This window comes from Euleptes europaea, chromosome 1, assembly GCF_029931775.1.
Source record: "Euleptes europaea isolate rEulEur1 chromosome 1, rEulEur1.hap1, whole genome shotgun sequence".
In the NCBI taxonomy this organism is placed as follows: domain Eukaryota; kingdom Metazoa; phylum Chordata; class Lepidosauria; order Squamata; family Sphaerodactylidae; genus Euleptes; species Euleptes europaea.
The window spans coordinates 96,954,129-97,026,217 of NC_079312.1; the positions used below are offsets into that span (position 1 = coordinate 96,954,129).

The following is a 72,089-nucleotide window of genomic DNA, read 5'->3' on the forward strand; positions in this document are numbered from 1 at the left end:
ACCACATTATGTATTCCCTGCGATGTATTAAGAGTTTGAAAATGTTATTAAAAACATCGCTTTAAAAGGGTTTTTGGATGCCATGGCTAAAAAATGGTTGGAAGACGTCTTCACAGCTAAAGGGGCCAAACAAAGTGCAAACAGTATTTTTTATAACATTTTCAAACTCTTAATACATCGCTGGGAATACATAATGCGGTGACCCCCATACAGTCTGTTACTATTTGTGACAGAGTTTGTGTCCATGCTGAGTATGACAGGCATAAATCAACTGAAGGGACCTAAACACACTCTAAGATTTTGGAAAACTGGGCTCTTTTAACATATAAAACCTTCTCATTTCTCACAGTCACAAGGCATAGTTGGTGTAGCAGATATAAAGGCTTTGGAGTTCACTGCTGTGAGGTAAGTTTTATAGTGGGCAAGAACATGGAGATCACTGAGGCAGGAGCTGCATAAAAAGGAAGACTTATGTATGTACAGGTTGTTTTTAAAGAACAGTTCAGCAGTCACAGGAGAAGCCTGGTTGATCCGCTTAAACTCCTGTTGGCTGCAGATTGTGATCTGAACTCCCTTTAATCCTTGTGATTACAAACAAGCTTTCACTGCCTAGCCACCAGGTTGGATTGTGTCACACATACACTGGATTCCATCTACACCAGCCTATAGTCAAATAGCACCAGGTCTGTTCATCCCCAGAGACAGGCCTCAGAACTGGGTATTCTGTCTAGGGTTGTCAGGTCCCTCTTCGCCATCGGCGGGAAGTTTTTGGGGTGGAGGGCGGGGTTTGGGGAGGGACTTCAACGCCATAGAGTCCAATGGCCAAAGCAGCCATTTTCTCCAGGTGAACTGATCTCTATCGGCTGGAGATCAGTTGTAATAGCAGGAAATCTCCAGCTAGTACCTGGAGGTTGGCAACCCTAACTCTGTCCTCTCCCAGAGATAGAGTTAAACCACTCTCCACACTACCAGGCAGAGCTGTCCTTTAAACTGATGCAGACTCAAATCACCGCTGTCCTTTCCTCCAGCGTTCCATCCTCCTTTTAAAGGTGACTGGGTGCTGGAGAAGCGCTCCCATAGGCTCAGGGATGAAACAGCTGAGTGGCTGTTTTTCCTTTCAGGGGCAGGACAGCCTCCTGGAGGGCACAAGGAGTATCAGTATTCTCTTTAAATACTTTAAATTTGGGTTTCTGATCTGTTGTTCCCCACGTCAGCCAAATATAGTGCTGTGGGCTTAATTTAAGGCTAGCTGTTTTCTAATGACATTTGGCTACCGTAGTAAAACATGGTGACCCTAACTATCTAGTAGTGAATAAAGATTGATATCACCGTACTTGTGAGGCTGATTTTGATTTTCTAAATGACTTTAAACAGGTATTGCAATAATTTACAATCACTTTTTTCTCTTCTGATCATTATAATGGCCCATTATTTGGTGGCTGTAAGCTTTTAAATAAAACATCCTCCCAATATATATTTTTTTATTTTTGAAATTCGTAACTGAGGTGGGTGTAAAGAAGAAATTTAGTTGGGGGGTACTTTTCCAAATTTGGCATTTGGCTGCCACATAAAATGGCAGCTGTAACTAACAAGATGGAAAAAAATGTTGATATCTCAGTATCTATGAGGCCAGTTTTGAATTTCTAGATGATTTTAAACAGGCTACAAAGCAGGCTACAAAATTTGATTCAAGGCATGTTGAACGTTACATCCATCCAATAAGTAAAATAAATAAATACTTCTGATCAGCTACTTCCAGGGCCTGAACAAGATACTGGGACCATTTGTATGAATATACTGAAGAGGCCCTTAGTGAAGATAAGAAGAGATAGCACTACACGACAGCATACTCTGTGGGTTTAAGTACCTCTTCACAACACTCTGAGAAAGAGATATGCTGGTAGTGATCTTGAAGAATTTACTGCTACTGCTGCAAGAAGTGCTCAGAGAACATTTGAATAAACATTACAACCAAGAAACATGCCTCTATGACAGTTATGAAACCCAGTGCGTATATTAGTCCATCGAGTGGAACAGGTTTCAAAGAGCACTTACCAGAGAATGCCTCCACTGGCAAAAGGCTATGGAAATGTCAACTATCTAAGGTACCTGTTCGTGCATTAGCAAAGATGAAAAGGCGTACATGGTTCCAGTGTTTTCATTTTCATTTATGGGAAAGAATAACAGCAAACTGCATGCAGACCAGGTCACTGAAATAATCATGAGCAATGAATCCAGTGTTCTATCTCTCAAAACCCCTAGAATTTCTTGGAGACTTATGGAACATGCTACAATGAGTGCAATACTAAGGACACTTTCCTGGGAGTAACATGTGACTTATTTCTCAGTAGACTCACTTAGGATTGCTTCCCATATCAATCAAGAGTAGCGTTTAAAAAATACTGCTTATTAGTGCTTACTCTTATCCCTGGGTTGGGCATATCAAAACAAAGAAAAAATGTAACTATAGTATTTCATTAGGTCTCCTAAAAGGGAAAAATTAATTAGAAGCAAGGCTGCCATTATTCCCTTTCACACAGCACTGCAAGATGAGGGGCAAGCGATATGCATGGATGGTAAAAAGAGCTGCCCTTTTCCTGGCCCACTGGAGCACACATACAGGAAGGAATAGTCTCTTCTTTAGCTGTCTGCTTGCTTTGAATACAAATGGGAAGAAAACATAATCTTCTCATATTTCGGGTTGATTGAAGAGGCACAGCATGTCTGTGCAGCCCGAACTATTTAAGAATTTTCAGTCCTGGATTCTTTACTGTCATCTGGTTTTCCAATGTGGTGCAGTGGTTAAGAGCAGTGTTTTGGAGCGGTGGACTCTGATTTGGAGGACCAGGTTTGATTCCCCACTCCTCCACATGAGTAGCAGATGCTAAATCTGGTGAACCGAGTTGGTTTCCCCACTCCTCCACATGAAACCAGCTGGGGGACCTTGGGCTAGTCACAGCTCTCGGAACTCTCTCAGCCCCACCTACTTCACAGGGTATCTGTTGTTGGGAGGGGAAAGGAAGGTGATTGTAAGCCGGTTTGATTCTTCCTTAGGTGGTAGAGAAAGTCAGCATATAAAAACCAACTCTTCTTCATCTACTTCTTCCCTGATTAACAGAAGGTAGATTTTAATAGTTAATTAAAACTCTGTTTACTCACACCAATTAATCAACTCAAGTGACAATGCTAACCATATTTACTAGTACAGGTTGAATATCCCTTATCCGGACATCCGATATCTGGACAGACCTGAAAACCAGACTTTTTGAGCCAATATGCAGGCAGTACTCACACGCCCTCAGCAGCATGCCAAGTTGCTTTCTGATGATTCAATGTACAAAAAATTATTTAAAATATTGTTTAAAATTAAGGTAAAGGTCCCCTGTGCAAGCACCGGGTCATTCCTGACCCATGGGGTGACATCACATCCCGACGTTTCCAAGGCAGACTTTTTTTTTTCTTTTGGTGAGGTGGTTTGCCAGTGCCTTTCCCAGTCATCTTCCCTTTACCCCCAGCAAGCTGGGTACTCATTTTACTTTTTTAAAAAAATAATTTTTATTAAATTTTAACAAAACATACAATATAAAAAAAGAAAAAAATTACGAACAAAGAATTTGAAAATTAAAAAGAAAAAAGAAAAAATTAAAATACAACATCATTAAAAAGAAAAAAGACAAGAAAGGGTAACACAAATTAAAATACAAAAATTAAAATACAACATCATTAAAAAGAAAAAAGACAAGAAAGGGTAACACAATTAATAATCATTACAATCTTAATTGATCTAAATATCCACTAATACCCTTTCCCCTACACCCACCAAAGAGTGACCCACCACCTTGACTTCCGAAGAAGTGTCTGGGTAGTTTTATTTATCTATTATCTAAAATTAAAATTGTTAATACATTATTTTTCTATAACTCACTATATAATATCGTAAAATCCATTTTTGCCATCTTATCCCAATATGAGGTGGCCTTAGACCATGTCTGTTTAAACTCTTCCATATCTTTTCCATGAAAAAATTCCGTTAATCTTGCCATCCTCATATACAACCACAGTTTCTCTCTCCAGTCAGTTATTGAAGGTTTATTCACTTGTTTCCATACTTTAGCTATCACAATTCTTGCAGCAGCAAAACTATATTGACAAATAATCCTATCCTGATGGGAAATATTTTTCGGTGGAATACCCAGCAAACAAAATGATGGCTTCCTTTTTATTCTACTATTAGTCAAATTATTTGTTTCTTTCAGTATTTTTTTCCAATTTTTTTTAATTTTTTTGCATGTCCACCATACATGCATATATGTTCCTCTATCTTCACCACATTTCCAACATATTCCTTTATCTTGATTATTCATCTTGGAGATCATGATTGGGGTTATATGCCATCTATAAAACATTTTATACAAATTTTCTCTAATTTCATTGGTTATTGTAAATTTAAATTCCCTCTTCCATAAATTTTCCCATATATCCAAATCAATATTAACTCCTAAATCCTTCATCCATTTAATCATTACTGGTTTGATTCTTTCTTGTTCTAAATTAAGTGTAACTAATAATTTATACATTCTACCTATCATTCCCTTATCTCCTTTATCTAATATTTTTTCGAACTCGGATTTATTTTTATTAAATCCGAGTTGGTTATCTTGTTTGAATATATCTTGTAGCCTATAATATACAAACCAGTCTTTTATATTTAACTCTTCTCTAGTTTTTAGTACCCACTTGTTCTCCTTCCAATCAATAATATTTCTATACACCTCTATGTCTAGGTTTAATTGTATTCCCCGTCTCATTTTACTGACCTCGGAAGGATGGAAGGCTGAGTCAACCTTGAGTTGAAACCAACTTCCGTCGGGATCGAACTCAGGTCGTGAGCAGAGCTTTTGACTGCAGTACTGCAGCTTAACACTCTGTATATAAAACATAAATGAATTTCGTGTTTAGGCTTGGGTCCCATCCCCAAGATATCTCATTATGTATATGCAGATATTCCAAAATACGGAAAGATCAGAAATATGGACCACTTCTGGTCCCAAGCAGTCCGGATAAGGGATACTCAACCTGTATGTAAACCTCACAAAATTAAAGGGGATTATTGTTGAATAGACATATTCAGAATTGAGCTGCAAATCTTGTTCCTTTTAACTCTCTAGAGGACAGTAGCTGCAGCAACACTCAAGCTATTGAGGTGCCTGGTCTTCCTACCTTCTGTAATGGGCATTCTTAGTTACTCTTTCAGAAGGTTCTAAGGGGACTATGATTTGACTCCTTTCAGTTCATGGACTCCATACCTAGACCTCTTCACCAGTGTTGCTCTGTGACTACGTACCCAGCTAAAGTGGACAATAAGATCTTCACTTCTGCACTGCTATGTTTATGCTATTCAGGCCAACTCACTTTATGACCCCAGGTAGGATCTCTCTTTAGCCAGTTTCTAGAGGAGGACTGGATTCTGTCTGTTTGGGCTAGAGAGGCACTGCTAAGGGAGGGATGGAACTTCTACCACAGAAAAAAATGCAGTAGCATCTCCTATAATGTGGTTTCTTATAAAATGGTTTTGTTATTCACTCTTCATCCTGAGGGATCTTAGAGCAGTGGTTCCCGAAGTGGGTGGCACCGCCCCCTGGGTGGGATGAGATTGCCTAGGAGGGTGCTAAGAGGCAAGACGGTGGCAGGAGGGGGTGGAGGTGGGCCCCTTAAACCATGTTGTTCACTTAAGTACGACTGACCAGGCAGTGCCAAATGGTAAATGTCTTTACCATTCATTGTGTCATTAATCACCAATATCTGGTTGCAAAAAACCTCAGTGATTGCCTGCACAGGTCATTACACACTGTCATTATTGCAGTGAATAAAATTAAAGTCCATGCTCTCATTGATCCACTATGCCAGGAGGTCTGTGTTAAAAAATGATTAAAATTTTTAATGTTTGCTGCTTCATACTGAAGTACATTGGCTATTAAAAGGCTATTGTATGATCTGTTTTGACAGCCTTGTTGACTCTCGTGGAGTTTTTTTTAAAGAAACAAATGCTTTGGTCAGTGATGAACTCAAAGAGATCAGGCATGGCATTGCTTATTTATCAGAACTATTTGCAAAGTTCAATGAAATGAATTTGCAGTTGCAAGGAAATGAGGTCAGTTTTATTCAGGCCAAATCTGTCGTCTCTATGTTTATTTCAGAGTTAACTCTGGACATTATGCCAATGTGTGTGTGTGTGTGTGTGTTAAGTGTTGTCAAGTCACTTCCGACTCATGGAGACCCTATGAATCAATGTCCTCCAAAACATCCTATCGTCAATAGCCTTGATGAGGTCTTGCAAACTGAGGGCTGTGGTTTCCTTTACAGAGTCAATCCATCTCATGTTGGATCTTCCTCTTTTACTGCTGCCTTCAACTTTTCTTAGCGTTATTGTCTTTTCCAGTGAGCCTTCTCTTCTTATAATGTGACCAAGGTATGATAGCCTCAGTGTAGTGATTATAGCTTCTAGGGACAGTTCAGGCTTGACTTGATCTAGAACCCACTTATTTGTCTTTCTGGTGATCTATGCAATATAGACTGCCGTGAGCTGTACTGATTACCGAGCCTGTCCGAGCTAGAAGAGAAAGGTGGGATACAAGATGATAATCTGCAAGTTTTTTTATGACCATTTGGATATGCTGCGTGAAGATATATATATCTAAGCGATTTTAGTATCTTCTTTTGCTGGAAAGTCAAGATTGGGTGATAAATGCCTTTTCGGATACTGAAGCAGGTGGAGTAGAGGAGGAAGAACTAGTTGAGTTACAAAATGAAATTGAGCTGAAGCTCAAGGTATTATTAAGTTAGCACTTTGTTTTCAGGAACATGACCACAGTGTTAAAGGAGGCATTACTGTACTTAGGTTAGCCATACTCTACTTTGTGAAGATCCGGAATGGGGAATGACTGCAATTAACAAATTCATGAAAATTCCCTTCTGGTGTTAAGGGAGTGGCAAAATGAGTTCCAACTCACAGCAAGCTTAGGCCCCTATGAATGTTATTTTTCCACAGTGTGACAGATTGGTGCAGATATTTCACTGGCTAAGGGGAGACTGATTAGCATATCACTGCCATCTTATGCCATCCCTTTGCTGGGGGCCTCTCCATTGGATGAGCTCAGCATGGTGTGGGAGAGAAGGTTTTCCTTTTAGGACCTCTCCACTCACAATGATAGTGAGAAACGATGGGAAATATTCGGTTCTTGTAGGCTATCCGGGCTGCGTGATACGATGGGAATTATTGTTATACAATGGGAAATATTGTTATACAGTAAATATTGTTATATGACGGGAAATATTAATATGATGGGGAAATATTGTTATTGCTGCAGGTAAATACTAGTTGTGGGATGCTTCCATTAGAAGAAAAGGTCTTGGAAAATATGTTTGTAGCATTTCCTCAAACATTAACAGAGCATTCCTAAAGAGAGTTGCTCGAGTCTAAACCCACTGAATCAATGGGCTTAGACTGGAGTAACTCTCCTTAGGAATACACTGTAAGAGTGCAAGTCCAAGAATGCTTTCCTGGGAGTCAGCCCCTTTGAATAGACTTCAGAAAGATTTTCAATAAACCTGTATAGGATTGCAGTGAAGACCCTATGTGGACTCTGTTGACTCTTTATTAACTAAAGATAAGGTATTTTCCGACTTCGTGTTTAGATTTTCCTTTGGACTAACCCGGCTGGCCGCAACGAGGGCTTCTTCACCACATTCTTTTTTCTCTCTCTAGTAAGATGCAGAGTGTTAAGCTGCAGTACAGCAGTCAAAAGCTTTGCTCACGACCTGAGTTCGATCCCAACGGAAGTTGGTTTCAGGAAGCCTTCCGAGGTCGGTGAAATGAGTACCCAGCTTGCTGGGGGTAAAGGGAAGATGACTGGGGAAGGCACTGGCAAACCACCCCGCAAACAAAGGGCGAAAACGCATGGTCGCTTTATCCTCCTTTAATCCCTGTTTTAGCCAGGATCGAACGCACATTAGGCGAAACGCATGCGTTCGATCCTGGCTGAAACAGGGATTAAAGGAGGATAAAGCGACCATGCGTTTTCGCCCAAAGCCTGCCTAGTAAACGTCGGGATGTGACGTCACCCCATGGGTCAGGAATGACCCGGTGCTTGCACAGGGGAACGTTACCTTTTTTTTTAAGACGATCTGAGCATGCGCAGTCTGCCTACCGGGGCTCTCCCACCTTCCTGCTTAAGCTGTCTTTTTTTCTTTAAACTATGCCGCTGGAGGCGGAGCAACAGACCTTAACCAGTGACGCCAGCGCGCGCGCGAGCCTACACGAAGAGAATCTCGCGAGACGATCCCGCTTTCGAACCCGCCCCTTCACGGGACAGGACAGGATCTTTCGAGATCTCTTTTTTCTCCTCTCCTGCCGCTTCGCCCTCCCCCCCCCACACCCTTTCATCGTGAGGAGTCGCGCGCCGCCGCCGCTCATTTAAACCGTCCGCCTGGGCCGCGGCCGCTCTGAGGGAACGGGGGGGAGTCGGCGGCGGCGGACGGGACGCTGCCCCATCGCGCGTGGCTCTTTCCAGCACCGCCCCCGCCCGCCCGCTCGCTTTCTTTCCCGTCTAGCGGCCGTCGCCGAGCTTCCCCCCCGCTCCTTCGGCCCTCTCAGCCCGCCTCGCCCCCGCGCTGCTTCCTCTCCCGGCATGTCCGTGGTGGGCTTCGACCTGGGCTTCCAGAGCTGCTATGTGGCCGTGGCCCGAGCAGGGGGCATCGAGACCGTCGCCAACGAGTACAGCGACCGGAGCACCCCGTGAGTAACGGGCGCTGGGGGGCGGGGGAGTTGGCGGGCAGACGCCGAGAGGAAAGGGGGGTGGGGGTGGGGTTGGGAGACCGCCATAATGCAGCGGAACTTTTCGACCCAGGTCACCCGCAATCAAGTTTGTAGAGAAAGGGGCTAGCCCGGCCACGGATGCTTCGTTGTGCTTGGGGCAGGTGGTTTCTTACACCGAACAGCAAAATCATTATACACACACACCTTAAAAAGGGGGCGGCTGTAAGGTTAATCAGTGCGTAATAAAAGCCACTACGCAGTGGAGGGGAAGGAAGTGCCCTTCCCCCACGTGGGTGAGCCTGGCGAAAGATGGTGAATGGTTCAACATGGCCTGTGCCTGTTCGTTTGGAGGATGTGCCTAATCAGGGGAGAGGTGGGGGGGCGGGTCCTTTTAAGTGTAAAGTTCTTAATGTTTGTTGAATCATACACCCAGGATTTGGGAGGTATTCATTTATTTATATCTTGCTTTTTCACCCCATAGGGAATTAAAGTAGCTTAAATCGTGTGTGTGTGTCGGGGGGGCGGGCTTCTGAATACAGAGCATGCCTTTCTGTATCTATGCTAGAGTCCAGTAGCACCTTAAAGACTCACAAAAATGTTTTCTGGCAGGGTATGAGCTTTCGTGAGCCACAGCTCACTTCTTCAGATACCCTGAAAGCTCCTACCCTGCCAGAAAATATTTTTGTTAGTCTTTAAGGTGCTACTGGACTCTTGCTCTTTTCTACTACTGCAGACAGACTAACACGGCGACCCACTGTGATGTATCTATGCTACTGGATCTTCCTCCCAGCTCTTGGCTGTGTCTCTCAGGTTGCTATGCCTCTGGTCATGCCCTAGGCCTAGCATTAAGTACCTGTAACAGGAGCAACTAACAGTGGGATACTCAAGTCGAAGCCCATTCATATCATTGGGCATAGACTGAAGTAACTCTGCATAGGATTGTGCTGCAGCTATCCTAGGTCTTACTCAGTTGCTGTTAGATCACAATGGGTAGTTGTGTTAGTCTATCTGTAGCAGTGAGAAAGAGTCCAGTAGCACCTTAAAGACTAACAAATTTAGTCTTTAAGCACCTTAATAATGAACAAAGTGGACTCTTGTTCTTTTCAGTTGCTGTTAACTAGCCTGGCCTTCCCACTTTCATTAATGTGTTAAAGGACTTCTGCTGCAAAGTCATGTGTGGTTCATGTTAGTAATTATATTTGTTACTCTTCATAATCCTGAAAACATTTGCAAATAGACATTTAACCCATTATCAGAATTAACGTTGACATTCTCAGGTATGTGCCTGGGTTTTTGGCACAGGACTTAATTTGTTTATCCATGTTGTGTTTGTCTGTCATACCTGTATAAGGCAGTATTGATGTGTATTTTGTCAGAAGCTGGAAAAAGAAATTAACGTAAGAACAGACTGCAAAATGTAAGACTTTATTACTGATATCTTGCAGAAGGCTCATGTTAAGAATCTCTGGAGGTACAGCAGATGCCTCCCATTTTAGTTTAACATAAGGGCAGCTATGCTAGAAGTCCTAATAGCCCAGACTGACCCAATATTGTCAGAGTTTGGAACTTAAGCAGTATTGGCCATGGTCAGTACTTGGATGGAAGATTGGGGTTGGTATGCAGGGGAAGACAATGGCAAAGCACTTTGTCTCATTTCTTGCATTAAAACCCAATGGGGTGGAACTTCATGGGGTTCCAATGAGCTGGCTGTGAATTGACAGTACACTTTATCTTTATGCTGGATCAAACTAATGGTCCCCTAGTACAGGGCTTCTTAAACCTTTCCACTTGTGATCCCTTTTCACCCGAGAAATTTTTACACAAACCTGGGTATATAGATATATAAAATAGGTATACAAATCAAACATTTACTGATAATAAATCATTAAAAAAATTATTCTGTTGCTAATTTTTTGTGACCCCATATGGAGTTGCGACCCTCAGTTTAAGAAGCTTTACCCTAGTACAGCATCCTGGTTCACACAGTGAACAGCCACATGCTGTGTTAGTTTGATAGGGCACAAATAGGCAGGAGTTTAGTAGAACCTAAAGTCTAAAAAGGTTTCATATTAGCATAAGTAGAAGTTCTCAGACAATAAATGTTGGTACAGATACTTTTCACAAAATCTATTGCTGTTGCTACCAGGATTTGATTGTTGTATTTGCACACATTGCATGTTCTGTCCTATAATTGTTTAGGATGTCAGGCAGGGTGGCAGTGGTGCAACATTAAATAAAGATGGGATTGAATTTTATGGGGTGATCAATCTTAAAATATTGGTCTTGGTTTTATCCTACTTTTCTATCAAACCTCTTTTGTTAAAAGAAGGCTCCACACTTCACTAAGCAGAACAGAAGGATACGATCTAGTGCTTTAGGGCTGTTTCTGTCTCTTTTACTTGTCCCCTTGTCCTTTGCACAGCGTCCTTCTTTCCTTTTCATAGCTTCTTTCTTTCTTTCCACATCTTCATCTCCAGTTTTCTTCCTGATAGTGTGATGAAAAGTATGCCAGTTTTCATGAGGTGCTAGTTCCCTCTTTTAAGCAAACCTTTTGGTGTTTCATTCAAGAATCATATCCACCCAATTATTGTAACTGGATTAACAAAGCATCTGGATGTTACATACTTTAACCAGGTTCCTTTGTGACAATGGTGTCTCTTGAGTATATTAAGGTAGATTGTGATATCAGCTGCTCTTTGAGACAGATAAAAATGCACCCAGAAGCAGTTTGGTTCCCATCTAAATAAAAAATGATTCTAAACTACAATCAACACAGTTGCATTTCTTATCTAAAATTCACATTTTTTTAAAAAAGCTCCAGCTATAGCAGGCTTCTCTGTTTAAAAAATAGCCTGATTGAAAATTAAATATGGGTTTGGATCCACCTGAAGGTTTCTGTAGATGAAAGGGGTTTTCATCAGCAGATTACAACTTCCCCTCCCTCCCAAGAGTTTAGTGTTTTCAGTGTTACAAAGTTTAACTCAATATCCAGATACGCTGGTAGTCCTATTGTATCTATGTTTCTGACCAAATAATGCTCTTCTATTCACTACAAAATTTGTTTTCTAATTTCAGCTTTCCCCCTCTACCTCTCAGATGGCAAAAACTAAGCTACATGCGCTAAGGTAGTATAGGATGCCTCAGTGTGCAGCTCACTCTTTCAAGTATTAAGTTTATTACCAGTTTTACTTGAGACTAGGCCATCAGTAATTCACTAAATAAAACAATGGGTGTGAGAAATTGGAGATAAAGCAATAGGTGACATGGTAACAATTGCAACAGATTTTGAGGAATGTGGCCACATGATTGGTTATATGGTCTGATCGATCCATAAGACTTTAAGGACCAAGTTGCATATATAACACTTGTAAAATTTGCTGTATTGTTGCTGAGTTCAATGACAGGAGTGAAAATATGGAACCTATCTTGCTATACTGTTTTTGTAATGAGAAAAACCTGGAAGAATCTCATATTTCATGGTTGAATAACTTGTAGGAAAAGGCAGAGAAAGTAACTGCATCCACAAGCATCTTAACAGAAGATGGGGAGAATAATTATGTCCTCTTGTTTTAAAATGGAGAGTGATGTCTTGGGATAATCCATTACTCAACTAGCTATGACATAGTTCTCAACCAGCTCTTTCTTCTACCACCTAGATGCAAACAATCCCTTTTTAAAGGAATTAAGAGTACAATTAAGCCACTTCATTATATCTTTGATTTTTTTTACAATTTGCTATAAGGAATGAACTTTTCACCCATGGATGCCAATTTGCCCTGACCTGAATATCCCAGGCTAGCCTGATCTTTTCAGATCTCAGAAGCTAGGCAGGGTCGACCCTGGCAAGTATTTGGATGGGAGACCTCCAAGGAATACCAGGGTCATGACATGGAGGCAGGCAACAGCAAACTATCTCTGAATGTCTCTTGCCTTGAAAACCCCACCAGGGTTTCAAGTCAGATGTGACTTGAAAGCAAAAAAAAAAATCCAAAACACCAGTTTTGGGTCAGAGGGTCAGATGAACATGTGATTATACTGATTCAGACCCTTGGCCTATCAAGGTCAGTATTGTCTACTGGCAGCAGCTCTCCAGGGTCTCAGGTGGAGGTCTTTCCTTATCCTTTTAACTGGAGATTATTCTTTAATTGGAGAGGGCCAGGGATTGAATTTGGGAGCTTCTACATGTGAAGCAGATGCTCTGCCACTGAGTCATGGCCTCTCCCCTAATATAAGTACATTTACATACATGAAGCTGCCTTTTACTGAATCACTCATGGTCCATCAAAGTCAATGTTTTTTCCTCAGACTGGCAGCAGCTGTCCACGGTTTCAAGCAGAGGTCTTTCACATCACCTACTGCCAGATCTTGTTAACTGGAGATCTAACTTGGGACCTTCTGTATGCCAATGCCCTACCACTGAACCACAGCCCACAACTCTATTTCAAATAACAAGGAAGGGCAACCCATGCCTAAATTGCTTAAATTACTAAGTAGTCAATTATATCTGGCAATGCAATAGGGATTTATGAACAATGAAACAATACAGTATTACACTGCTGTGTGATGTCAGTGATTAAAAAAAAAAGTTTCCGGTCTTGTAGTATGATTTGAAGTATTCATGTTGTATAGCTTATTTGAAATCTGTTCCAATATGCAGATTGATTTTTGTCTGGGTGTTTTCTACCTAACAAGGTGGCAGTGCTATGGAGTTCTTTTGTAAGGGGTAATTATGTTCTTCGAATTTTTCTTCAGGGTTTGAAAAATATGTTTCTACTTACGTAGCAATGTGTTTTTTGCATTTTACTTATAATATCTATATGCTATTGTTTGACTGTACATCCCCTGTTAAAATGTAGGGTGCTGGGACATGGATTATTTAATTCCAAAGAAAGCTTTGATTTTCTTACTTCCTAGCATTCTGTAAGTTTCATTTGTCAGAGAATTGTAGTATTTTGGTATATGGTAAAGTATTATTTTGTTTGATTCTAGCTTGGTGACTTCAGTTTGTAATGTCAAATCACAGTCAAATTGGTGTAATGAAAATGTGGTGAGGTGATTAAATTTGGCAGGTCATAGATGTGTTTTACATTAGCCATATAACTTGTGAACGCCACACTATCCTGTTCTTACAAGACTGTCTGCCCATACATATCTGTGTCAGTCATTTCTAGCAGGTCAGTAGCTTGAAAGGTGAAACAAACTTGCTTCCTTGCTCATTTGAAGGCAAGTCTTACTTGGCTACAGGTAAAGAGGTGAGTGGTCATTAGCATACCTGACTGTTTCACATCATGCTGAGTACCAGAATTCTAGTGCACGCTCTTATAGAGGGAGGCAGGAAAAGCCATTTTAGATTTCTTTATTTTCCCTGACTTAATAGCTTACGCTTGTAAACTGAGTAGCTCTGTCCATCCCTTTTTCCCCTTTGTTTTCTGACACTACTTTGCCAGTGTTTTGGCAGGTAAGAAAGAGCTTCTTTATATGAGATGCCATACAGCTGTAGCAGTCAGGTAGCTGTTTGTGTCCAGTATGTCAACATAACATCACAGGAGCCTCAGGGAGTGAGTTCTCAAGAATGTGGCATTTGCAGACTGTAAGCAGGGTTCACAAATCTTTCATTTGTAATTAGTATACATTAAACTTGGGCTACATTAATTTGGCAGTAGAGAAATCTAAATAAGGAAATACTTGAACCAGTCTTGTGTCACTCTGCATAGTGGATTTATTTTGCCTTTATCTATAATAAAATCACAGCACGCTCCTAAAGTCCCACTGACTTCAATAAACTTCTTTGAAGTAAGCAAGTTTAGGGTTGGCACCTTAGTTCAACATAGGGAACTTGTTATCTCTAGAGTCCTGAATTGCAATAATGTATTGTTTAAAGCCAACTGTGAATATGAGATTACCTGGGAGTTGCAGGTTGGCAGTATATCCCTCAACATCTGTACTGGCTCGTTTGCCTATTGTACTGAAGAAGAGGCCTATTGTGCATATGCCAGTATGATGTAACATGATGGCTTGTGTGGCCAGTTTGGCAAACTAAGCGCCTGGAAGAAATTGCAGCTCATTTTGCCAAGGTGGGCTAACAACAATAATAATGTTATTTTGACAAAGTGATGGCATTCAGATGTCATGAACAAACTTGTGCAAGACAAGAATGAGCCAGAAGTCCTCAAGTTCACATGTTCTCTCACTGTTTGAATACTTCCTGGCTTCAGTCTAATTCCAGTTCATTGTAGCAATCAAAATAGGTGGGTTTTTTGTTTGTTTGTTTGTTTGTTTTGCCTAAAACAAGATTCTAAACCCAGTACGATTAGATGGATGGTGGGGCAGGGAGCTTGCAGGCTAGACTCATTTTCTTGTTTGTCCGAATGCAACTAGTAAATACATTTCTGAAACCCTTTCTGGTAGGGCAGGTTTTAGCTTTGTCACTAAAATTTTCTACATTTGGTTGTAGTAAATTCAGAACTGCAGCTTCCTTTTGGGGTTAGGATGAGGGGACTGAGAGGCAATACAGTGTAGGTGATATACAAGGACTGGAGAGACTCAAGTTCAATGGAATTCTTACAGCTGTGAAGCTCTGCGTGATACAGGGCCATTAACTTTCTGCCTAGCCTGCCTTGGTTGTAAGAAAAAAAGAAGGGATAACCTTGTACACTGCCCTGGAGGAAAGGCACAATAAAGTAAAGATTTCTGTTAATGCAGCAGTGCTGGAATTTAAATGAACTGAAATTTTATTTATTGTTTATTTACTTCATTTATTGCCTGCCTTTTCCACTGAGATTCAAAGGTGGATTATAAAGTATACAAACAGCAAAGACCTCCAATAAGCAACAGTAGGACTAGGATTACAGAGTTGGAGAACAGTGCAAACAAAAAATCTGCCGAAGACATACCATAAAGTTGATTAGAAAGGTAGATGACAATGCAGTAAGAGGAAGGTGATACATACAATAAACATTACAGTACAGTCCTATCCCTTATATAAGCAGCCTCCTGAGCTTTCATACTACAGTCCTAATCCCTTTCTAAAAACGTCCTCCTGAGCATTTCTGTTTTTCACATTTTGCTAGAATGTTGAGGACCCTCCTGAAGTCCTCAGTCACAGTTCCCCAATGTAGGAGCCACTACCGAGAATACACATGGACCCGCAGTTACCAATTTTACCATTCCCAGGGTGCTTAGATGTGTGAAGCTCCAGTAGTGGGGGCATGACAGGAGAGGCAGTCTTATGTGTATGTGGGACCAAGGCTATCGAGGGCTTTGTATGTAGCTACTGTCTAGTGCCCAATAGGAACTGAGCTGTAGCATACAGTACCAGCTGGAGTTTTCAATTTGTCTTCAAGGGCAGACCCACATGGAGTGAATTACAATAGTCTAACCCTGAGGTAACTATGATTGTTTTATGACTGACTAGAAGCTAGCCTTGCATGAAAAAGCACACTGTTTAAGCATTCGTGAGCTTAGAAAAATGGTGCAGTGGTCTTTCTAGAGATGTAAAATTGCTGGAAATTTCAAAGCCATGTGGAAAATGTTTTTTCCAGTTTTCCCCCAAGGGGGAAATACCTTTGGTTAAAAACCAAAATATATGCAATACTATAAACTCTGAATTACTTTTACTGATTTAACAGTAGAAAGGATTAATTTTTAAGTTATAAAATATGGCAAATGCCATAATCTTATATTCTGAAATTTAATAGTATAAATATCTTTTCTATAAGAAAAATTGCAAATATGTCCAATACTTATGAGTTGCAAGCTTGCTGCACCCCTTGTTGCCATTGCACATATATCTTTAATCTTTACCATCTGAAAGGTAGGAAAAACAGTTGAAATTTAAAAAAAACACTAGTTAAAGAGTATGTTTGGACATGAATTCTCTGGGTCACAGTAGGTAGGGCTACCAGCTTATTTGGATATTAAGCTGAATTTTATTATAAAAACACTGATTGCTTTCATAATGTATTATAATTAAACATTATAGCTGTGTATGTGCAGACAAGACAAGTAAACAATGAAAACATATTAATGAAAATGCTGCCGTCAGTGGCTTGTATTTTAACATTTTGCTTCAACGGCGGCCACGTAATCTTCTGGTGAAAGATGTCTTCCACTGACATCTTAGATGGTAGGGTTCAGTGAGGGCAGCACTTGAAGATTCTTTGAAGTTACAAGCTAAAAGTAGTGAGTGGAAATTCAAGTGTAACAATAATTATTTATATTTGGGGTGTGGTCAGTAACCAAACACCCTCGTAACCTGGAGAGAGGTGAAGCAACAGTGTGCTGAGTCATCTGTTATATTGCATCATCTAGTATGTTGATGCTTATGGTGAAACATATGTAGATATAAAAAAAACTTTTGAAAGTCTGAAGATCTGTTAGCATGTCAGAAAAGCAATGTGTTCATATCTAAATTTGAAAAAATGATTTACAGATGAATTGGCTATGGTTGTTCAACTTTGCAGTTGGCTATGAGAGAGATATCTTCTGTTTACTGCTTATATAATTTCAATTAAGGCCAGGTTATATTAATAAACATTTAGATTCCCTGCAGGTTGTTCTGCAAATGTAAACAGTGTATAATTTAAGGTTCCCCCTGCATAAAACGTAATGTTGGTACCAATGTAATGATATCATATCTAATTCTAAATATGGCCCTAGAAAAATCCTCAAAATAAGGTCATATTCAGGTAGGGGGCATTTATCTACTGATGAGGGTGGGGGAGGGGGATCTCAGGGTTTGCTGAAAGATAACAGGAGGAGGAAGAAGCAGGGTTCTGCTTGGATGGATAGAGTCTCCCTCCCCCATAAGTTTCTCATAGACCCTTGCTTGTTGCTTACAATATGCTTGTTCAGCGGTGACAAGTTCATAAAACACAGTAGAGGATGTTGGCTTAGAAGAAACTTGTGAATAGGTTACATTGATCTTTCAGTACCTCTGTAGTTCACATCTATAGAAACTAATCGCTTTTTAGTTGCAGCTTTAGTTCATCAAGATGATGAACTCCTGTGGAATTGGTTGGTATTACACAGCATCTTTGTAAATAGATCCACTGTATTAGATCCTCATTAAGCTTCCCTCATTATTTTGGTTTGTGAATATACTGATTTAGTTCAACTATTTCAAAACTATATTTCTTTTCATTCCAGGTCATGCATAGCCTTTGGACCCAAGAATCGTTCAATTGGAGCTGCAGCTAAAAGCCAAGTAAGGATTTTGTGCTTTCAGGAATGTTTTATGCAGGGTCCCCAACTTTTTTGAGATTGCAAGCACCTTTGGAATTTTGAGAGAGCATGGTGAGTGCCACCACAAAATAGCCACAGGAGGTAGAGCCAAACCCCAAATTGCTGCCTCAGAATGCACAGCCAAATAAAATACCTCCCTCCTCTCACCTCCTGGGAAGAAGGGAATCCTGAAGACGGAGTGGAATTGCACACTAAAGAAAGGCTAGGTGCTTACTGGTCTTCCATTTGAAAGAAGGCAGCCTTGCCTTCCAGTGGCCTCACCCACTTCCTGAAAGCTCAGTGGTGCCATGGGAGGCACTGGTGGATGCCATGATGCCCTTGGGCACTATGTTGGGGTACCATGGGCTTATGTAATCACAAATAGAACAGCACTTCAAAAAACAACAACCCTGCACTTCATGGTGCAGTGCTTAAGTGTGTAGAAGAAGATTCTGGGAGACCACACTCGTGCCATAGAAGTTTGCTGGGTGACTTTGGTCCAGTCACACTCTCTCAGCCTAACCTACCTCACAGGAATGTTGTGAGGATAAGATGGAGGAGAGGAGAATGATGTAAACCACTGTGGGTCTCCACTGGGGAGAAAGGTAGGGTATAAATGAATTAATTTGCTCCTTGTTATGGTTCTAATACATACTTCAAGCCGATACTTAGATTTGCTGTACCTTACTTTAAGTGTTTGTGTAAATATATAATGCCCTCCATTATTTTGTATTTCCTTTTTGTTCTGTTACCATGTACAAATATCAGAGGGTCTGTTGAACTGGGTTGTGAATTTCAAAAAATGTATCCATTATCTATGAATCCCCATATATGAGAAACTCCATACTGTATGGTTCTCCTTGGCTCTTATTCTAGGCTAGAAACATGATTATCATAATTACTTATTGAATGCCCACAGTGTATCTGAATGAAGCCTTATAATGGTATCTTTTTAAAGCCTTGGCTTTGAAAAAAATCACATCTTTATAATAGTTGGAAATTGGCATTGAGAACTGCTAATCTGAGGATTAACAGCCTGGAATCTGCTAGTGTTTATTTGCTTCTTGAGTTTCAGGGAATAAAATAGAAAAAAATCTTTGAATGGAACAGAAAAACGGTATTTGTGTTATTTCCTACTTACTAGTAAAGCACCCAGCTATTCTCAGGCAGGCACATCATAGCTATATGACCTCAGATTGGACATGGATGTAGATTTTGCCACTAGACTTGGCAGTTTATCCCTATGGCTGCGTAGGAGCAAACTTCCCCTTTCTTTGGAAACCTAAACAAAATTGCATAATTTATCCAAATCAAGGAAGCGATTTCAGTTTTAAAATATTGTCGAAGGCTTTCACGGTCAGAGTTCATTGGTTCTTGTAGGTTATCCGGGCTGTGTAACTGTGGTCTTGGTATTTTTTTTCCTGACGTTTCGCCAGCAGCGGTGGCAGGCATCTTCAGAGGAGTAACACTGAAGGACAGTGTCTACTGATAGTAATTTCAGTTTTCCTCTACCTTGTTGGCTTCAGAAGAGCCTTTGCATCTTCAGGCAATGACCATTTGGAAATAGCTGCCTCTGTCATAGAAAGATGCTTGATTTGGAATCTCCCAGTATTTTGTGATTATCCACTTGCCCCAGTAACCATTTCTTGAACGACCTGTATTTTGGCAGCTGTTTCATGAAGGCACCCACTATTCACTATTCTTTCTCCAAATTCTAAAAGTGATTACCAGCTCGGCAAGATTGAGGACTCCTGCATTAGATGCTTATATTTCATTCAAGATCTCTATACTATGGTTGGAAAAGCTTGATATTGAACATGTTGATGTTTGGCATGCTTTTTGTTAAATGCGTGGTCTGAGAACATATTTTTTATAAGAGGCTTGATTTTCACAGCTGTCATTTATGATTGCTTAGAGCTGAAATGTAATGGGTTTCAACATCCAGTAGAACGTATATGTCCAAACAGTGTTACCTTTGAGTTACCACTGTAAGTCTCCTGCAGTTATACTTTTCTGAGGCCCTCAATTTCCTAAAGAATGTAAATCTGCTTAGGAGGGCACTGTAGTTATCTTAAGCTTTTTTGCTCAAGGGTGTGTTCACAGCATCAGGTGTTATCCAGGAATGGTGGACTATTTTGTTATCTGTTTAGCTTGTGCAATGTTGCACCAGGGTTAGGAGTTGGTGCCCTGAGAGCCTTTAAAAACTTATCTTAAGGAGCTGTGCTACCATTGTTTGATACTCCTTTCTCATTCAGACCAAGAGAGCGGAGCAAGCTATCTGAGGAGGGGATAAGAGGTCACTAGGACTGAGAGTAAAGTAGCCAATCCTATATTGTCATCTTGTTGTGAAATATTGTTCATTGGGTAAGGCTGTATCTTGTTCTTCAAGGGAAAGGATACCACTTCCTGCTTTTTGAAGAACAAGTAAAGATAAAAATTAAGTACAAGTTTCAAGGTTATAATTTTCTATATCTTTCAGTAGTTTTTGGCTGTGCATTCTCTTGCTTTGTTTTTTTTATCCTGAACATTAAACGTCTCTAGAGAAGAACTCTGTTTGAATATACCACTTGTAAGACCAGAACAACTGCAAGTAAGATTGAACAAGAGATGTTAGAATTTTTGTATAACTGCGAGGAAACTCCTGTCATATGGGACTGAACTCTTTTCTCTTTTTAGGTAATTTCAAATGCAAAGAATGCAGTACAAGGTTTTAAAAGATTTCATGGACGTGCATTTTTGGATCCCTTTATTCAAGATGAAAAAACAAAACTTGCTTATGAACTTGCCCAGTTGCCAAATGGCTCAGCTGGTATCAAGGTAAGTCAGCTCTACAAAAGGTGGAAGCTGTTTAGATTGCTTTAAAGTGTGTGAACATGGCATTTGCCTGTGCAAATGCAGTGCTGTTTGTCTATTTGATAGGAATGGAAATTGTAGCATTGCAGAAAAATCGTATCAGTGAAATAGAAATGAATGTGGTTTATTCTCATAAATGTGAGCCTTCCTGATCAAGTCTTGAAAATTCATCCCCCAACAGCTATTGGATGTGTTTCATTTTTTGAGATAAAATAGGGCAGTGCCTTATTGAGGTGAGACATACATTTTCACATGGTCCAAGATCTACTATTTAATTTTAAAGTACGGTCTGTTGTCAGACTTATTCTGAAATATTCAAAAAATGATCAAAACTTTAGTATATATTTACAAAACATGGAAGAAACCTCTATATGCTCTAGGACTGCATTCAGATATCACACAACTATGGTTAAATGAAAATGCACTAACCTGGTTTGTTGCCTGGCTTGTGCACATACTTTGCTCCTTCTTCTTCTGGGGAACTAACATCAGTTACCAGTGGCATTCAGTTGTAGGTGTATGAGTTAACCAGAGTTGGTTCCCCTTGCTAATTGGGATTCTAATCCAGGATTAGAACTTCAGATAGCTCTCCTGTGTCCCTTCACACTAACTTCAATTCACCCATGTGGCTGCGGAATTGTGCTCATTTTGGCAGCACATATACTAAATTGTGACTCTGGAATTTGTATGACACAGATAACCACTATTAGTTTTTTGAAGGGTTCTCTGCATGAGACAAAAGGTTGAGGGAATGAGGCGTGTGTGTGAGGCAGACAAGAAGCCAGGTTTATGTATAGTTTTACTTAACCACAATTAAGTATGATATCTGAATTCAGCCTAAGTTTGGCATTGGTAATACTACTAAAGGTGTTCTCGAAAGTTTGAACCTTTTATGACTTCTAATACCAAACCCTCATTGTTATTTATACTAAAGGTTATGTATATGGAAGAAGAACGAACATTCACCATTGAACAGATTACAGGGATGCTCCTCACAAAACTAAAAGAAACAGCAGAGAATGCTCTTAAAAGACCTGTAGTTGACTGTGTTGTATCTGTAAGTAGATAATTTTTATGCTAATTTTTGTAAATACAAGCAGTCTGTTCTTGATATTTCAGCAGCTTAACAAATAGTTTATTTTTCTAGGAACATGATTAACACTATTAAAACTCAATTTATTTCTAGATGATGTAACTCTTATTGTTTAGGTATCCTTAGCTTTCTCCAAATCAAAAACCTGCATTTCCCCAAGCATGAATGGGGTACAGCTATGTGAATTTCTTAAACCTTGCAAATATTATTTGATATAGTGAACTAGTCAAATTTTATTTACGCATCTTGTTATCATTAGTTATAAGTTACCTGGGGCAGTGCCACCTATATCGGCTGTTTCCACACAGGTTATTTGCCCAGGGTTCAGTGCTGTTGGGAAGCAGTGTTTTTCCTGTTTCACCACAGCACTGTGGTGCATTTGTGCACCACCTCAGGGTTCCTCAACTTTCTCCGATTTTTGCCAGACCTGCATTGCTGTGAGGTTTTGAGGAAGATCACAGCAAAGCCTGGCTGGCTGCCATGTTGGTGGAAAAGTTTAGATTTTCCCAGTTCTGCCCACACAGCAGGCATTTTTTTCCTGTCTCTGTGCCTACAGAGGCCATTTCGTCCCACTGCCACTGGAAACCTTTTTTGGTTTTCATAAGCAATCTGTATATTGGATTATCTGAATTTCAAGCTTTCATTTTTAAAATCTCTGGTCCCTGTGGTTGTCAAGAGGTAAAGGGAAAGCACCTGCTAGAGATGCTGATCTGAGCGCCACGTTCCTCGGGAGCTCCTGAGGGACCCAAGAAACGTTCAAATTTGGGGCGCATTTTTCACCCCTACCTGGCTCCTAAATAGTGGAACGGGAAACAGGAATACCCCCTGCAGCCTTGAAGAGCGGTCTGACCCCCATTTTTCTGAGAGAGGAAGACTCTCGGGGAATTGGGCGCGGTCCCGCCGGCATTGAGGGAAAATACAACACCGCGAACCTTTCTTTGGAATCAGGCACAGATCTCCTCTACCTATTACCACCTAAGCAACTACATGGAAGCAAGAATACCTACTCTTCTAAAATCTGAGTAAGTTACAAAAACTCTTGTTTTACCTGGATCTGGAGGTTCTGAAGGATTGCCAAATACATCTATTAAATCCGCGCCTCCCCACCTGATGTATAAATGACTCTTAGAAAACAAAAAAAAGTCAGATAAACAGGCAGGAACCCTATCAATCTGATCAGTGGGTAGACATAAGAAACAGGATCTTTTGAAAGACGTTACAACTACCAGTCAGATACTTCGACGCTGAAAGGGGAGGGAGGAAGAACCCCCCCCCCTTAGTGGTGTCGTCTTTCCGTCTTCAGTGCTTAATGCCATCGCGAGAGTATCATAGATCGTAAGACCGGAAGTGTGGCTCCCTTGTGTAACTGGCAAATAATTCCCAAGTTCCTGGACAAGAGGAGGTAACGGAAGGTCCACGGTCCTGCAACCTTCTGGGTATATCCTGTTCTCTGCAGCAGTTCTATACTAGAGTGTTTTCAACTCGATGGTATTTTAACATTAAAGTACTACCCACAATACAAGAATCCTGTTGAATTACCTACAAACGTTTTTATTTTTTGGTGTATTTGTCTGGACTTTACCAACTAAGTTTCAACAAAACTCTTAAAAGCAGCAAGCATGGAACGTGCGATTGAACAGATGGATCAACTACTTATGATAAACACCCAATATCAATCTATTAACCAAAAACTGGATACTATTCTGGATGTAATTAAAGAAACAAAGGACCAAGCTACTACAATGAAGTCAGACGTTAAAGCAGTGGATTCTCCAATTGAGAAGACGGCTGAAGATCAGAAAATCCCTATGAAGGAAGTGGAGAGCCAGGATAAACAACTAGACGCTGCATCCCCTCAACAAGAAACTGCAATAGACCAGCTGTCTACGATGGATATGAATGTGAGAGACTTTGATTTTTGTGTTTACAATTTGCCTGAAGAATTCTTTGATACTAGCTTGGAGGACTTGAAGGGTGGAAAGGCTGGAGCTACTGGGATTTTTATTACTTTAGAATTGAAGAAATTACAAAGCAGGTTTACTATGAGAACTCTATGCTTGCAGAGGAAATTTTACCAACAATCTCCAAGGATGCTTTTCGATGTTTGGTGTTAATGAAGAAAAGTGGAAGACGCTGGAAATTCCAGACAAAAGGACTGGTTAAAAGAGTCTAGATCTTTTGGAAATAGAAAAGGAATTGGTTAAAAGGTTTGATTTTGGTAATAATGGTATAATTTACTATATTAATACATTAGAAAGACAATTTATAAAGAATAGGTGATTGGGAGGGTTTACGGAGAAATTGTTTTATAAAGCAGTTAATAAATGTTACTTATTGCTCTAATCCGCTTACTATTAATGAGATTTATTAATTCTTTTTTTTTCTGTGTTAGTATTAATTATTTTCTAATGATTATATTCAATGCTATATCTTTAAAACTGCATGAGATTTAGTTTGATGAATGAAATTAAAAATATTAGGATTAGAATTGTTGATACCAAAGAGTATATAGGTTTATTAATGGATGGAGGAAGATGTAGGGAAAGTCCTGGTTTTTTTTTGCTTTTTTTTGCTTTATTCTTTTTACCTTTATATTAGATACACTTTCAATAACATAAATCTTTTGATGGTTTTTAACAAATGTAGAAATGGATATGCTTACTTGTTTTGGAAAAATAATAAAAATTACTTTAAAAAAAGAGGTAAAGGGAAAGCCATATTTCTGCAATGAAAGGAGCTAGAGATTTACTTTTGTTTAAATTCAGACAGTCTGATCCGCATATTGTGTGTGTGTGTTTGAATCATCATTTGTTATATCCATAACTGTAAAAGTCCTGGTGGCACAGGGGATGGCCTCTGCCAGGGCAACTTGGGCAGGGAAACTATGGGGAAACCTGCAGTGTGGAAATTCCATTGCCAGCAGTCTCTCTGTGGAAAACACCTGTGTCTTAGAGGGTATAAAAACTGAATTTACTGAATGCTTCTTCAAAATTAAGTTCTTTTAGTAGGAAATGATTTTTTTGAAGATTGCTCCTCCAGTTGAGGAGCAGACATGTATTAAACTTCTGTGCTAAGTAAACTGTTATGTCACTCGATGTTATACTCAGTGAATAGTGTGAATCACAACGTGCCTGAAATGTATTTCTCCACTTTAAACAATTATACGTAATAGCTAAAATGAGAGATGATTTCCATTTAATTGCTTACACTGTTTTTCTTTGCTCCATATAGCTACTCCAATTGCAGCTTTATCTTTATAATTCCTAAAAAGTAGCCTAAAAATTGTCAGTCTTGTCAAGGGGATGGGAAGAAGGGTTGTCTTTTTATTTTTAAGTGTCTTATGTCTTGTAGGTTCCTTGTTTCTTCACTGATGCAGAACGGAGATCTCTGATGGATGCGACACAAATTGCTGGACTCAACTGTTTGCGATTAATTAATGAAACAACTGCAGGTAACTTCCAAGTAAAATAAAGTACAGTGTTTTTCCCCATAAATCTTCCAGCATCCAAGTTCTGTTTTTTCAAAATTTATTCTGACATTGGTACTGGTTTCAAAGGAGGGGATCTCTTAATAAAACTACTTTGACTTTCAGGCCATCCTTGAAGGGGGAGCAGGTTGGCAGCAGCTGGGAGTGGTGCAGCTGCTGAAAAGTTAATAAAAAGAATTAAAAACAGAAAAGCAGGAAAGTGCCCCCATTGAGCAAAGCAAGGCTATACCACCAAAAAAGGTGGCATAGCAATGCTGCAGCTCAAGGAGGATTTCCAAAAAGCTTTTGACAAAGTCCCCCACCAAAGACTGGTAAGCAAACTTCATAGTCATTGAATAAGAGGACAAGTCCTCTTATGGAGCTGGCTGAAAAATAGGAAGCAGAGAGTAGGAATCAGTGGTCAGTTCTCACAATGGTGGGATGTGAGCAGTGGGGTGCCTCAGAGATCTGTGTTGGGACCGGTGCTTTTCAACCTGTTCATCAATGACCTGGGGTTGAGGTTAAACAGTGAAGTAGCCAAGTTTGCAGATGACACCAAATTATTTAGGGTGGTTAAAACAAAATTGGACTGTGAAGAGCTCCAGAAGGATCTCTACATACTGGAAGAATGGGCATTAAAATGGCAAATGAGATTCAGTGTGAGTAAGTGTAAAGTGATGCATATTGGGGCAAAAAATCCCAACTTCACATATACACTGATGGGATCTGTGCTGGCAGCAACAGACCAAGAAAGAGATCTTGGGGTGGTAGTGGATAGCTCAGTGAAGATGTCAACCCACTGTGCGGCTGCTGTAAAAAAGGCAAATTCCATGCTGGCTGTAATTAGACGAGGAATAGAGAATAAAACTGCTGATATACTGCCCTTGTACAAATCTATGGTGAGACCACACTTGGAATACTGTGTACAGTTCTGGTCACCACATCTAAAAAAGGATATTACAGAGCTTGAGAAGGTGCAGAAAAGAGCAACCAAAATGATTAGGGGACTAGAGCAACTGTCCTATGGGGAGTGGTTAGGACGCTTAGGGCTGTTTAGCTTGGAAAGAAGGCGGCTGAGGGGAGACATGATAGAGGTCTATAAAATTATGCATGGTTTGGAGAGAGTGGACAGGGAGAAGTTTTTCTCCCTCTCCCATAATACTAGAACGTGGTCATCTGCTAAAGCTGGAGGGTGAGAGATTCAAAACAGATAAAAGGAAGTATTTTTTCACACAGCGCATAGTTAAATTGTGGAACTTCCTGCCCCAGGATGTGGTGATGGCTGCCAGCTTGGACGGCTTTAAGAGGGGAGTGGACATATTCATGGAGGAAAGGGGTGTTCATGGCTATTAGTTAGAATGGATACTAGTCATGCTGCATACCTATTCTCTCTAGTATCAGAGGAGCGTGCCTATTATTTTGGGTGCGGTGGAACACAGGCAGGATGGTGCTGCAGCAGTCGTCTTGTTTGTGGCTTCCTAGAGGCATCTGGTTGGCCACTGTGTGAGCTGACTGCTGGACTTGATGGGCCTTGGTCTGATCCAGCAGGGCCTTTCTTATGTTCCTGGGGGGAAAAGAGTGGAAGCTGACTAACATCAGCTCCACCCCTTGGAATGGCCTGGGAATGCCTCCCCCACTCTGGTGTGGGCTTTCCCTTCCGGGAATTCCCTGCTGTCATGGCTGCATTGGTGTTGGGGGCTGACTCAGCTCCCTGGCTCCCAGGCACCGGTGTAGGCGCCACCATAGTTCGTGATAAGGTGGCACATACGCTGGCACATGGTCACGCCAGCTCCTAAGGAGCTGTCACGGTCTCTGACATAATTATGGTATTCTGTGAACATGTGCAGAATTAATTCCATATAAAGCTAGTACACATCATGCAAACTGAGCCACTGCAGAGGTTTGTATAATGAAAGTCTGTGTAATGCAAATGTCCTTAGAACAGGCTGACAGAATTATCTCAAGGTCAGCTCTATCAAGAGCTAACTAATTATGTCACCCTGGTCTTTTCCTTGAAGGGGAAGAGCAGAGCACCTTTCCTAAAATAACATTGGAAAACCAGGAGTATCAATATATATTCATTAATACAATTTAAAGATATGATTATTAAATCTTATAAGATACCCCCTTTCCCACCACCCATCACCTCATGTGACCCTTCACCTGACTTCCGCAGAAGTGTCTTATCAGTTTTAAACTTATTTATTGTTAATATAATGTATAGATATTAAAAAAGACTAATTTCTATAACTCACTAAGTAACTTAATAAAATCCGTTTTTGCCAGTTTATCCCAATATGTGGCGGACTTTTTCCACATATTTTTAAATTCTTCCATATCCTTTCCATGAAGGAATTCCGTTAATTTGGCCATCCTCATATAAGCCAATAATTTCTCTCTCCAGTCATTTATTGAAGGTTTATTCGCTTGCTTCCAAATTTTTGCAATTACAATTCTTGCAGCAGCAAAACTATATTGACAAATAATTTTGTCATTATCAGAGCACCTTTCCTTATCTATCAATAAGATGTAACTAAAATCACCTTTCTGACTCAGCTGCCAGATGTCAGAATCTCAAAAACAGAACACTTTTGCCCTTCTCAAGGTCTCAAGATATCTTAATGTACTAAGAGTGCATTAATAGCTTAAACTGTGCTTTTTATAACTTAAAGGCATTAAAGGTTCCTGCAGTCCTATCAAGTAATATGCTTTTTTGCCCTCTGTAATCTGCTCAAGGCTGTGTGTTACTAACAGATGGTCACAAAGTGACAATGTAAACAATAATTGTGTTTTATGAGTTATACAGTTAAATATTGTGCTACAGATTTCTAAGTAGTCTCATTTAATGCGTATTGTCCTAACAAAGAGGATGGTATAAAATTAAGTATATAATGTGATAATGAAACTCAGAAATAAGTGTTTATACTTAAAGCAAAGTGGACTGAAAGAAAAGGAAGCCAGTATATGGTCGTGGAGAGCTGAGCAGCTGTAACTAAAACATTACACTGCTCATATCTGATAGAGGGAATAAAAGGTATCCCTCTTGATGGATAAGAAAGAGGGGATAAAAGATTTCTCTTCACTCTTAATGAGTTTGAAACAGTATGAATACAGCTACAGTTAGGCCAGAGATTTAGAACCTTCCAAAAGGCTCTCAGAAAAGGCTGAATGGTATGTATGGTTTAAATACTTTACTCTAGACTTTGTGAATTAGATACTTTGAACTGAATCAGAATAATTTGACTGTTATATTTTATAAGTTGGATTTTGAAACTGAATAGTATGTAAGGCTTGCTTTTACTGCATACATTGTTACATTCATACATTGTATTTTTATAAGAGTTTTTATAGAAGTGTTAAAGACTTGATAATCTGCATTTATATATATTTTACTAGAAGTATTTCAATAAAAAGACTTGCTTTTTAAAAGTAAGTAAAGTTGTTGAGTCCTGCTTAATCAATGACTGGCTGAATAAGATACCTTCACTTCTCAGTAAGTGAAACATTCTAAGAGCCTGTCATCTGAACAGCACGACCTGCTTCAGAGCTTTGCCCCCCCTTTAGGGTTCTAGCCTTAGTCTAGATACAGTTTGAAAATGATACTCTAGGGTTCATTCACACATGGAGATGTATGAATTATCTCTACAGGAAAAAAATTGGACTCGGCTGTCAGTTCATGTATAGTTATCACTTGAATATAAACACACAAAGGCAGATTCTTAAACTGGTTCTCTAGGTTCTACATAGAAAAACACGACTGCTGCCTTGTCCATTGTTTTTGTTGCTATAACGTAAATGCTTGAGAGAAGGAAAGAGAGAGTTCTTTCATTTTAGTTCTTGTGCTTTTTTGTAGTTTCATCTAAACGTTAAGCAGGGAATCATGTTTGAGGTGCATTCCAAAGAAAGTTCTTAATTCTCATGGGGATTTTTGCAGCATTTCTAGGTACATCTATTAAAGCTGCATAGCATCCTATGCCATGGTGGGGAATAGACTGTAGGTCAGTGGAAGAGCCAGCATGATGCAGTGGTTAAGAGCAGTGGTTTGGAGTGGTGGACTCTGATCTGGAGAACCGGGCTTGATTCCCCACTCCTACATATGAAGCCAGCTGGGTGACCTTGGGCTAGTCATTTTCTTAGAGTTCCCTCAGCCTCACCTACCTCACAGGGTATCTTGTGGGGAAGAGGAGGGAAGGTGATTGTAAGCCGGTTTGAGTTTTCCTTAAGTGGTGGAGAAAGTTGGCATATAAAAAACAACTCTTCTTCATATGAAGAAAGCCTGAGGGTTCAGTAGGTGTCTAATAAAAGATCTCAGATATCAGGTGTCGAGAGACTTCAGTGCCTGTGACCCTGGAGAGCTGCTGCCCGTCAGAGAAGGCAGTACTGAATTAGATACCCAATGGTCTGACTTTATACGAGGTCGCCTCATATGTTCATATGGTGCTTGTATTTTGTCACGAGTAACCATTTGTAAGCATCCTAGTTTTGTTGGATAATTGTGTTACGTATTATAAACTTATAAATTGTATACCTAGCCAATAACAACAATGACTTTTACTTATAGTGATCTGAATTCTTTCTTTAGTTGCTTTGGCATATGGAATCTATAAACAGGATCTGCCTGCACTTGAAGAGAAACCAAGAAATGTGGTATTTGTTGACATAGGGCATTCCGCTTACCAGGTTTCTGTATGTGCATTCAACAAGGGGAAGCTGAAGGTAAGGGTTAACTACATGTTAAAGGAAGGCATTGCTCCTTTGGTCAGTATGCTACAACAGAAAAGTTGCCAAGTATGGGATATTAAGATAACTAAAAATTCAGCCATAGAACTGGCTTGAAGTACAACTGCCCCTTCCCTTTCATCCTGAATGTTTTCCACTTGTAGAAAATGCTTGAATTCTTGGTAATTAGTCTCCAGCAAGTCATGCATTTCCAGAAACAATCCAGTCCTATCCAGTTACATTACTGGCTTATAGCTCATTTTGGCCATAAATGAAAAGGCCAAATTAAAATGTCAGAAATGCAATACATAAGCAATAATAAAATATTCTCAAAGGGGCCGTGTCATGAAATTCCTTTTTTTATGGGTCATATGCCAGATGAGAGAAGGCAGAACAGCTAGCAGGGCTGTCACTTAGAGGAGGGCAGGGAGTTGTTCCTGTTGGCAGGATAGGACTCAAAATAATAGGTTTAAATTACGGGTGGAAAGGTACCAGCTGGATATTAGGAAAAAATTTTTTACAGTAAGGGTTGTTCAGCAGTGGAATTGGCTGCCTAGGGAGGTGGTGAGTTTCCCCTCACTGGCAGTCTTCAAGAACTGGCTGGACAAACACCTGTTGGCGATGCTATAGGCTGATCCTGCATTGAGCCTGTGTGGCCCTTTCCAACTCTGTGATTCTATGGCACGTAAAGCTTCACTCATTCTTTCCTGCTACAAGTATATACCAAATACTGGTTCGTGAAAGAGACACACTGTAGCAAAAAAAAGGATAGGCAACTGCCACATACTTTTGAATAAGTTTAAAAAGTAGAACTCAATAATGGCCTGAACTTGGGTTCATAGCCAGTCTCAGGGGTCAAACATGAATAAGAGGCTGACTTACAAGGGGTCATCTTCCAGACATTGTAATGAAAAGATCAAAATATTGCTTAAAACTCTGCAAGGTCTTTGGAAAGACAGTGGCTATGTTAAGTATGTGAAAGGCTGTTTTGCCACTGGCTAGAGCTGTTGACACACAAGCTTTGAAGCTGGCAAGTTGATTAAAAATGTGTGGTAATTGGGGAGGGGACTTTTGATTTGTGTCCTATTTGAGATACAGTATCATTGTTACTCTACGATTGCTTCATAGAACTTTGTGTATATCAATTATTGTTTTTAGTCGTTTGTAATCCAGCCCTAAGTGATCTGAGGAATGACTAATTGACGTTTTTTATTCCTCTTTATTATGAAGGTTCTTGCAACAGCGTTTGATTCCACTCTTGGTGGCAGGAAATTTGATGAAGTGTTAGTAAATTATTTTTGTGAAGAATTTGGGAAAAAATATAAACTAGACATAAAGTCCAAAATTCGTGCACTGTTGAGGCTGTCTCAGGAATGTGAGAAACTGAAGAAGTTAATGAGTGCAAATGCCTCTGAACTGCCGATGAACATAGAATGCTTCATGAATGATATTGATGTTTCTGGGACTATGAACAGGTATCCTATTTTAATCTCCGAACACAATTCCTTTCTTAAACCTTTCTCCTTTACTAAAGTGAAAATTTTACCTTGCTTGCCTCTTCTGCTGCAAATCTATACATACCTATTAGACTAAGGGCCCGTGGACAAAGAGGTGGGAAAAGTAGCTCCTAATTTCAGAACAAAATGCTTTTCTTGCTTCAACTTCTGTGTACTGAGAAGCTTCAGGAGAGCATTATTTTAGTTCTTAAACGATGTAAACCAACAAATGAATTGGGGTTTTACAGGTTCCAGTTGAATTCGAGGCTTTCACAAATGAGGTTTTTTTTTTTTTACTGCCTTCACTTTCACTCAGTAGTTTCCTGTACCCTGCAAAGCTGCTTCTGAGGCTTGGGGGCATTGTCCAAAATAATATGCCATGTAGCATCTGTGGCTGCAGCAAGAAGGGGGTATTAGTATTTATTTATTAAAAGGTAAAGGTAATCCCCTGTGCAAACCCTGGGTCATTACTGACCTATGTGGTAATGTCACATCACAACATTTACTAGGCAGACTGTGTTTATGGGGTAGTCGTCTACACGTTACCCCCAGCAAGCTGCCAACCTCAGAAGGAAGGCAGCCTGAATCAACCTTGAGCCGGCTACCTGAAACCAACTTCTGGTGGGATCAAACTTGGGTCGTGGGCAGAGCTTTGACTGCAGTACTGCATGTTACCACTCTGAGCCACGGGGATCCTGTTATTTATTAATTTACAACCTTTTAATGCAACTTTTCAATGCTGCCTTTCCACCTGATCAGGGTCCCCAAGGTGGTGCGCACAATAACATTAATACATTTGAGCAATTAAGAACAGTATTTAAAAACATAAAATAATTCAATGAAAGCCAAACATTTTCAGTATTTCAGTAGCTGAAACGGATTTCTGTTGTATTGTTAAATTGAAATGTGATTCCTGTAGGAACTGGTATTGGTAACATATTGTTTAATACCAATCTAAATTATGGGGAGGCATACTTTTCACACCTTTCCTGTCCCTATGGGACTATTTGCCATGCAGCCAGCTTTTGTTGTAGAACTTCTGGTGCTAAGAAATAATGGACATCTATCTTCATCAGTTTGCAAGATCTGAGCAAGGCTGTCAAAGATAGGACATTTTGGAGGACTTTGATTCATAGGGTCGCCAAGAGTCAGAAGCGACTTGACGGCACTTAACACACACACACACACACACACACACACACACACACACACACACACACACACATAATGTTCATTATATGCAAAAGACAAAAGAGGGATATAACATTTCAAAATACTTGGTTTGGATTTTGCCTAGGTTTTTTTGGGTGTGTGTGTCACCAATTGCTCTCTCCTGTGGCAGCTTTCAAAACACACCTTGAAATGCTGGGCCTGAAGGATGGGGGACCCCTAGGAATAGCTGGATTTTTTTTTGGCAAAAATCACACCCCCTTTCAGCCACGGAAAGCTAGGTGAAGTCCAAGCCCTTGTTTTTATGCACATTCTCCTCTGTTATTCTCCAGTATGTACCATTTTAATAGTTTAATACTTTCCAACTAACTGTATACTGTACAATAGTTTGCTTTTGTCCTAAAAGACAATTTAACCTTCTTTCTCCCCTCCAGGAGCAAATTCTTAGAAATGTGTGATGACCTCTTGGCTAGGATAGAACCACCTCTTCGCAGTGTCTTGGAGCAAGCTAGTACGTACAACTTTTGCTACCCAGAACATCACTTATGGGAATAACTGCTGTCTGAAATAAATTGTGCAGGAATTGGTATGTTGAAAATGTTAGCAGTAATAGTTGGTCTAAGTGGTTAGACTGCCCAACACCTAAATGCTTCAGGACTGTAATCTCAATGTCTTTTTTTTTTTTACAAAAATATTCATGAAATAGGTGGAACATTTTATGTTGTCCTTTACTCGGCTAAAACAAGGGTTCAGTGTGGTATATTCTTCAGTTGATGTTTTCAGTAGGAAGCTTATTGAAGTCAGCTTTGATTGCCAACTGGTGTTCACTTTGAGGTGAGGTTTTTACAGTGAACGAGTGGGCAGAGGAGCTGAGCTACCTGCTTGCGCTCAGCCTTAGAATGTCTCAAGTGTCTTTTTCTTTTACAGAGTTAAAGAAGGAAGATATCTATGCAGTAGAAATAGTAGGAGGGACTACAAGAATACCTGTTGTAAAAGAACGTGTCAGTAAATTTTTTGGTAAAGAAATCAGCACCACTTTGAACGCAGACGAAGCTGTTGCTCGAGGCTCTGCCCTGCAGGTAACAACAATGGCTTGTGCGTTAAGGGCAGGGTTCTCTGCAGCACCAGTCGAAGCACTGACAGAGGCAGACTTTTCCTGTTGTTCCCCTTGCCCCAGCAGCAGTTTATGAGCTCTGAAAAGGTGATGCTGAAGGTTGGGGTTCCTGCATGCCCGAAAAGCCTTGCACTGTGACTTGCTACACTGAGCCACTCCTGCCTGTACTAAAGGTGCTTCTGGGGCTGTGCTGACAAGAGGCAGAACAGAGTGCTGTTTTCCTTCCTGTTTTTGTGGCTTTAAGAATTGCAGGTGGCTGTTGGGAGAGATAGGAACAGTCTGCTGGCACCTTCCATTACTGCTGAATAGATTCCAGCATAGGAGCTGCTGCTAGTTCGAGTGCTTTATTCAGTTAGGAGCAGCTGAAGATTATCCAAACACTGAAGGAATAAGCAATGCAGGAAAAGTAGTAACCCTGCTGAGGTAGACTAAGGAACTGAATTGCAACTTGTACTTTAAACTGTGTTCAGTATAATCTTCCTGGGTCCGCTTCTAGCTCCTTTCATAGTGCTGTATCTTTCTGTTTGACTTTTAATCTTGCAGACGGTTGCAAGGAACATGATCTAGTACAAGGTACAGCATAGCTGGGATCATTATGCCCAATAAAATAAGTATTCTACTTATGATCCATAATTATTAAGCAATTCATTTGCCCCCCCCCCCAAACACAAATGAACAGAAGCATGAAGTTACTTATGATTCATGGACTAAAACTGAAATCTTGTGCCTTCCTTGGAAGTGAGTTGTAATGAACGAAGTAGGCTTACTGTTGGATAAACATGCTTGGGATCAGGATTTACATGAGCAGGATGTTTGAAGTGCAGGCCTCAAAATGTACTTTTAATAGCAAACTGTTGACCTTACAGCTGACATGAGTATTTTTATCTGACACAACTTAATGTTTTGTTTCTTACAGTGTGCTATTTTATCCCCAGCTTTTAAAGTGAGAGAATTTTCTATCACAGATTTGGTACCGTATCCTATTTCTTTGACATGGAATTCCCCAGCAGAAGAAGGAGCGAGGTAAAAACTCAAAAGCACTTGTAAAGAATGTATAGCCAACAGTAATAGCTAATGATCTATCCATTTGTGAGGATATTCATATGAGGCGACTTCAGGGCTGAATCCTTTTGAAATTGCTTAAAGTAACAGTTTTTATTTTAAGCTTGCGATTTCCCCTCAAATGAGTGTCATTTGGCAAGTGGAGTTCTATAGCAAATAAATACTTTGCTTTACTAAATACAAATTTATCTCTAACTGTAGTTCATAACTAAACTAAGTAAATATGTTTTGTAACTGCACAATCTGTTTTCGCAGTGATTGTGAAGTCTTCCCTAAGAATCATGCTGCACCGTTCTCCAAGGTTCTCACATTCTACCGGAAGGAACCTTTCCGTCTGGAGGCTTATTACAGTTGTCCTAAAGAATTGCCATATCCAGATCCTGCCATAGGTATGTAAAGCGATAGAAAGCAACATTGCCATGACATCAGGCAGCTATTTTTGACCTCTGTCTCCATTTAATTCTGTTATTGGGCTTTTTCTGTGTTGTCGCATGTATTCTGAAGGCTTGAGTGAAGCACTTGTTGCCACTGTCAGGTGAGTAGGGGAAAAAAAATTCACACCCACATGGTTTGGTGGAAGGATTCATGCTAAATGGAAAGGGCAAATATAAGTTACTAACCAATACAACTTTATTTAAACATTTCTGCTTATTTAAAGCGGTTTACAAATTCTCGTTCCATTAGAATAGTCAGCCTTCCATTATAAAAATGCAACAAAATAATGTTGCTTAATAAACACAATAGCCCAGCCTGCCAGAAATTATGTTGCTAATGCAAGCTGAAAAGTTAGCTCCTTTGCAGTGTTTGTAAAACCAAATTGGAGAAAAAAACTCTTATGAAAGTCTGTTCCAAAGAATGGGAAATGCTACTGAAAATGGAGATGACATTGCCACATATGTTCAGACTTGCTTGAAGGAGGGCATAGCAAAAAGCAGATGAGTGGTCCTAAGCTATCATGCAGTTCTATATAGGGCGAGGCAGTCTTTAAAGTATATGGATTCCAGGTCATAAGAAGCTTTAAAGGAAAGAATCAACATCTTGAATGGTTCCTAGAAACAAACAGGCAACCATTACAGCTATTCTAAGGATGGTGTTCTGTGTATACAATGCCTACCAAGAGATGGGTTTCTGCAACCTGCCTGAAATCTCCAGGTTATTTTCAAGACAGCCCCACACATGGTGCCTTACAGAACTCTAATCTAGATAAGCATGGGTCATTGTTGGCTAAATCAACAAATTGGGGTGGGGTCTTTGAATTGGATGTAAACAACAAAAGTTACTTCTGGATGCTTCTTAGCAGAAAAACTGTATCAGTGAAGACCCCCAATTGCTTCATCCGTTCATTCCATCTAATATGGGCATATTAGTCCCTTTTAGAAAGCCTGCTTCTTCACTTAAAGAAGAAGACACTCTGAGACATGTGGGTACTCTCCTTCCCATGATCCCTGGAGGCAGGAAGTAGGTTTTGGTGCTGACCTTCAAAGCTCTACATGGCCTAGGACCCTCGTATCTTCGGGACCTCCAGTACATGCCTGCAAAAGCCTTATGGACATAATCTGAAATCTGCTGGTGGTCCCTGGCCTGAAGGCTGTCTGGCTGTCCTGGACTAGGGCTTTCTCTGGTCCCTGCCGGGTAATATGCTCAGCCTAGGGAGGCCTGAGCTTTACACAGTCTGGTTCAGTTTCATCAGGCCTGTAAGATGGAGCTGTTCCGCCAGGCATATAGTTGAGGGCAGCGACAGTATACCGCAAATCTATCAGCTGGCCTGGACCTTGTGGGACACCCCCCTCACACTATGCACTAGGCACACTGTTGCTTTTTAGTGCCATCTATTGTACTGTTTTAATTAAGTTTTAATCTATGTATTTATTTAGTGTATTTTAAATTGTTGTTACCCACCCTCAGCCCTGCTATGCAGGGGAATGGCTGGCTATAAATAGAAGTATAAAATATAAGTATATATAGGTTACTCTTTTCCATCTCCATTGGGGAGGGAGTGCCCACCATCTTCAGTTTACAGACTTCTGCAATTCAGCCATTAATCATTAGGCGTATCTCTCGGAGACCAGAATCCATGGCCTTTAGGTCAGAAAAATACATTCTGCTGACAAGCATGGGAACCAGATACAGCTAGGCCATACAGAAAGAACCACAGAAGAGAAAACAGTAAACTATTGTGGAAATGTAATAAAAAAAGTAAACTTCTAGGCTGGCCTAGTAGTTTCTCCCCCACCCTGGAGAATTCATAGACTTGTCATCCTGCCTCCTTCTGATTGTAGGGCTTTCAGAGAGCTCTACAGGTTTTCTTTCTCCTTGAGCTCTCCCAAGTTGCCTTTTTCCTTCATGTGTTTTTCCTCCATCTTCTATCTCTAATCTATCCCCCCCCAAAAAGCCTTCCTTCCCTTGCGGCTTTTTTTTTTTTTTACTCTGGCCTTCCGTGGCAGCCACTTCTTCAGCTGCAAAAATGGCCTCCACTGGATCATTGACAGAAGCCTTAGGTGTGGCAGCGTTCTTGTCAAGAGAGATGGAGCAGCTCCATTCCCCAGAAGGAGGACTATAAGGCTGCTCTGGCACAAGCGTCTGAGATGAAAGGAGGACCTGACTGCACCTTCATCCCTGCCCCTCAGAAGAGCCTCTTGCGTAGGCTTAGGAGAGGATGTGGGCGGCCATGCAACTTCCAGCTTGAAATGCCAAACATGCCCCACAGAAGCCTGCAAATGGCAAGGGGAGTCTGCTGGGGCTGTAGACATTGAGGAGCAGGAGTTTTCTGCAGTGGAGAGTGGTAAGCAGGTAGGGACTTCCTGCAGTTACATAGAGTCTGGAGGGGGGAGGGCAATGATCTATGTACTGAGGCTTATAGGCCTGGATGGAACAGTTTGTAAATTGACAATGGGAAATCAGATCAGCAGTCCACAAAAAAAGACCTCAGCACCCAGCCTGCTTTACCTCTTTCCAGGTTCCTCCCAAACTGTAGGCTCTCTGCAGAGATGCAAGACAATTTGTCTCTAGCCTATCTGGCCCTTTCAGGACTTCTGGCAAGCACTTCATGGGCTACCTCTGCATCCCCCACAAAGGGGATGACATCCACCATTTGCTCTGGGGACTTGGCCAGGAAGGAGGGGGAATTGTCTGATGACTGTCCCCCACAGGTACAAGATTCTAAATGGCTTTTTTTTTACAGAGGAAGAACTTCCATCACTTTTCTGTAAAGCCCTTAAAATGCTCAAACTCTCGATCTGCAAGGCAGAGCAGCTTCCTGACCCAAAAGATTATGATGGCAAGGGGGATGCTGAGGGTCTATCTGATGCTAAGGAACTAGGAGTGGTGTTCGCTTTCTCTTGTTTTTCACCTCAGAAATTAAAGGATTGTGCCAGGCCAGTCACCCAGAGCCTCCATGTAAGCCATTCCAGAAGGTTCTCCATTCTGCATCTCAAGTTCCTCAACAAGCATGTGAGGTACAGGATATTCAGGATGCAGACCCTCAAGACTATTGCAGATAGAATTCTCACAGGGGACTCCTTCACATCCATGGATCTCACAGACGCATATCTTCCAGCCCACAAGTGTTTTCTGAGGTTCAGCTGTGGAGACCTTTAAGGCAATGCCGTTTTGACTTGCCTCAGCTCTATGAATGTTCATGGAATTGATGGTGGTGCTGGTGGGTGGATCTTCAAGTCAAGAGCATCCACATCTACTTCTACCTGGATTACCTGCTAATAAGGTTCCCAGCCAAGGGTTTTCAAGTCATCACACTAATGGTCCACCATCTGGAAGACCACAGCTTCATGATAACCCTTCTGAAGAGTCGGCTTGTTCTATCCCAGGAGTTTGCATATTGGGCACATGGATAGACTTGGTACAAGGCAAGGTATTCCTTCCTGTGGATAAGGGCAGGAAGATTATTGCAGCAGTCAAGTTCATCTTGATCAATGGACCTCATGTTCCTTGCCTACGTACAAGGAATAATGATCTTGACAAACAACTGGTTCCATGGGCCAAGGCCCAATCAAGTCTTCAGTGGACCCTCCTGCATTTACAGAATCATATAGTGTTCGAGTTTCATTCCAAATTAGGCTTGAAACCAGCACCTTTTAAGGGGTTTGAAATGGTGGACAGTGAAGTCCCACCTTTTCCTAAGAAAACTGATCCAGGTTTCCCCAGACTTATAATTCACAACCAATGCCAGTTTGTCCAGTTGGGGAGCCCACTGTCCTCTAGGCCATGTCCAGGGCACTTGGACATCCTCCCTAAGTATAAACCTGGAGCTCAGTGCTATCCATCTGGCCATAGATTGCCAATCTGGACTGACAACCACAGAGGCTCACATAAACCATTTGGGGGGGCTCCAGGTCTAGGAAACTTCAGCAGGAGGCTGCAGCTCTGCTGTTTTGGGCTGAGACTCATTTAGTCTCTCTAATGATGGAATCTACTGTGACTGAGTTATCTGGACTCTTGAGAGTGGGTGCCAATAGCCAGCTGTCAACAAAAAATCAACTGAAGAAATAGGGACAGCCAGCAATAGATCTGTTCATACCATCAGAGAAAAAAACAAGCTCCTGTGTTTCTTCTCTTAGTCCACTGCTGAATGGCAGAACAGATGGATGCCTGCACGACATGGCTAGGCTGACCTGCTGTATGCTTCTCCCTGTACCGTTGCTTCTGAAGGTAGTCTTGAGAAAGCTGAAATGGGAGGCAGCTGATCTGATCTGCGTGGCCCAGGAGACCGTGATTTGAACCAAGTTGCGCTCAAGGTGGTGTTCTTGGTGGCAATTACATCATCTGGAAGGGTGTCAGAGCTGGGGCACTTTCCATAGCTAAGGGCCTGTACATGTTTCGTAAGGATAAGGTGATACTTAATACTGACCCCACCTTCATGCCAAAGCTGATCTCACTGTTCTATCAGTCAACTGAAATGTCTTCACCACCTTTCTGTTTCAAGCCATCCCATCCCAAGGCACCCATTGAGTCTTAGATAAACCCTGCATATCTACATTAGGTGCGCGAGGTCTCTTTCTTATAGTTGGACAGTCATTTTTCAGCCTTTCATCCTGTGATCAAAGACAAAAAGGTCTCCCAGGGATGCTTCTACCTTGGCAACTTTCAACATGAATGCTTCCATTGTCATCATCTGCAAGAAGGCCACTTGTGAGTCAGTTGGACTCTATTGCCTCAGCTGATGCAGCTTTTGGGCAGAGCGTCCTACAACAGGCTGTGGAACCTTAAAGAGCAGGGTTGGCTGGTAGTTCTCCTTCCTGCTTCCCCACAATGTCCTCCTCTCCAAGTGAAAATGGAACCTTGGACTTATTGCAACAGTTCCTTTTACTTGGGGTAGAGGAGGACACTATGGACCCACCTGCTTTGGGGAGGGTTGTTCTTTGGATGAGAAATTATAAATTGTCTGTGGGGGGGGGGAGCTGCAAGGCAAGCCTCAATGTTGACTTTCTTTGTTACTTTTCAGCATTCTTTCCACAACACTTTACTGTTTTTCCTTCTGTGATTCTTCCTGTATCGTCCAGCTGTAGCTGGTTTCCATGTTTGTCAGTAGAACTTATTTTCTGAGCTAAAGGCCAGGAATTCTGATCTCTGAGAGATGCACCTAACTGTTAATGGCTGAGTTGCAGAAGTCTGCGAACTGAAGCTGGTGGGCACTCCTTCCCCACTGGACATAGAAAAGAGCAACCTGCTTTCCAGGGACATGGGAAGGACAGTACACCAACATCTCAAAGTATCCTCTATTTCACAGTCCAATGTTCTGTTTTCAATCATCATATCCATCTTGTCTGCATTCAATATAACCTTCATTCTCCATTTACTTGACCATGATATTCAGACACTAGTTCAGCATAGAAGCAGCTGCATTATGAGTCTTTGTCAAGGAAACATTTAGCTGTTATTAGCCTATTATACTAAAGAGTATGGGTGAAAATACCACAAATGAATGCCACGTGTTAGCTACTGAATCATACTCAAGGAAATTCTGTTTTCTCTGATGGAAAAGATTGAAACGAATGGAGTGTGGTCCCTGACACACAAATACCCTGCTCTAAATGGTTCCAAAAAATGATTAATCATCTCAAAATAGCAGACTGGTCTAACACAATCAGAAGGAATACATTACCCTGACTGTCACGTAACCATCTTTTCTCAGTGCTACAGTTGTAGATATTTGGGTTTTTTGAATGCATGCCACACACAAGGGACTAATGCTAAATGAGGAAACTTTATTAAAGTGAAATGATGGTAAATGTTTGATTTGACCCCTTGCTTTCAGCTAATAGTTCATAGTTCCATGTATAATTTACTGAATTGTTTACTAAAATGCTGGTTGGCTTTCCTCTAGGTCAGTTTTTAGTTCAGAAGGTAACACCACAAGTGGATGGATCCAGTTCAAAAGTGAAAGTTAAGGTCAGAGTAAACATCCATGGCATTTTCAGTGTTTCAAGCGCATCATTAGTGGAGGTTCACAAGTCAGATGACAATGAAGAGCCCATGGAAACAGATCAGCACCCGAAAGAAGAGGAGGTAATTCCTTTGGGTTGTAATATGGTCTTTGCAGGACTTGAAACAGCTTCTTGTTTTCTACTACTGCATCAAAATCCACGCAAGTAAATCTGTAGGAAATGTATCCGCTGCCATCTCATTGCTCATAGTAGCAAAACGTTCTTGGTCCTCTGAAGCTAGCAAGCTAGTATTCTGACAGCCATGGACTCTTTTTCAGCCTGTCTCTCTTCTGTCTTTGCCTCAACCACCTCCTGCCTTCCCCTGCCACCAGTAGCTTCTAAAAGCCAAGCGATTATACGCTGCTGTCAAATTACTGCACCTCTGTTTGTCCAGCTGAGTGGAGTTACTAGGACTCTGTTCTGCCTCAAACTGAAAGGGCTGGGACAGCACCATAAGTAAGCCTTCCTTGTCCTCTGGAGACACAGCACTCTTTACCAAAAATTAAGATAAGCTGGGCCCTCCTTTCTTTTAATGACTTGTGCTTCTTTGTGATTGGAATATGGCAAAACAGTTTTCCATGTATGCAAGAGTGATTGATATTGTTGGTTATATTTAATAAGACGGGATCTTTGATCTACACAAGACTTTCTTTCTAATTTCAGAAGATGCAAGTAGATCAAGAAGAGCAACAAAAGAGTGAGGAACATCCACCATCAGCACAGTCTGAAAACAAGGCTGAGTCGGAGGAAATGGAGGTGGATATGCTGTTTGGAGTAAAACTTAGTTCTCAAATTACTTAAATAACAGTGACAAGGTCACTGAGAAGCTATGACTAAATGGGCCTTTTCTGGGTCCATGCGTTTCTAGTTACCTAATGCTGTTGTCCTATCTAATGTCAGTAATTGTGCCTGACAAGAGTTTTCCACCGAAGTTGCTCAAGGTATCTTCCAACCCTCTTTAAATTCTTCTAGCTCTGAGGTAAACTATGGGGTTGTGTTCCTTCCAAGAGACCAAGGACCTGGACTGTTGCTCTGAAAAGCTTAATAACCCAGCCCTTCCCCCCTCCAAAAAATCCCTCAGCAGAATTGCCATTTAGACTACCAAAATTCCCCACAGCATTCTGAAGCTGAGGCGGATCCATCAGTCTTCAGGGACAGACTTTTGACCCACAGCCCTTGCAGGGTTCACACATCATAGCCACAGCCACCTTCAACAGAAAAATCATCCAACTATAGCATAGGCTGCATTACTTAACTCCCTTTAGAGATCGCCAGGTACCTGATTGGTACAAAAGATTAAATCCCACATGTGACCTTTCTCATATATAAGGCCTACAATCTGGGACACTTGACTCCATGGTGGTGTGGCCCAGCAAGTCTGCCTCTGCTCAGATGTGTCATTCCCAGAAATTTCTCATGGTTTCTCTAGCACGGGGCCAGCACCCACATACAGGGCACCTATTAATGAACAAGTGGGCAGGATATCAGCAGAATATCTCTGGAACACAACACAAGATGTACCCAATCAAAGCTTGCACTGCAGATTTGTAGGAGAGAGACTCGTGGAGAATTATGGTATGTTGCTGAGAGACTGCCTACCCAGCTGGCATTACTTGAAAGAGAATAACATGGTCTGACTTATCCCAGCCAGGTCTCAGTGAAACATGCCAAGTAAGTCTTATTCTCCGCCCAAATCACAGTACCTTAGGAAGAGCTTATTCTTGATAATAAGGAATTATTCCACAACATCATGGTTGAAGGGGAGGGGTTCAGTGAGAGTCCTCATACATCACTTGGTATAGGAGAGATTTGGATGTGCAGCAAGCCTGTGTGTTGTGGTGGTGCGAATAATTTTCCATTTATGTCTCTCACCTGTGCCACACTTCAGTACCTCTAGCAGCCATCTCAGATGATAACTCACCACACCATTGCATACACTGAAAATCACATCCCCGAACTGAGGTAAATGACAGAAATGATATGTCATGTTTTCTTTTCCAAATCATGTTTTTTATTCAGACCTCTCAAGCTGGTTTGAAAGACAAGAAAACAGATCAGCCTCCTCAGGCTAAAAAGGCAAAAGTAAAGACAACTACAGTTGACCTTCCAATTGAGAATCAGCTGGTGTGGCAAAGAGGAAAGGATGCGTTGAACCTATTTATTGAGAATGAGGTAAGCAATAAGTATCAATAGAAGGTTTTACAAATGATTGGAGAACAGAAGTTGATTTGTCTGATCCTGTCATGAAGGGAGCTAAGAATGAGTTTTCAGTTCTTCACTGAAACAAAAGTGACATGAATGTGTCTTCTGCAGGGTAAAATGATCATGCAGGATAAACTAGAAAAAGAACGGAATGATGCCAAGAATGCAGTGGAGGAGTATGTTTATGAAATGAGAGACAAACTCTGTGGCATGTACGAGAAGTTTGTTGGTGAAGAGGTAGGTGTTGCTAATGACTACCGTCTATACAAGTTAAGACCAATCCAATTTGCTTAGTGTATCAAATGCCTGCTCTGTAGCTTATACAATATATGACCCAGAGAACACTTCATGACTGTAGAGAAGTTACTTAATTCATCACTTACTTAATTTAGTATTTCCTTGTAGGCAACATGGCAATCCCACACCACTTTAACTAGTTCGCACTTGGCACCTTCAGTCATGCTGCTTGCACAGTTGCCTACAGTGATTCACTACTCTCTCCGCTGCCCTGATTGTTTTCTGTCTTCCCACTTGAGTTCCCAACTCTGCTTCCGTGCCTCTTCCTGCCACTCCACCTGCTAACGGCAAACCTATCCTCTACTCAGTTTTAAGTGTTTGGATGTGGGGTTCATGGAGAAATAACCTTTACAAATTGTATTTCAGTTGGCTTGTATTTTGTTCCTTTGTTTTTGTTCAGGATCGTAATAGTTTCACTCTGAAGTTGGAAGACACAGAAAACTGGCTATATGAAGAGGGCGAAGATCAACCTAAGCAAGTTTACATTGATAAATTAACAGAGCTAAAGGCAAGTGGTACTTCAGTATTAACTGTTTTACACAAGGGTATGTTCCATGGATGGGAAGTTCTGTATTGCTCTTTGGACAGCTACAGTGCAGGTTTTTACTTTACTGTCTTTTTAAGTCCAATGAGTTTGAGGTTTCTAAGATGATACAGTTCATCTGTGTTAACCTGGTTCTGTGTTGTTATAAAAGCTTTATTGGTTGCAAGTACCTATTTCTTTTTTATATATGACCTACCTACCTTCTATCATAGAATCATAGAGTTGGAAGGGACCACCAGGGTCATCTAGTCCAACCCCCTGCACAATGCAGGAAATTCCAGTCTACCTCCCCCCACACCCCCAGTGACCCCTACTCCATGCCCAGAAGATGGCCAAGATGCCCTCCCTCTCATGATCTGCCTAAGGTCATAGAATCAGCATTGCTGACAGATGGCCATCTAGCCTCTGCTTATAAAAACCTCCAGGGAAGGAGAGTTCACCACCTCCTGTGGAAGCCTGTTCCACTGAGGAACTGCTCTAACTGTTAGAAAATTCTTCCTAATGTCTAGACGGAAACTCTTCTGATTTAATTTCAACCCGTTGGTTCTGGTCCGACCTTCTGGGGCAACAGAAAACAACTCGGCCCCATCCTCTATACAACAGCCCTTCAAGTACGTGAAGATGGTTATCATATCCCCTTTCAGTCATCTCCTCTACAGGCTAAACATACCCAGCTTCTTCAACCTTTCCTCATAGGACTTGGTCTCCAGACCATTCACCATCTTTGTTGCCCTCCTCTGGACCCGTTCTAGCTTGTCATGAAACTCAAGGCAGTGTAATTAAGATTTTGAAGAGGTCTCCAATGTGAGCACTGGCTAGAAATATACTTTAACTTCAGCAAATGTCCTGTAGTGTGCATTGCTGCAATAACCTCGGATTTTTTTTTTACCCAACTTGCTTTTTTTTTTTGCTAGGCATGTTTTCCTGGTTACCTTTTGTCTAACCCTTTAGCAATATTTGCACATAGTTGCCATTAGACTATGTACAGCAAGGACAGAACATTCTACCAGATTGTGTGTGGTGCCTCTGTAGTTCTCCATGATGTAGAAGCGGACAGCTTATATCTCTGGCAGTGGGAGGAGCAGTCGTTCACAGATGTTCACAAGACTCCTTTTGCCTCGTGTGCATACCATAGGCCTTATGTGTATTAACTTGAACATGGGAAAACGCCTTCTAACAATTGTTTAAAATTAACTACACCATGGGAATATAAATATTTAGAATTTTGGGAATATAAACATTTAGAATTTCAGCAGTGAGTCTTGAGGAATGAGTGTACCATATTTCGCAAGTGCAGTTCAGGCATATAACTGTGCTTCAGTAAACTTCTCTTCAATTCAGGCTGTGGGTCAGCCAATTCAGGCACGATTTCAAGAATCTGAAGAAAGACCAAAAGCCTTTGAAGAGCTGGGAAAACAAATCCAACTCTACATGAAAGTTGTTCATGCATTTAAAGCAAAGGTACGTAATCTCTTGCTTCCCCATCTCCCGCCTCTTATCTGTGATAGGCAACGTTTTCAAAATTACTTGGAATGTTTTCAGAAGTAAAATTTAAATTCCATTGTAGTAGTTCTTTCATTTTCAGAGTGATGCGATAGTCCCCTGAATAATACTTACATAAGAACATATGTTGTAGCTTTTTCCTTTTTATAGTAAATTAAACAGTTTTCAATTACCCTTTGTAAAACTCAATCTTTATTACTGTGTGATAGTATACAGCAGAGAAGTTTGTTTAGTATCGACTCTTGATTCCATTGTCAGCTTGTTACTTTTATCTGGTTGCTGAGGCTAAAGTTTTGTATGTGTCAAAAAGATGAAATGGGTAGCTACGTTACCATATAAGTTGCATGATGATGAATTCTGTTTCTTAAAATGTAGGATGAGCAGTATGACCACTTAGATGCAGCAGAAGTGGCCAAAGTGGAGAAGAGTGCAAATGAGGCCATGGAGTGGATGAACAACAAGCTCAATCTTCAGAACAAGCGAAGTCTTGCTTTAGACCCACTTGTCAAGGTGAAGGAGATTGATACCAAAATGAAAGTAAGTAGTTCTTCGGACTTTCCAGGAAAAAAAACTGTTTAACGGAATGATGATATGTGGAGTGGTGTTGGGTGGTAACTTCTGCTAACTTTACTACAATTTGATTCTTGAATATATTTTTTTGCATTGTGCTTTGACCATCTCCACTGCATTTTCATGTGTGTGGAAGGGAAGGCATTGTGATTGCAGTTAGTCTGTGCACAGCATTTTCACGTTACCATTTTTTTTTGTACAGCAGACTTAGGTGAAATGGAGCTGATTTAGCATTGTGACAGAGAATGAGCTGTGATCTGCAAGGTCTCTACTTCAAATATCTACAAACTGGAGATTTGCTGTGAACCTTGTAGGGCCTTAATTGAGCCTTGTGTTTCTTAGCCCCTTCCCCCATCTCTGCAGGATGGGGATGGCTTTCCATGCATGGATATTGTTAAAATTTACATTAAGATAATGTGTGTGAAGTGCTTTGAAAACTGAAAGTATTTCTGTAAATGCTGGGCTTGATAACGGTCAGGGATAAGACTTTTTCTACCTTTTTCATTTTAGGAACTGATAAACACATGTAATCCAATAGTCACCAAACCAAAACCCAAGGTAGAACTTCCAAAAGAGGAAAAACCAGCTGAACAAAATGGCCCAGTAGAAGGCCAGGGAGATGGCAACAAAGCGTCTCAGACAGTGGAACAGAGTTCTGATTCAACAGCTCCAGCATCTACAGAAAAGAAACTTCCTGAAATGGACATTGATTGATTGAATTCCAGCACTTGTTTATATTAGAAATTACAATAAAGCTTTAAGTTGTCAACTTGCGTTTGGAATAAGAATGGGAGCCAAATGGGAACTGCAGCTTGCTCACGGTTGCTCTGTTTTGGGGTAGGATTGGTCAGTATGAGGCATCTTGACTCTCGGGTAGCAAACTATTCAGTTGAATAAGTTCATATGTTCTGCCATGTGACATTAGAACCCTCGTAACCATTAAGATTTGCAGAAACAGACATGGCTGATCCTTCAGTTTAGTTATATTCTTGCCGAGTTCCATTTAAAAAAAGAGTGAGGACAACTAGAAGAGAATGTTAAGCTTCTAATCTACCACAAAGTTGCTATTGTGGATTGCAGCAGCAGTGTTACATGTATCTACTGAGAATGCCAGAGGTTTTTGAAGCTCTGTTTCTAGTCGGAAAAAGTACCAGCTTGAAGTCCTTCTGCAATTACAGAAGCAATAAAGGTGTGCTTTCTAGCAGGAAATTGGTTCATTTCATGTTGTGCCACTGACAGAAAATGTGAAGTATACCACACCATTGATCAGATTACATGTTTGTGTTAAATACAAAGAACTGAAAAGACCAGAGTATTTGTTTTGGGCTTTATCAAGGCAAGGTAATGTCCACACTCATTTGTGGGTATTAATGTCCCAGACACCACTTCAAATTGCTTATCTGATACACAGGGCAGTAAATATGTATCTAAGCCTGCTATTAGATATGCAAATATGTATGCTCATGGTAAATTCTCACCATCTATATGAAATGTTGTGTAAATTTCTGTCTCTAGTTTAAGTAGTTGCTTGTAGAGAATATGAAGATATACTGCTTGCTGTCTGCTGTATTTATGGATGATTCTGATTAGTTGCTAACCTTGAAGAGAAAATTTGCTTCCTATGTTTGACTGTATCTTCCAACAAAAAAACACAAATATGACAGTTTTCTCATGTGCTCCTCTACCCTTTGGCTGTTTTGCTTCTAGTATTGATAATTGTCATAAACTTGTATGTGTAGAAATCAAAATGGAAACATCCGTACACATTGCAAGAAATAAATGCACTGGATTATACTGGATTTTTTAAATGGTTGATTATGGGTCAAGGAAACAAAGTTCTTGAGAATTTGGAAAAATTGATTCATCTTTCTATTGCAGTAGCTCTTTAAAAGAAACCTGAAAACTGTGTAAGCTCAAGTCATTAAATTATTAATGAGGTTCTTGAATTTGTAAAGTCATGCTTAACTATCATTCTGGATTACATCTTTTCGTTTACACCTTAAATAAGTTATTTGCTACTGGCAAGTACTTATTGGCAGCACTGACAGTGTACTGTTTGAAAACATTACTCTGTCCTAGACACATAGTTGAGCAACATGTGAAGTATAACTGTATCATAGATATTCAAATTTCAGTTAAGATGCAATCTATGTTTCTGGATATGGAAGATACTTCAAATTCAAGAATACCTTGAGTACATTCCTTTAATTCTTCTGCCCTACCCTAAAAAGCAATTATTGCTGCTATTTTTCTACCTGCTCCATCAACTGTTGCCTGTTAATGACAGCTGCAACTCTTCTAATGAAATAAAAGCTTTAGATATGCCCCTTTGTTGTCAGCTTTTGTTTCTTACTGCCATTTTGGCACAGTTCTCTTTAAAGCCCAAAGATTTTGCCATTGTATGTGCAACAAATTGTGAAGTATTTTAAAGTGCTGCAGGAAATGTCCTGCCTGTTACTCTTAACGTGAAATGTATAAAATAGTATGCCAGTTGCCATAATTTTTGGTTTAATTTGTCAAATTGGAATTAAATGATCATGTATTTAATGAAGATGCTGCTTTGAAGAAAAGAGTGGCTTGGAATTGAGAAGTGACAAAAGTTGTTAGAAAAGAAATGTTACTGGCAAGGGATAACTTTGAATCCTGTAGCCCAGAATGGAAGCAGAATATAAATATTTTAAATAACATGAAAATTTACTTCATAATCAGGAGGTGGCTATACTACTATAGACCAAAGTTGCAGTTCTAAAATTAAAAGATCCTGAAGTCTGAATAGACAAAGCCTGTTGATGTCAGGCTGTCGCACAAGATACCGGAGGGGAGGAAATGAGACTCTCATCGTGGACATGTACGTAGATTTCAGGTACCGTAATTCTTTGTTAATAGTTGCATTAAAAAAGACGCACATCCATAGGCAACTCTGAAGTCTAGCAAGTTGGATACTAAACAGGCCAAGAGGGCTACACAGCCCATTGTATTTACCTTGTGAATACCAACCTAATGTCTTAAAATGCAGGAGAGCAAAATGAATCTTCATGGAATCTAGTGGCACTTGTCATCTATAGAGGGCATAGTGCAAATTCGCAGACAAGGAGTGTTCTATAAAGCTTACTGTCCCTCCTTAGGATTTGCCATCTTAACAAAAGTGGAGCAATCCATGGCTGTTACAGTTTTGTTATGTTAATTATTTGCTTTTGATAATGCAGAGCAAAGCCTCTCATCTGTAAGGGGTAGGGGATTATTTAAGATCAAATAAATACACCAATGAGCTGTTGGAAATCAAAAATACAAGAAAGCCTAGACCCAATTCAAGCTTTTAAAGATTGGAATAACTTGCTTGTGCAAACTTTGCAGAATAACACCACAAGAGATAGATTGTGTAACAAAGTATTAAATATTATGTACATCTTATTGACCTCAATGGCTGTTGCCTCAGCTTTCAGAGCCAGTGTGGTGTAGTGGTTAAGAGCAGCGGACTCTAATCTGGAGAACCAGGTTTGATTTCCCCACTCCTCCACATGCAGCCTGCTGGGTGACCTTAGGCCAGTCAGTTCTCTCTGAACTCTCAGCCCCACCTACCTCACAAGGTGCGTGTGTGTGTTGGGGGAGAGATGATTGTAAGCTGCTGTGAGACTTCTTTCAGTACAGAAAAGCAGGGTACAAAAACCAACTCTCTTTTTTCTCTTGGCGTTTCCCAGTTCCCTTCATGTATGGCACAATAGAGCACTTTCGTTTCCACTGTCATTAAATCTCCAGTTGTTAGAAAATACTTTATGTAAGGTTTAACAGTGTAATCACAGGCTCCTTAGTGTCTAAAATGACCTCAGATCTAACTGGTACTTTGTACCACAAGGTTTAATTTTTATCTTGGGACTCTCCCATCATTGGGTGCTTAGTATGATGTGGGTCTCTTTTGCTCATTTCTCTACACCTCTGCAACTTCAATCTCATCCAAATTGCTGGATTACATTTGCAAGTTTCCATTTTGACAGTTTTTTAGTTTTTTAGACAGTTGCAGTGACTTACCACTTCAGTATGAGTGCACATCTGTGTTTAATGAGCATTTTCTTGAGCTCTGCTTCTACATAGCTCAGTTTTCAAATTCTGTATATCTTATGGTACATTTAATCATATGCATTTAATTCCTCAAACTTAACTAAGATTAACTATATTTTGAAACTGCCACTCTTCTGGTTTGTAGAACTAGTCATATAAATATTTCAGGGGAGGGGAAACTAGGCCTTGTAAAAAGCAGAAAAATTGTATTTTCAAAAGGAGAAACTTTTGAAACTTTTTTTTTGCTGCTTGAATCTGGTTTGTATCCAGCCTCATTTATACCAATACCTCCTAGACTCCACTTTAAGAAAGCTATAAATTGTAGAGACTTTGCCAACATGCCCAACAAGATCTTTTTCCCCTCCACCCCTCCCCAATCCTTTGTGCAATATCCTGCCTGAGGAAGAGATTGAGGGCACTCTAAAGCTGATGTGTTATATTCCGGTTGATTCTAAAAAGTTTTGTGTTTTGGATTTTTTCCCTATGGCTACCTATAATTTCTCTTTTAAAAAATGCAAGAATTGTTCATAGCAGCAGTTGGAAATCCTTCCAAGATTGGCAAACATGACATAAGATGTACCATCAGAATTTATTGTAGCAACAGCATCTGTTTAACCTTTTCCTGTTTTGAAAGAATATTATATGAAAGCTTTCTGAAACTGGTTTCCAATGGTTTGTCTTTTCATTAGTCAGTATTTGCATTGGTGAATTACATGGAATTTGAGCACTCAGAAATGTCTTTTCATTAGTCAGTATTTGCATTGATTAATTACATGGAATTTGAGCACTCAGAAATGATTGCTACTGCTATTTGAGCATAGTTATTTTGGGTACTTGCCAGGGTTTGCAATATTTCAAAATGGTGCCTTTTCATAAAGTGTTGCTAAGTGTTCACTAAGTGTTGCTAATTTTTTCACATTGCAGCATTTCAACATATGTGTTTGACTATTTAAATGCTGTCCATGGCTTACCATCCAGTAAAACTCAACTTGGACCAATAACCGTCCTAATAGTGATCTCATAGTTGCTGTGTTTGGAAAGAATTGCTAGATAACTGACCATTGACAGTTTTTTAAAAAATATCTCTTTTGAACAAATATTTCACCCATGGCTTCTATTTAGTTGCAGCAGGAGTTAATCAAAGGAGGATTAATGAATTCTGTAGTTCAAGTAAAGGCCATCAATTAAATGCATTGTCCAAAGAACAAAGCTGATCTAAAAAGATTAATCAAAGGAACATTCTAGGTATTTTATTTCTGACAAAGCAAACTTACATTCTCCTTTAGTAAGTGTCAGATTCCTCTACCAACTCCTGTTTAGACTTTGCTTCATTGTCTCATGTTCATAGTCTTGACCTATCTTCACACTATATTATCTGGAACAAACTTTGCCATTTGGTGTCTCTTCAGCACCAAAAATGCAGCAACCTTGTATATCTGTACTTGCCAAGTGAAGTATTGAATGCACAGTACACAGCACACTTATCATCCAGCTACATTTCTTTCTGATTTGCATCTTGCCCAAATTCTTCCTTTTTCCTCTATTCTTAACTCTGTTGCCTCCCCGCATCTCATTTTGCCCTGGCTTCTCCTTTATCATGTTCCATTGACTGGCTTCTGATTTCTTATGACATCCAGTTCAAGTTACTACTTTTGTCTTTAAATATATTCATTTTTTGCCTCTTTATCCTTTTCCCTTTATTTGCTTGCTTGTCATCTTTGTTCTGTCAAGGCTTTTCCTTGGCTAGACCTTCAGGTCACTTCTATCTCACGCCCTGTCCTTTCTCTTTTGGTGCCCCTTTCTCAGTATTTCATTGCCTTCTCATATCCACATTTTCCCTTTCTGGCAAGTCTTTAAATAGCTCCTGAAAAATCTTATCTACTGTTCTGTGATTCTGAGGTCTAATCTTTCCCTTTTATAACCTTTCCCTTGCAGCCTTATGTTTCTTTAGAGTATAAGCTTACAGCGCAGCAGGTTTCTTTTTTTTTAATTGTTACTGTTCATCTTATTTTAAGATGCTTATTTTCCCAGAATCATTAGTGCACTTAGAAACTATACTTTCTCCTCAGACTTAAGTTTCTTCTACAGCAGATAGCTGAAAATATCCTTCAAACTGTTTTGCTCACACATTGTGGAATGTTGCCTTCTCTTTCAGGCAAGACTACAACTACTGGATTCAACCCACTACGTAGTATGTTTCACCTTTCCTACCACCTTCATTTCTTTCATATGATTCACTTACTGTTGAGTGTTATCCATTAATTCCACTAATTGCAGATCTAACGAACACAAATACTGGCAATTCCTTGGCTAGAGTTCAAAAAAAAATTTTTCCTCCTTAAAAAGCACATAATTGTAGGATAAGCAGTTTTAAAAAATCCTTCCCACTGTGTTTTCCCAACCTGAAACAGCTCGGCAGCATTGCTGCTGGGGCAAATATACTGGCACTCTTGTCCCAGGGCCAAGAAGTAGTTCTGCAGTGTCAAAGTCAGGAAAGTAGTGTGTAAAAGTTCAAAAATCTTCTCTCACTCCCCTCCATGCCCTGTTCATCTCTAATTCAATTTTAATGCTTCAGATTCCTAGATAGGACTGCTAGTGCTGAATGTACTTTAGCCAAGCCTTGTAAAAGATGCAGGTATGGCTTATGTATGTATTCTAAAGAACTGCTGCTCTGGTAAGCAAACTGGGTGCTTAAATACATCCTGTTAAATTGCATCAGAATCTCCTTAATATTTCAAGTCTGTTGCTGTTTAACTTTACCATATTTAAATTAGTCATAACATTTAGATACAGAAGATCTTAACTTAGAAATTTTATGTGCCATCTCTCCAGAGACCTGCTGAAGGCAGCATCAAAATCTTCCTGAAATTCCTGGTAAACTGTTCTATAATTCAAATTGTACTGAGATCCAGCATGTTGTAATGATTAGAATGTTGGCTTAGCTTCTGGCAGATCAAGATAATTCATACCATAGTATTCACTATTACTATGTATGGGTGTGAAATTTGGACAGTGAAGAAAGCAGACAAGAAGAAATGTGAATCATTTGAAATATGGTGTTGGAAGAGAGTTTTAGGGATACCGTGGACCACCAAAAAGATGAATAAGAAGGTTCTAGATCAAATCATGCCTGAACTCTCCCTAGAGGCAAAAATGACTAATTGTACTATTGTCTTTTCCAGTGACTTGTGTTCTTATAACGTGAACAATGTGAGGAAAAGCTGAAAGCAGCAGGAAAAGAGGAAAATCCAACATGAGATGTATTGGCTCTTATAAAGAAGCCATTGCACTCAGTTCACAAGATCTGAGCGAGGCTGTTCAGGACAGGATGCTTTGGAGGTCATTAATTTGTAGGGTTGCCTTAAATCAGAAGGGATTTGACAGTTAACATGCACATTTGAAAGATGTAGGTTTTCTATGTAACTCAGTCCCACACAGTGTCTCATTTACTTCACATCATTTAAAAACCATAATGCTATAGTTATCCATCATTGTATTGTCACAACAAATCTGTAACACTGTAGTCTACTATCCCCATATTACACTGGAGTGGATTATGACCACACTGTACCCAGGGAATTAAGGACTTTTATTAGTGCTAGGTTTTTAGAATTTTGTGTCAACTGAGAACATAATTATCTAGAAGAGTTGTTATATTTTGATCAAGATTTACACGTCCAATTAAGCAGACTACAGCAGGCTCAAGAATGTGACTACCCAGCTTGAGTTAGATTGCCATTCGTGCCGTATCTACACGTTTCAACACAGGTCCGAAAGTGATAGATCAAAACAAAACGGGAATCCAGTGGTACCAACAAACATTTATTCCAATATAAGCGTCCGTAAACCAGCCCTTACTTAATCAGATAGTTTTTAAGGTGCCACTGGGCTTCGGTTTATTTGGCTGCTACAGACCAACCCGGATTATAACAATTCTCTATTAAATTCTTTAAGAAGAACAGTCACTAGGGTTGCCAGGTCCCTCTTCGCCACCGGCGGGAGGTTTTTGGGGTGGAGCCTGAGGAGGGAGGGGTTTGGGGGAGGGGAGGGACTTCAATGCCATAGAGTCCAATTGCCAAAGCGGCCATTTTCTCCAGGCGAACTGATCTCTATCGGCTGGAGATCAGTTGTAATAGCAGTTCTCCAGCTAGTACCTGGAGGTTGGCAACCCTAACAGTCTCCTACACGCGACACATATTTTCAAGTCGCAGTTTGTCAGGAGCAGACCATGAAGACGGTTCATGGTTTCGCTCCCAGGTGTTGTTTTGCAGTTCTCTCCAAGGCCAGATTAGATCACCGCCCCGTGTTTTGACTTCACAGATTCCTTCAGCGTGGGAATTGCCACGTACTCCTTCCTGCCACTGGGAGGGGGGTTGCCAGGGTTACTGGTTATTGCTTTGTATATATGCCAAATGCTTTCCCTTATTAGCCCCTCACTAGTAGAATCTTGAACATGACTTCTGTAACCTGTCGCGCTTAATCATTAAAACGGCTTTCGTGAACTTGCCGTCAGCTGGAGTCTGTTTCTGGGTTTGCCGCAGGACTAGCGCTCACACGGATAGCAAAACAGCGTCACAGCAGAAGATAAAAAAAAAGGCATTCCGAGCGAACTTATTCGGCTAGCGTTGTCCGTGTGTGAACCGCAGTCCGAAAACCACACAAGAGACCCACCGCAACGCAGAGGCCCATCCAGCTCCAGCCACCTCCAGCGTCCCTAAAACGAGCACCCGCGGGAAACCAGAGGCGCTCCACGCCCTTCCCTACAATGGCGGTTCCCGCCTCAGAGCGGAAGCCTGGAATCTCTCCTTATGCCTCAATCCTTCCGGTCGCCACCGCCGCTCTAGGAAAGGAGCCGGAACTCCGGATGCGGAACACGCCGGCGAAGGCTGAGGGGCAGCGCGGGGTGGCGAGCGTTGGGTTTCCGCGCAGGCGCTTTGGGAGGGGCCCTGGCGTCGGGGGTCCGCGAGCGGAGGTGGGAGCTTTGGCGGGAGGGGTCGGGAGCGATTCGGGTGGTGGGAAGTACGAGCCGGCGGGCGCGGGGGGCCAGGAAGACGCGAGGCAGTGGCAGGGGTCGGGCTTGGGAGGGCTGGGCAGTGGAGACCTGTGGGCTCGGCCCCCCGAAAGGGAAAGCGGCCTGCCTCTGGGTCGAATTTGAGGCTTTGACGTGACGTGAAGGGCAGAGCCGGTAGTGTAGCCGTCTGGAGTGCGGAACAAGACCGGAGACTGAGCCACTATGCTGCTGTGCGGCGGTTACTGTTTTGTTGAGTGTTGCAGACGAAGCTTAGGGCCAACCCCCCTTTCAGGCAACTTCTTGAAAAGCACAACTTGGTACTAAATTGTTGCAGACAATCTCCCAGCAATTTCCCCCCCTTGGAAGGTGCTTCCAAGTGCTTACAGGGACTTTTAATGGCTGTTTTTTCTCCTTAGTCAGTCCTTCTGTAGATGTCCTGCTGTGTGGACTGTGGTCACATGATACTACCTGTGACCTCGCCAAGAATAAATATGCATCTCCTTCCCTCTGTAAGTGTGCAGTTGTGTGCACCTTACGCTTTTTTATGAGCCCGAGAATTTAGGCCCTCCCCCCCCCCACGAGAAACTGTGTGGTCTTCTTTTAATAAAATGAAGACCACTTCCATCCTTCCGAGGTCGGTAAAATGAGGACCCAGCTTGCTGGGGGTAAAGGGAAGATGGCTGGGGAAGGCTCTGGCAAACCACCCCGTAAACAAAGTCTGCCTAGTAAAAGTTGGGATGTGATGTCACCCCATAGGTCAGGAATGACCGGGTGCTCACACAGGGGACCTGTACCTTTTACCTACTGCATAGGCATTTCTCAAGAATGCTTCGGTTGTAGAATTTCTGTCGCAGGATAGGGGCTCACAGTATATTGCTTCTGCTGCCTTCTGTCACACCTGCATCATTTTGAGTCACCAAAAAATGTTCCATTACTTCCTGGGAAATCTCTGAATATCTGTGGTAGTCACATCTATTTGTTTGATTCATCATGACAGAGACTCACTAGTTTTAGTAATCCTTACAGTGGATCTAAAATTAGATAGGATTTTTTTAATCAGCCGGTTCTAGCAATGTATACAAATGAAGACAGAATGCTGATCTCTTATTCCTTTTTTGCAGCACACAGCAACATAGTCCTGTAGCTTCCTGTAAAATCAGAAAATAAACCTTAGTAATGTGTCTAGAAAGGTACAAATGTCTTTGTTTGGTGTTTCTCACCAAAATGCCAACCAGCCTCATTGTTAGTTGATGTATTCTTGATTGGAACATAAAAGTATAACTATTTTAACAGATTTTTGGCTGTCATTGTCCACATATCCGAATCATCTGAAAACACAAAGCACCGATAAGCCTAGTTAGATCTGTGTCCATCAACTCTTAAACCCAAAGCCTACAGCCAAGGGAATGCAGAGTTGTGTAATGTTCCATACAAACTCAATGAGCTTTGCCCCAACCCAAGGGTGTGAAATGGAGATCTCCAAATCAAACTGGAAGCCTGTATGTGTCTTTAGAAAATACACACTGTTGCTGTTACTATCATTTCTTGGGAGAATGATATGGGATATGAGTTGGTGATTATACTTAACTTCCATTTTGGCTATATATTTGGCCAATGTGTAATCAAACAAGTTCTACTGTGAAGTTCCCTGAATGTCTGCAGAAGGCCAGTTTCACTATCCTCTGATCACACGTTATATGATTATGTGCTTATGCTTTTAGGTTGTAACAAAATCATATTTTGAACTAAAGGTCTCTCGGGCATGCATTGCAAAGGCTTTCTTGAATGTAATCCCATTGAAATTATGTTAAGTTTTGCCCACTTGACTACTTTCAGCATGTATACGGTATATCAAAATAATAATAGTTCTAATTATAGTGGTCTGTATAATCTAAGAAATATATTCATCTTTAGGAGGGACTTGAAATGTCTTCAGAGGACAAAGAAGCACAGGAGGATGAGCTTCTTGCTTTGGCAAGTATTTATGATGAAGATGAATTCAAGAGAGCAGTGTCTGTACAGGGAGGAGAAATGAGAATCTCTGTGGACCTGCCACCAAACTTCAGTATATTTGTGACTGGTGAGTCCAGCCTTTTTTTTTTTTGGCATTTGCCATCTTGAAATTACATAAGGAGTAAGTCCCTTTTAACTCAGTGGAGTTCTGAGTATACATGTTTTGGATTACACTGAAATTTTCTGCATTTGTTTCTAAATGACCTTCACAGTGTGTGCTTCCTGCACAAGTTCCTATTATTTTGAAAATAATACAGATGAAAAATCCGAGTAAGCTCTGTTTGTGTTAAAGGGATGATGGGATGATGGGATGAGATACAATGCAGAAGGTTCAGAAATCTCAGAAGGAGTTTTAAAATGTCACTTGATCCTGAAGTGTCACATCACTGTGACAGAATGGCTTGTGCCTAGAGTAGGCCTGTGTGACATAGGTGAGAGGTAATGCATACAGTTCCGATGACACTGGAATCTGTCTAGTGTGAAGATTTGTGTGCTGACAAAGGAGGCAGAAACTTCATTAGAACATCATGCATGTGAACAGGCACCAGCCCTCATTCTAGGCCCATGCCCTTGTCCCTGTCCATTTTCTTTGCCACTGATATTGTTCTTCGTTGTCAGTCTTCTGTGCAGCCCCACATATGGGACTGCTCATGTGCAGGCCTGCCTCTCGGTAGCAGATTTTTGTAGCCTCCTGGATACAGAGGGGGTGCCCTTCCCCTCAGGAAATAGCGATGGTTTCTTCCCGCCTAAACCATCACATGACCCGAGGGGGGGCTCCCCCTCTCCCTCAGTTCCTTTTCTGCCACCTCAGGGTGTAGAAAGGTTCTTTGTTCCTCTGGATAGTTTTCTTAAATGCTTAAAGAACAAGATAAAGAGTCATCAAGTTACTATTCAAGTTGAAAGAATATTTTGTTGGGACTCTGAAGTAGCTTTTGCTGACCTAGGCCCTCTTGCGACCTGCTTGCGGTAGAGCCGCTATGGCTGCCCTTCTAAGGACACTTTCCTGAGAGTAAGAGTAGAGAAGTTGGACAGAGAGAACTTTTTCTCACTGCCCTATAATATTACAATTTGTGGGCACCTAATGAAGTTGTTGGTAATAAATTACGGATCAACAAAATGAAGTGCTTTGTTACTTGGAATATTCCTGCCCTGATCTAGCCACAGTGATCCATGCAATGGTCACCTCTAGGCTGGATCACCATAATTCATTCTATGTAAGACTGCCCTCCAGACTGATCTAGAAGCTCCAGCTGGTACAGAATACTGTGGCAAGACTCCTTACCGGGACCTCACTGCAGGAACATATACAGCCAGTGCTTCGTCAACTGCACTGGCTCCAGCTGGAATATTGGATCAAGTTCAAGGTGCTGTTTTTGACCTTTAAAGCCTTACACGGTCTGGGACCCTTGTATCTTTGGGACCGCCTCTTCTGGTACACCCCCCCCCCCAAGAATGTAATAACTTACTGGTGGTGCAGCTGTCCTCGACAAGAGACATGACCTTTTTGGCCCTGGCTCTGGCCTGGTGGAACTCCCTCCCTAGTAACATCAGAGCTCTGCGGGACCTTAAAGAGTTCTGCAGGGCTTGTATGACAGTTGTTCCACTAGGCCTACAACTGAGGACAGCCGCGGACGTCATCTGTGCTGGCCTCCCTACCTCCCCCCCTTTTTATTCTAGCTAAGCTTATGATCTGTGGGAGGGAATGTCTGGCTGCAATTCTTTGTAGCAGTAACTATTTTCCATTGAGTCATCTGATGTTTTAATATGACTATTTATGCTTGATTTTATTGATTTTATTGTTTTAATAAATACGTATTATTATTGTGCCTGTAGGCTGGTTTTAATGTTGCTACCCACCCTGAGCCTGGCCCCAGCTGGGGAGGGTGGGATAGAAATTGAGGATAATAAATAAAATAAAAAATAAATAAGATTATGAAATTAATTGCTACAGGATATAATATATAATGAAAGCCACTGGTTTAAGTTGGCTTTAAAAGGGACTTAGATTAATTTTTGGAAGGGAGGTCCATCAATGGCTCTTAGCCATGATGATTAAATGAAACCTTGATATTCAGAAGCAATAATTCTCCAGTTATCAGTGCTGGATGGTGACAACAGGGGAGAGGCTTTGGCTTCCATGCCCTGCCTTCTTTAGGCACCTGGTTGGTCATTGTATGAAAAAGGATATTGCATTAGTTGGACCAATGGTCTGATCCAGCACGGCTGTTTTCATGTTCTTATCAAATTTGTTTTGTTTTGTTTCAGGCAGTCCTTTAGAGAATCTTCCGAATGGCAAATTTGAATGCACAGTTTGCTCCTTGCCTCCAATTGTTCTGAATTTTGAGTTCCCAGCAGAATATCCATCAACCTCCCCACCTGTCTTCACTCTCAGTAGCAAATGGCTCTCCCAAGGACAGGTTTGCCATTAATATTTAATTTTTTGTATTCAGGCTAGTAAAAAGATGCTTAGTGATGACGAACTTTCTGGTTGTTGTAGGTGCAGCCATAGAAAGACTACACACAAGAAGTCTAGATTCCACTAGTATAATTTGCCTTGTTTGTGCTGGAAGATTGTAGTTTTTTGTACTTAAGTGACTAGTTTTGCTGAAATGAGCGGGATTTAAGTCCAAGTAAATATGCTTTGGAAAAGGGTATTGCCACAAATATGGCCAGGAATATAGGGGGACAGTTGCTAGATAAAGAGATCATGGAGGAGGTTTCTGCTCACCAGAAACAGAGCTGGCCTAGTGTCTCAGCAAAATATGCAAAAACTGGAGTCGAGACCTATGATAGAATAGCCTTGGAGAGGGGTGAGAAACAAGAAGCAAAAGAGGAGCACAGTAATATGGCCTTTTGTAGATTAGAAGCTGTCTAACTTGTATAAATAGATATTTTGTGTTGCGGCCCTGGTTCAGAAGAGTCTGAGAATGGGAGGAGTCACTCACAAGAGTGAAGATATAGTTCAAAGATGGGGTTGAGAGTTGACAGATATTCCTTTGTGTGGGGAATTTGTAATCACTATTTTTAAATACACTTTGTTATGATAAAAAGTAGCAAGAATGAACTAACAGTTTTTTGGCCTTGGCCTGGTGGAACTCTTTATTTAGTGAGACCAGGGCCCTGCAGGTCCTGCAGGTCCTGGTGCAGTTCGGCAGGGCCTCCAAGACTGAGATGTTCCGACAGGCCTATGATTGAGGACAGCAACAATTTCCCATTGTAGCTGGCCTCCCTGTCCTTTTCCTTCCCTTCATCTGGGTTGATTGGTGGGGCCCTTGACAGCTCTTTCCCAGGCTAGCCACAGACCTGTGTTCTGATGAACAGGCACCAATTAGATTGTACTGGTTGAGACGTGATGGTTTAAAATTTTATAGATTTTAGATTTATAGGCACCAGCCAGACGGCTGGGCACTAAAACAATAAAATAATAGTCTAAAAAAAGGCAAAGGGCTAAAATAAAAGTAGAGTAAATGCTCTGCAGAACAGAGCCCTATTGCAACGCTGCTGTCCTAAAATTTTATATACTTTGTATTACATTCATGATTGTGTAATGTTTTAGTGGATGTTAGCCACTCTGAGCCCAACCTTGGTTGGGATAGAGAGCAGGATATAAGCCAAATAAATAAATACATCTATTTTAAGAAGATACTCAAGTATAGATAATAGAAATCATAGAAACAGAGTTGGAAGGGATCTCCAGGGTCATCTAGCCCAACCCCCTTCACAATGCAGGAAATTCACAACTGCTCCCCCCCACACCACCAGTGACCCCTGCTCCATACCCAGGAGATGTTAAAAAACCCTCAGGATCCCTGGCCAATCTGGCCTGGAGGAAAATTGCTCCTGACCCCAAAGTTGTGACCGGCATTACCCTGTGCATGTAAGAACGGATCATGAGAACCAAGCACTGACATAACCCTTCCTGCCCTCCCTCTCATGATCTCCCTAAGTTCACAAAATCAGCATGGCTGTCAGATGGCCAACTAGCCTCTGCTTAAAAACCTCCAAAAAAGGAGAACCCACCATCTCCTGAGGAAGCCTGTTCCACTGAGGAACTGCTCTAACTGTCAGGAAGTTCTTCCTAATGTTTAGCTGAAAATTATTTTGATTTACATTCAACCTGTTGGTTCTGTTCCGACCTGCTGGGGCAACAGAAATCAACCTGGTTCACCAAATTAGTGTCGGCCGCTCATGTGTTCCTACACATGAGGAATCAAACCCATCTGAATCCAGCCTGATCGGAGTCATCCACAACAGCATACGAGAAGCATTCCTGTTTCTTTTGAGACGTATATATAGCAGCAGCCTTGTTTTAATTACGCCCTTATTTTGAAATCTGATACTTTCTTAAATGGTAACAGTTTGACACGGATTGCCCATGGAGTTGTAAACGTTGGTGTCCTTCAATTAATACTCTTCTCTTCTGTCTCTCACCTAGCTCACTGCACTTTGCAGGCACTTAGACAATTTATGGGAAGAAAATCGAGGTTGTGTGGTCTTGTTTGCTTGGATGCAGTTTCTCAAGGAAGAAACACTTGGGTATCTGAACATCACCTCCCCATACGAGCCAAAGTTATGTTTACAAGGACAAAAGCAAAACAGACCCCATAAAGAAGAAGCTTGTTGCGCCGTCGCAGGTGCTGCAGCAGCACAGGAAGAAACCCTTGATCCAAGAGCTACACAGGATGTTGATTCTCTGTCCAGCCTGATTAGAGAAATCCTAGATTTTGATCAGACCCAAAAAGAAAAGTGCTTTAATAGTAAAATGTACTTGTGTAATATCTGCTTTTCTGAAAAGCTGGGAAGTGAATGTATGCACTTCATGGACTGTATGCATGTGTATTGCAAAGTCTGCTTAAAGGACTACTTTGAAATTCAGATCAGAGATGGGCAGGTCCATTGCCTGAATTGTCCAGAACCAGAATGTTCTTCTGTTGCTACTCCAGGGCAGGTAACATTCTGTTAAAGGGTAATCTATGAAAAAGAAATAAATGTTGGTGTCTTTGAGCTTTGTCTGTGACCTAATATCTGCTGGCACACCAAGAAGGACTATAACAGATGAGATCTGGCAACAGATCTACATGTACTGTTATTATGTCCTTCTGTAGTTATTGGATAGATGGGTTCAGTTGAAGTATATGGGAAATTGAAGAAGTGAGCTGTGATTCACGAAAGCTCATACCCTGCCAGAAATTTTGTTAGTCTTTAAGGTGCTACTGGACTCTTGCTCTATTCTACTGCTATATGGGAAACTGGAAGACTGTGCTGCTGGGAGCTTACTTTTGTATTGTCTGGGCCAGTGCTGGTCCTTAGTCATCTTGAGCACATGTACAAATACGCAGTATTCTACAATGACCAATAATAACAAAATACAGTTGGGGGCAAATATCCCTAGTTGGAATTTTTGCAGTAAGGCATCAATAACTTTGCACGTTTTTTTTTGGTCTCAGTCATTAGACTGTGAAATCTTTCTAGAATTCAGAATAGCCATTGCTAGCTTTCCCTTTTTAAAGGATCAAAATTCACTTATAGTATACTGATACCCTGTTCTTTTAGGTGAAAGAGTTGGTTGGAGAGCAGCTGTTTGCACGTTATGACCGCCTGCTGCTTCAGTCCAGCTTGGATTTGATGGCAGATGTGGTGAATTGCCCACGCCTCCGTTGCCAAACGCCGGTGATGCAGGAACCATGCTGTAGCATGGCCATCTGTTCCAGGTGCAAACATGCCTTCTGTATCATGTGTCTGAAGGCTTATCATGGTGTCTCTCCATGTAAAGTCTCTATAGGTGAGTTAAATGCAAGAACAAGACCTTTCACTCTGGAATATTTGAATGATGAATGCTTTAGCTCAGGCTAAAGTTGAAGTATAACTTACTGTTCTCCAAAAATGCAGCTAATTTGATAACTCTTGTTTTCATGTTTTCCACTCACCCTTCCTGTCTCCTTTCTTTCCGTGAGCTGTTCAGTCCCAACAGGAAGGAAGTAGTGCTTACAAAATGTGGAGCAAAAAACACAGTTCGGGTAAAAAAATAGTGGAGCCGATAACCTCAGAGTTATGTTACATAAAATAATTTTGCTACAGTGTATGCACTTAGCTAATTGCTTACATTGGTAATTTTTATTTCTAGGGAAAAGGTAGAAAATGTTCTGTCTTGAATTACTACATATCTACTAGTGATTGTTTTGTATAGGATGATTGTTTCATATTCATGCTTCACTGTCCATGGCATTTGTTTGAGGTGTAGCTAAGCATGTTTGTGTGAAGGCTTGAAAAACTTACAGTAAACAATGTTCTGTTTGTCCCTCTGCTTTCCTTAGAGAAATTAATAGATTTGGAGACTGACTACCTTGAAGCAGATGATGCCAGAAGAAAGTTTTTAGAGCAACGCTATGGCAAAAGGGTGATTCAAAAGGCACTGGAGGAAAGGGGAAGTAGAGAATGGCTGGATAAGAATTCCAAACTATGTCCCTCCTGTGAGACTCCTATACAGGTGATATCAGGCCAGAGGAGGAGAACTTGAGTCAAATATATGTTTTCTTGAATAATTTTCTTCCTACATTCAAAGCATTATTTTCCTACTGTTTGATTTTGAAGGTTTAAAGAATTTCTATCTTGCCTTATCTCCTTGAACTCAAGGCACAGCAGCCAAGTCGACAGAACATAAATAAGAGTCTCATTGACAAAATGCACACTTTACCAATTTAAAAGCATTCAGAAATGCACAAGGGTTGCAAAAACAGGCAGGATCAGCAAACTCACTGCCAAATCTTGAAAAATTCACCTTCCAAACATTATCTGGAACAAGTCTGCTTTTTTTTTTAATAATTTTTTATTAGTTTTTTATAATCCAAAGAAAGAAAGAAAAAGAAAAAATATACATGATAAAAGAAAAGAAATAAAAAAGAAATAATACATATAGAGCCTAAGTTTCTGTTGTTACATTATTATACATATAAAGATATATATTACGCCCTAATTCAAAATCCCACCGCCCACCACAGTGCCCATCACCCATGGACTTCCGATGGAGTGTAGTGACTAAAAGAAAAAATCACATTGTTGTACATTAATTAAAATCACATTGTACTATAATTCGTTAACTATATTTTTAAAATCCGTTTTTTGCCAATTTATCCCAATATACACGGCCTTTGACCATATATTTTTAAATTCCTCCATGTCTTTACCATGCAAAGATGCTGTAATTTTGGCCATCTGCATATACATCCATAATTTTTCTCTCCACTCTCTAATTGAAGGTTTATTTGTTTGCTTCCACTTTTTAGCAATTGTAATCCTTGCTGCTGCAAAACTATATTGGCATATGACTCTATCACCTTTATCCAATTCTTTTTTTGGAATACCCAATAAACAAAAAGCGGGATTTCTCTTAATTTTTACTTTAATCAAATTATTAGTCTCATTCATAACTAATTGCCAAAATCTCCTAATTTTTTTACAAAACCACCAAATATGCATAAATGTACCTGTATCAGTACCACATTTCCAGCAAAACGCTTTATCATCTTTTTTCATTTTACTTAATAGGACCGGAGTTATGTACCATCTATAAAACATTTTATATAAATTTTCTCTTATTTCATTCGAAATAGTAAACCTAAATTCATTTTTCCACAACTTTTCCCAAATTTCCAAATCAATATTATAACCTAAATCGCTCATCCATTTCAACATGACCGGTTTAATCCTTTCTTGTTCTAAATTCAATTTTATACGTACTTTATAAATCCTTCTGATCAATCCTTTATTACCTTTTAGTAATATTGTCTCAAAGTTAGATTTGGTATGGTTAAATCCCAACCTACTATCTTTAATAAAAACATCATTTAATTTATAATACATAAACCAGTCTTTTATTTGAAGTTCTTCCCGTGTTTTCAATATCCATGTCCCATCTCTATAATCTATCAATTCTCTATAATTGTCACAGTCCAAATTTAGATGTGCACCTCTTCGCATAAATGCTTCCATAGGATTTATCAACCCAGGAGTTTTACTTTCTAAAGCATCTTTATATTTATTCCATATTTGTAATAAATTTTTCCTGATAATGTGACAATTACATTCTTTATTCACTTTCTGTTTCTCATACCATAAATAAGCATGCCACCCGAATCGCAACTTGTATCCTTCTTATTCTAATAACTTTGGATTCTCCAAGAGAATCCAATCCTTAATCCAGGTGAAGCATGCCGCTTGATAATACATTTTTAGATCCGGTAATCCCAGTCCTCCCGTCTCCTTTAGTTCTATTAAATTATTATATGCAATCCTGTGTCTTTCTTTACCCCAAAGAAATCTCATAACATCTTTTTTCCAATCTTCAAATATCTGTACCCCTGTCACTATTGGTAAGTTTTGAAACAGAAAAAGCATTTTGGGTAATAACATCATTTTAATTACTGATATTCTTCCCCAAAGTGATAAAGGAACTTTTTCCCAACTTATCAAATCTTTTTTTATTTGTTGCCATTGATTTACATAATTATCCTGGAATAAATTAAGATTATTATTTGATAACCATATACCCAAATATTTGACTTTATGTTCAATATTGAGTCCCGACTTTTTGATTAATATTTGTTGTTGTGAAAGAGTCATATTTTTAACCAAAATTTTTGTTTTTGCCTTATTAATTTTAAAACCTGAAAGCTTTCCATAAACCTCCAAAATTTTATTCCATCTATCAAACTGTTTGATCGGATCAATCAAAAAACATACTAAATCATCTGCATAAGCTTTAAGTTTATAGTGATTTCTCCCTATTCGTACCCCTACTACATCATTAGATTTTCTAAGGTTATTCAATAAAACCTCTAATACTAAAATAAAAAGTAAAGGGGAAAGAGGACAACCCTGTCTCGTTCCCCTTTGAATTTCAATCTTTGGTGATAATAATCCATTCACAATCAAATTAGCTGTTTGTTGTGTATATATACTTTTAATGGCAGTTTTAAAGCTGTCACCAAAAGCCGTATAATCTAATACCTTAATCATAAACTGCCAATTAACATTATCAAAGGCTTTTTCAGCGTCCAAAAATATTAAAGCTATTGGTGTTGTATCTTGTTCCGCGTATTCTAAAAGATCTATTACCATCCTTACATTTTGACTGATCAATCTTCCTGGTAAAAATCCAGCCTGATCGTCGTGTATTAATTGATTCAGTACTCCTTTTAATCTAGTAGCTAAAATTGCTACAAATAATTTGTAATCAATATTTAACAATGAAATCGGTCTATAATTTTTTACTTCCAATATATCAGAATTTGCCTTTGGTATTAAAGCTATATTTGCTTGCTTCCAAGTTTGAGGGATAATACCTTTTGACATCCCTGAATTCATAACTTCCAAAAGATAAGGGATTAATTGCTCTCTAAATATTTTATAATAATATGCTGTAAAACCATCTGGTCCGGGAGATTTATTCTTTTTACTTTTATTTATAGCCTGCTCCAATTCATCCTTAGTTATTGGAGAATCTAAAAATTCTTTATTTTCTTGTGTTATTTTTCCCCAATCCCATTTGGCAAGATAGGCTTCCATTTCTACCTCTGAAACTAACTTTTTTTTTGTATAAATCTGTATAAAATTTCACAAATGTATCTACTATCTCCTCTTTAACTCTTGTTATCTTGCCCTCCCTTCTAATTTGAGTTATTGGTATTTTTTTATCTTTCTGTTTAATTTGCCAAGCTAACATTTTACCTGGTTTATTAGCATGTTCAAAAAAAGTTATTATACATAACTTTTCTTTCAATCTCTTCGGCAATCAAGAATTCATATTGGTGTTGCCAATTTCTAATCTTATTTTGTTGTTCTTGTTTAGCCCCTTTATCTTGCAATCTACATAGATATCGCTCCGCCTGCTTTATTTCATCTAATATACATTTTTTCTTATTCTCCCTTTCCCTATAATATCTTGTATTTTGTTGAATTAAAAGTCCCCTAATTACTGCTTTACCAGCATCCCAAACTATATCTTCACTGGTGCCTTTGTCTATATTTTCTCTAAAATAATTCGTTATTTCAACCTTCAATTTATCTACTATTTTTTAATTTTTTAAGAGAAAATCATTAATTCTCCAGGGTTTATGACCTCTATTTGCCATTTTGATTTTAACTGTTACCGCATTGTGGTCTGACAACACCCTAGGTAAAATCTCAGAATTTTCTGAGTTCTGTACCAGACCCTTTGACATCCATATCATATCTATCCTGGAATACGTAAGATGTCTCTGTGAAAAAAAAGTGTATCCCTTCTTATTACCATGTGTCAACCTCCAGACATCAAACATATCCCACTGGTCTATAAGAGCATCAAAAATCCCTGGTAATTTTCCTTCATTACTTGCTTTTTTCTTTTTCCCAGATCTATCAACCTTAGGTACCTTAACACCATTAAAGTCCCCCATCCATATCATTTTTTCAGCGGCATATTCAGCTAATAATAATGCTAATTTCTCATAGAATACCTTTTGATTTGTATTAGGTGCATATATTCCCACAAGCAATACCTTTTGAAAACCGCATGTTACTTCCAACAACAAAACTCTTCCCTCTACATCTTGGTAAATAACTTTTGGTTGCAGTAAAACAGGTATATACATAGCTATTCCATTGGTTTTCTTACTCTCATTACAAGCCGTAAATAGAGTACCCAACCTTGCTTGTTCCAACCTAAAAACATCCTTTGGGAGTATATGCGTTTCCTGTAAACAAATAATATTAGCATTAGATTTTCGTAAATGGTGAAATATTTTCCTCCTTTTGTTGGGAGAGTTCAATCCATTAACATTCCAAGATAAAACCTGTAACATATCAAATTTCAGTTAGATCCCATATATTTCCACAATACGTTTTAACATACTTGACTCCTACTACTGCTACCCCCCCTGCCCCCCTTATTCTGTTCAATCTTCAGTCTTCAGTATCATCAATTGGAGAGTCCTCTGATGAAGCTGTTGGCAAATCTCCACCTCCAGAAGCTTCAGATGCCTTTTCTTCTTCTGTGGATTCTCTAGTTGGAGCTTGTTTGGCTGACTTGAGAGGTTTAACCAGTTCTGTATCGTATCTTCTTAGAAACTGGTCTGCCTTATCCACTTCCGTAAATTTAAACCTTTTCGCCTTAAAAATGAAAGATACACCCTGCGGATATTCCCATCTGTATTGGATTCCACTAAGTCTTAAACGCTGGGCGATCTCCATAAAATCCTTCCTTTTCCTCAGCAATCTTGCAGGTATTTCTTTCATCAGTCTCAAAGACTCATCTCCAACTTTCAGTGGTGTTTTGTAATGAGTGTTAAGTATTAAGTCTCTGTGACTTCTGGAAAACAATTGAAGCAGGCAGTCCCTCGGTACTTTATTCCTGGTTGCATATGCTGAGTTTATTCTGTAAGCTGTCACAATCATCCCTGCAATAACCTCTTCAGATTCTTGTAAAAAATCTGCCAAGAGAACCATCAAATATCCACGCAGGTCCCGATCCTCAATTTTCTCTCTCAATCCACGAATACATAGGGAAGATTCTTTTATCTTAAGCTCCATCATCGCCATCTGGTCATTTTGAGTCTCTTGTCTGTCAGCTACAGATGTTATTGACATCTCCAAGGTATCCACCTTCTTCTTAGTTTCTTTAGTTTCCTGTTAATTTTTTTTAAGCTTGGTTTCTACCCTGTCTTGCCTGACAGCCAGGGATGAGGTTGTATCCTGCAAAGCAGCTATTGCAGCTGAATTCTGAGCTATAGTAGCTGTGTTCTGAGACAGCTCCTGTTTCATTTCTGTAACTTCCTGGTGAGTCTTAGTTAGCAGTTCAAAAACAGAAGTCAAAGTCACTTCAGGTTTAGCTTTTAAAGGCATCTTGGCAGCAATAGATGTTGTTGCTATTGGAGAAGTTGTCTGCTTAGCTATTTGAGTTATTTGGGTCACAGAGGACCGTCTGATAGGAGGCTGTACCACCAACTTTGTATCCTTTAAAATGTCCTTGGTATGTTTCTCTTTCTCACCCATTGGTGAGCCAGAAAGACTGAAGTTGCAAGTCTATTGTAATCCAAGGGAAAATAGGGGGGGGGCAGAAAAATTCTTTTATATCATTTCATTCAGATGAAACAAACCAGTTTGGAGAAAACAATCACTATGACCACTGAAAAAATTCTATGCCATGTCACTTGATTGTTCTCCAACTCCTTTCTCTTGTTTCAATGCTCTTGGCTTTCAAAAGAAACTTTTTTAGAGTGCGTCACTCAACTGGCAAAAAGCCAAAAATCAAAAAAGAGCGTAACTGAATTATAGATAGTTCAGAGTTGTCCTTCACAGAAAAAACTGCCACACACCCCAAGTTAGTGATTTTAAAAACCAAAAGAAAAAACTTTATTTATATTCCAAATAAAAGCAAAATCGGGTCCCACCTCGCTCTCTCCTGCCGTCTTCTTTAAGATGGCGCCGGCTCTTCGGTGGAATCCGCCAGAGCGACCGCCGCCGATTTCTCGGCGGTTATCGCTCCCATGGCAGATCCGCCACCGGCACCAGGACTGTATCCCCTCTTGCCCCAAGGGGTGCCGCTTGCCGGCTCTTCCCGGGGCTGATTTTGCGCCCCGCGGCAGCGAACGGCAGGAGTGCGGCTCCGCGCTTGTAACGGGGGGGGGGGGTCGCCCGACCCGGAAGTCTGGAATAAGTCTGCTTTTTACATGCTTTTCTAAATGTAAGAAGTGAAGATGCCCTCCTTGCCCACTCTGGCTAGACATTCTAAAAGGCTGGGGCCAGCCCGGAAGGAGCTTGTGATCTTTCTGTGGTGTACATCCAGTCCTAAGAGAAGGTACCTTAAGGGGGGAGGCTGTCTAAAGGACATAATTGGCACAGGGAAGTATGCTGGCAGATGTAGTTTGATAAATAAGAGGGCCAAAGGTGGTGAAGAGCTTTAAAGATAAATAACTAGCCCTGTCAATTAGGCCTGAAAGCAAATAGATAACCAGTGCAGTCGACGCTGCACTAGATTTACATGTTCCAAGCGGCTGACCCCTGAGAAGAGTCTTGCTGCTGCATTCTGTACCAGCTGGAGCTTCTGAGATGTCTTCAAAAGCAGCCCCATGTAGAACATGTTCCAACAATCTGATCTGAAGGTTTGCTATAGCATGGCAGGGTTGAAATTTGGCCAGTTTACGAGCTAGATATAATTGAAAGAAGGCACGCCTAGCAACAGTACTGACCTTCTTATCCAATAGCAAGGACAGGTCTAGGAACACCCTCAGCTCTTAACTTGATCTGCCATAGAAACCTTAACCCCCCATCTAAGTCTGGTAAATCAACACCAGCCCAACATTCTGCTTTCTCAATCAGCATCACCTCCATCTTGTCTGAACTAAGTGTGAGTACGTTCATTCTCAGCCACTTGATCATAGCCTTTAAGACACAGGCCCAGGAATTTCACAGCTGCCCCCAGAGGCTTGGAGAGTGAGATATAAAGTTGGGTGTCATCGACATATTGGTGACATCCCTCTCCAAAGCTTCTAATGATCTCTGCTGATGCTATTACGTAGAGATTAAAGAGCTTTAGGAATAAAATGGATCTTAGGGATACCCCACACATCAGATTCCAGCTAGCTGGCCGCCTCTTCTGTGGTATCTCTCTTTACTCCCAGCAAGAAATGAGTGAGACCAGTGGATGGTGGTCTCCCACGTCTCTCTCATCCAAAGATTACTTCTTATGAAGGGATTGCCTTGTCCCTTTCACACACACCCCTCCGACTTTACTGATTCTTTGTAGCTTTGGCAGTATGCAGAACAGACAGAGGTTTTGTTAAGTTTCCTATCAAGAGAAGATTTAGTCTGACCACATAGCATTGTAAAAAGCTGTGCAAAGACTCTGAGCAACAAACGGGAGAGATTAGCATTCATGTTAACAGGCCTAGCAAGCGGATCTTGGGGCCTTCAGGAAAGGAACTGTGTCCAGAACAGAAATGTTACAAGCTGAGCAGTACTTGCTGTCTATGACTCACAAAAGATTCATAGGCTTAGATAAATTGACAAAATGCAAGAATGATCTCTGGTGAAATATGGGGAAAGTACCATTCAGTGTCCTTAAACAGCACAGTAGTCCCATCATATTGACTTAGATTATTACAAGCCCTTAGGAAGGCTGGGTGTAATAACCACCTGGATGTAGGTCTTCTGAGGTGTCCAAGATCACAGGGCTGCTCAAAAGATTACTCACGTAGTAGCATGATCACTAGATTGCCACGTTAAGTGCTAACAGGCTACATTTTAGCTTGGTAACATCCCGTTCCACACCAAAGAGGATGAGCCAAAGCCCAAATTCTGTAGAGCTGTGAAGAGTGCTCTGTCCAGAATAGTGTGTGCTAGGAATTCTTTCCAAAATTCAGGGGGAGCTTCTCCCATCTCTCTCTTCCATTGCAAAAAACTGTTCGCC

At 40.5% G+C, this 72,089-nt stretch overlaps 2 protein-coding genes across 2 annotated transcripts in view; both read left to right on the forward strand.

Annotated features, from left to right (window-relative positions):
- Nucleotides 1-8,679: 8,679 nt before the first annotated feature.
- HSPA4 (heat shock protein family A (Hsp70) member 4) lies at nt 8,680-47,492 on the forward strand. The gene is made up of 19 exons (XM_056863858.1): nt 8,680-8,794; nt 17,963-18,020; nt 20,714-20,854; nt 21,825-21,947; nt 25,335-25,434; nt 30,032-30,165; nt 31,399-31,643; nt 33,269-33,345; nt 33,762-33,913; nt 34,865-34,971; nt 35,266-35,399; nt 41,351-41,532; nt 42,114-42,206; nt 43,470-43,622; nt 43,764-43,889; nt 44,350-44,457; nt 45,835-45,954; nt 46,372-46,533; nt 47,077-47,492. Exons 1-19 carry the CDS (start codon nt 8,688-8,690, stop codon nt 47,278-47,280), a joined length of 2,526 nt encoding a protein of 841 aa, XP_056719836.1. The 5' UTR covers nt 8,680-8,687; the 3' UTR covers nt 47,281-47,492.
- Nucleotides 47,493-57,551: 10,059 nt separating this feature from the next.
- Nucleotides 57,552-72,089, forward strand: part of RNF14 (ring finger protein 14) — a 14,922-nt gene continuing 384 nt past the window's right edge. Inside the window, exons 1-5 of the mRNA XM_056847785.1 lie at nt 57,552-57,713; nt 59,912-60,063; nt 62,082-62,594; nt 63,200-63,428; nt 63,961-64,133. Coding sequence (XP_056703763.1) covers nt 57,560-57,713; nt 59,912-60,063; nt 62,082-62,594; nt 63,200-63,428; nt 63,961-64,133 — 1,221 coding nt within the window. The 5' untranslated portion in view covers nt 57,552-57,559. The remainder of the gene's footprint in view (nt 57,714-59,911; nt 60,064-62,081; nt 62,595-63,199; nt 63,429-63,960; nt 64,134-72,089) is intronic.

What these genes read in the sequence shown, in the direction of transcription:
- HSPA4 (XM_056863858.1), top strand. Translation starts at nt 8,688, where the DNA reads ATGTCCGTGGTGGGCTTCGACCTGGGCTTCCAGAGCTGCTATGTGGCC. An exon ending in TACAGCGACCGGAGCACCCC is followed by an intron (nt 8,795 to 17,962) that starts GTGAGTAACGGG and finishes TTTTCATTCCAG; the next exon opens with GTCATGCATAGCCTTTGGAC. An exon ending in AGATTGATACCAAAATGAAA is followed by an intron (nt 46,534 to 47,076) that starts GTAAGTAGTTCT and finishes TTTTCATTTTAG; the next exon opens with GAACTGATAAACACATGTAA.